The sequence below is a fragment of the Ipomoea triloba genome, chromosome 9 (genome assembly GCF_003576645.1).
Source record: "Ipomoea triloba cultivar NCNSP0323 chromosome 9, ASM357664v1".
NCBI classification, from domain to species: Eukaryota; Viridiplantae; Streptophyta; class Magnoliopsida; order Solanales; family Convolvulaceae; genus Ipomoea; species Ipomoea triloba.
This window is the reverse complement of record NC_044924.1, coordinates 27,742,742-27,814,121: the sequence shown is the minus strand read 5'-3', so window position 1 is coordinate 27,814,121 and position 71,380 is coordinate 27,742,742. Positions and strand designations below refer to the sequence as shown.

At 34.1% G+C, this 71,380-nt stretch overlaps 12 protein-coding genes and 2 non-coding genes across 17 annotated transcripts; 7 read left to right on the top strand and 7 right to left on the bottom strand.

Moving 5' to 3' along the window:
* Positions 1-9,707: 9,707 nt before the first annotated feature.
* On the top strand, positions 9,708-10,238 carry LOC116029866. The gene has a single exon (XM_031271910.1). The coding sequence runs from the start codon at positions 9,708-9,710 to the stop codon at positions 10,236-10,238; it is 531 nt and encodes a 176-aa protein (XP_031127770.1).
* A 6,351-nt stretch (positions 10,239-16,589) lies between these two features.
* On the bottom strand, positions 16,590-20,029 carry LOC116028988. Its single transcript, XM_031270860.1, has 2 exons — positions 19,697-20,029; positions 16,590-17,002 (listed from the first exon to the last, which is right to left on the bottom strand). Exons 1-2 carry the CDS (start codon positions 19,935-19,937, stop codon positions 16,698-16,700), a joined length of 546 nt encoding a protein of 181 aa, XP_031126720.1. The 5' UTR covers positions 19,938-20,029; the 3' UTR covers positions 16,590-16,697.
* Positions 17,676-17,748, bottom strand: TRNAE-CUC. The gene has a single exon. It is a non-coding gene; the product is annotated as a tRNA-Glu (tRNA).
* Positions 20,030-20,439: 410 nt separating the features above from the next.
* LOC116028996 (auxin-responsive protein SAUR68-like) lies at positions 20,440-21,186 on the top strand. The gene has a single exon (XM_031270867.1). It carries the CDS (start codon positions 20,630-20,632, stop codon positions 21,059-21,061), a length of 432 nt encoding a protein of 143 aa, XP_031126727.1. The 5' UTR covers positions 20,440-20,629; the 3' UTR covers positions 21,062-21,186.
* An 808-nt stretch (positions 21,187-21,994) lies between these two features.
* Positions 21,995-22,473, bottom strand: LOC116029003 (auxin-responsive protein SAUR21-like). Its single transcript, XM_031270874.1, has one exon. It carries the CDS (start codon positions 22,391-22,393, stop codon positions 22,106-22,108), a length of 288 nt encoding a protein of 95 aa, XP_031126734.1. The 5' UTR covers positions 22,394-22,473; the 3' UTR covers positions 21,995-22,105.
* A 601-nt stretch (positions 22,474-23,074) lies between these two features.
* On the top strand, positions 23,075-23,509 carry LOC116029865 (auxin-responsive protein SAUR68-like). Its single transcript, XM_031271909.1, has one exon. The coding sequence runs from the start codon at positions 23,075-23,077 to the stop codon at positions 23,507-23,509; it is 435 nt and encodes a 144-aa protein (XP_031127769.1).
* Positions 23,510-32,120: 8,611 nt separating this feature from the next.
* LOC116028989 (auxin-responsive protein SAUR68-like) lies at positions 32,121-32,730 on the top strand. Its single transcript, XM_031270861.1, has one exon. It carries the CDS (start codon positions 32,174-32,176, stop codon positions 32,606-32,608), a length of 435 nt encoding a protein of 144 aa, XP_031126721.1. The 5' UTR covers positions 32,121-32,173; the 3' UTR covers positions 32,609-32,730.
* A 1,095-nt stretch (positions 32,731-33,825) lies between these two features.
* On the bottom strand, positions 33,826-33,898 carry TRNAE-CUC. Its single transcript has one exon. It is a non-coding gene; the product is annotated as a tRNA-Glu (tRNA).
* Positions 33,899-36,581: 2,683 nt separating this feature from the next.
* LOC116029004 (auxin-responsive protein SAUR21-like) lies at positions 36,582-37,063 on the bottom strand. The gene has a single exon (XM_031270875.1). It carries the CDS (start codon positions 36,985-36,987, stop codon positions 36,700-36,702), a length of 288 nt encoding a protein of 95 aa, XP_031126735.1. The 5' UTR covers positions 36,988-37,063; the 3' UTR covers positions 36,582-36,699.
* A 478-nt stretch (positions 37,064-37,541) lies between these two features.
* On the top strand, positions 37,542-38,182 carry LOC116028995 (auxin-responsive protein SAUR68-like). The gene has a single exon (XM_031270865.1). The coding sequence runs from the start codon at positions 37,624-37,626 to the stop codon at positions 38,056-38,058; it is 435 nt and encodes a 144-aa protein (XP_031126725.1). The 5' UTR covers positions 37,542-37,623; the 3' UTR covers positions 38,059-38,182.
* A 1,814-nt stretch (positions 38,183-39,996) lies between these two features.
* On the top strand, positions 39,997-40,748 carry LOC116028994 (auxin-responsive protein SAUR68-like). Its single transcript, XM_031270864.1, has one exon. It carries the CDS (start codon positions 40,134-40,136, stop codon positions 40,566-40,568), a length of 435 nt encoding a protein of 144 aa, XP_031126724.1. The 5' UTR covers positions 39,997-40,133; the 3' UTR covers positions 40,569-40,748.
* A 5,742-nt stretch (positions 40,749-46,490) lies between these two features.
* Positions 46,491-52,293, bottom strand: LOC116028974. 4 transcript variants are annotated; one of them, XM_031270839.1, is made up of 8 exons: positions 49,716-52,293; positions 48,890-49,097; positions 48,613-48,734; positions 48,372-48,536; positions 48,043-48,166; positions 47,544-47,669; positions 47,404-47,443; positions 46,491-46,733 (listed from the first exon to the last, which is right to left on the bottom strand). In XM_031270839.1, the coding sequence occupies exon 1, from the start codon at positions 52,188-52,190 to the stop codon at positions 50,574-50,576; it is 1,617 nt and encodes a 538-aa protein (XP_031126699.1). In that variant the 5' UTR covers positions 52,191-52,293; the 3' UTR covers positions 46,491-46,733; positions 47,404-47,443; positions 47,544-47,669; positions 48,043-48,166; positions 48,372-48,536; positions 48,613-48,734; positions 48,890-49,097; positions 49,716-50,573. The 4 variants fall into 4 exon arrangements, with proteins under 4 accessions (XP_031126699.1, XP_031126696.1, XP_031126697.1 ...); XM_031270836.1 differs by having other exon boundaries at positions 47,404-47,669; XM_031270837.1 differs by lacking the exon at positions 47,404-47,443.
* Positions 52,294-57,150: 4,857 nt separating this feature from the next.
* LOC116029864 lies at positions 57,151-58,307 on the top strand. Its single transcript, XM_031271908.1, has 2 exons — positions 57,151-57,421; positions 57,952-58,307. The coding sequence occupies exons 1-2, from the start codon at positions 57,151-57,153 to the stop codon at positions 58,305-58,307; spliced, it is 627 nt and encodes a 208-aa protein (XP_031127768.1).
* A 9,970-nt stretch (positions 58,308-68,277) lies between these two features.
* Positions 68,278-68,964, bottom strand: LOC116029863 (putative E3 ubiquitin-protein ligase RF4). Its single transcript, XM_031271906.1, has 2 exons — positions 68,773-68,964; positions 68,278-68,658 (listed from the first exon to the last, which is right to left on the bottom strand). The coding sequence occupies exons 1-2, from the start codon at positions 68,962-68,964 to the stop codon at positions 68,278-68,280; spliced, it is 573 nt and encodes a 190-aa protein (XP_031127766.1).
* Between the last annotated feature and the right edge of the window lie 2,416 nt (positions 68,965-71,380).

The window sequence follows — 71,380 nt, the reverse complement described above, 5'->3', positions numbered from 1 at the left end:
TTGTCACTAGGGTGAGTATACTTTATAATAATCTCGTGCCTCTTCTGGAGTTCACGTGGGTATAATGCAGACACCATTATGTCTAGTCAGAATTATTCATAATATACCCATTTATCAATCATTGGTGCAACATCATCTTTATTGTCTTTTTATAAGACAATGTGGGAAAATATAATACAACCAGTTTTGGGACTTGGCATCATGGGGATCAAATAATAATAGCCAGTACCCAAGTAGCCCATCATATATTGGCTTGTCTAAGTAGCCAATCAAAATCATATATATTGGCTAACTGGTGTATGAATTCCTTTCAAGGAAATACTCGATCTTCAGGTCGAGATAATATTTAGCTTTTACAAGCTTTTATTTCAAAATCCCCATGAGCTGACATTATCAAGCTCTTTATGTATTTCATTGATGTTCATATCATCAATATTGACTGAGAGCATCAATAAGTTCATTAGTAACTCTTTATTTGAGCACGTAATGGTACATATTATTCTTTCTTCACGAGGATAATAACTCCATTCACAACTCTTTTAAAGAGTACATAATGACACATTCATATTCCTTCTTCAAGAGGAAAAATACTCAATCAGTCATCAGGTCATATATAGACCATATTGCGATTTTCGCATTCTCTTATTTTGAGAATTTTCAAATCCATCACGAATTTCTCAAATATATTGTCCAATGACCCATTAATATGCGGTCATGACATTCATCGTATATTGTGTAATGACCCATCAATATGCGGTCATGACTTTTATCAACTGCCAATTTGATATTAATCAGCGAAACTTATTGCCATTCATTATGGGAGAGTATATCATATCAGTAATGGGTTTCTTGTAAACCCATGAGCTCTAAGCTTCGCTTTATATCATATCATTATTCTCTTTTGTACCAACACCTATTCAATGGTGTGTACACATAATATAGAGAATACAATAGCGAGTTGAGCTATGCCTTAATTGCTCATTTTATATATCAAATAATCAGGGCACTTCACGTGCCTGACTCTGGATCTAGATTGAGCAATTATAAAGGCAATTGTGTTGTCGACAACATTTTCATAACTTTCTCCCGTTTTCATAATGTTCATGGCAAGTTCAAAATCAACCAGATGATGGACATTTCTCATCAACATTCAAATCTGGTCGTTCCGCATCCCAGTATTATAATTATTTGGTGCACCACTGGTATATCGTCTTTTAGACGAATGTCTCTTGTAGACATCATTAATAGATATATCAATAGATATCTATTTTGGCAAGAATTAATAATCTACCGAACCTTCAGTTCAGGCAATCCCAAGTGATATTATCAAAAGCTTGGGATGTAAATTTTCCAGCATTATCCATCCGGATTAATTCAATTGGATGGTCAGGAAAATTTGCTTGCAACTTTATTATCTGAGCAAGCAATCTCGCAAATTTCATATTACGAGATAAACATACATGCGACCATCTAATTGTCGCATCAATTAGGACCATAAAGCATTTAAATACATGCGACCATCTAGTTGTCGCATCATAAGGTATTTAAATGGTCCATAATGTGGATGTATAGGTCCACATATATCACCTTGAAGATCCTTTCATATCATAAAATTTCTCGGCATTCAAATTTTCAAAATAATTAGGGGTTCATATCTCCCCCTAATGCCGTGAAATGATCTTCATAAATTATATAGGTGATTCAATACCAACTTTGGTTGGTAATGGCCTTATAATCAATTTCCCTTGGGAACATGCAGAACGGGAGAATTCATCATCTCCTCGAAATATTTTCTGTTTCCTCAAGGTATGGCCATTTGTATTCTCGATTGTTTTTATCAATCGATCATGCCAAATCTTAAAATCATTTGAATCAGTAAACCTTTCGTTTACGATAAGATTGGCTTCAATAGCACTTATTCTTGTGCAATATAATCCAGAGGGAAGAGCATGGAAATTTTCCATCGCATATTTCATTCCCAATATTGCCTTTGTAATCTGGAGGAATTCTTCATTTCCTTCTTTTATAGTCTCCACATGATATTCGTTATTTCGAATATCCTTGAAACTTAGTAGGTTTATGTGAGACTTTGGAGAAAACAATGCATTATCAATCATCAATTTTGTTCCTCTAGGCAATAATATATTGGCTCTTCCGGAGCCTTTAATCATTTTTGCACTATCATATATTGTAGTGATAAACTCCTCATTTATCATGGGTCCAATCAAGAGTGATGATATATTCATTTGCTTCTTTCAAGCATATATCACATAAAAATCATATATCACATCAAATATCATGAATCATATTCAATTTTCTCCATATGATATTTGGAAATAGCATGTACCAAATATGAGCATAGTTGTCTATAGTATCCCATGATATGATATGATAGCACATCAAAATGACTCACTTATATGGGATAAATTTGATGGCATACAATAAATATTTATTATGCCAAATAGCCCCATAAGAGAGCAAGTTGTGACATAGAAACAATTATCACATAATATTCATGGCACTCACCATATAATATATGAAATGGTGATATCTAATATGCGAGCCATAATACTTCATGCTCTCAAAATTTAATCATCAATTGGATGATTAGATATAGATCATATTCTCATCATGCCATAGAGAAATAAGATCAAATAGACAATTTGGTATAACACAGATGTATATAACACCAAGATAACAAATCAAGATTTTCAACCGCAATACGTCGTTATTATGAACAGTATCCCGACCATATACTGTTTACTTTTTGACGAATTTACTGGAAATCGTAATCGTCTTTGACAATATTGCTTCATCTATTCAAATTGATTGACATTCAATATAAATTTAAACCTTCAGCTTTGCCTTTCAGTTTACTACACTTCTGTTCATTTCTAAACTTTCCTCATTTCAGACCTTAAACCGTTTTCATTTTTCAAAATGGCAAGTTCTTCAACCTCATCTCACTATTCTACATTTGATAATCATTCCTTTTGGGATGAGGTATATTTATCACCATTAAGGGATAGCGAACCTCTTTTGTGTACAGGTAGTTCATCATAAGTTAACGAGACTATCAGTAAGGGTTTAATAATTCACATCTTAATATATAAGAGTGATGCTAACAGATAGTTTTCTAATGCAGGTATTACAGCTGCAAAAGCTGTAGATCCAAGTACTACCATAATTGTAGATGAAAATAATACTACTGCAGATGTAGCAGAAATAAGAATATATTTATTAGGAGAAAAAGGAAAAGAACACGTCGTGATTCTTCATCAATAAGTTTAGAAGAGCTTTCAAGATATTTTCATCTGAATACAACTCAAGCTGCAAATAAACTACGAATTGGGCAGTCGACTCTTAAGAGAAGATGTAGGCAATTAGGAATTTCATGCTGGCCTCAACGGAAATTCCTAACTTTGGAAAGGTTATATAAAAATGTTCAGGTAATCTCTGTCTATTTCTGAATTCAATATCATTTAAGGAGAAATAACAAATTGTTTTGTTTTGTTGGAATTTGGTGAGATCAAGGAGGAAGCCGAGGTAAAAAGAATAATGAAGGGGCTGGAAGATAAGAAGAAAATGTTGCTACAAGATCCAAACTTGAAGCTGGATGAGGCAACAAATAAACTCAGAGTCAAGTGTAATACTAACATTTTCAAAAAGAGAATGTATATGGACTCGATAGATTTTAATTTCTTCCATTCTTCCTACGAGTTCGTCATAGGTTTTACCATTTTCTGACATTCCTGAGTTAGAGCCTCAGGAAATAGATGATGTACTTAGATTTCTACATGATGATAAATAAAGTTATATTCATCATTAACTATATATTTTTTTCAGAATTATATAAAAATTCTAATTTAGTTTAAAAGCCCTAAATGAAAGTCACGAAATTTTAATCAGGATAAATAAATCCAAGTATTCTACTAAGTCATAAAATATCACAAGTAAGAAAATAATTATGCATATGCAATAACTCACATGAATATATATACATATGCAAATATTTTATTATATTAAAACATGATAAGGCAAACCTCATCGGAGTATGGTTGAAATCTCCGATATTATACTCCAACGGCTAGAGCGGACGAAGATGGATATAGGTGTTGAATATGGACGGAGCAATTCGTGCTGATAACGTGTTGGGAAATTTGATCGAGACTATAGTATTTATAATACTAATATACTGATAATAATAATACTAACTATAATAGTGATTATAGTAATAGTAAGAACAGAAGCAGTACTAAGGAGAGAGAGAATTCATTTCTCTTGTATTCATCTATGTCCGGATATAATGTAAATTCATTTCTCTTGTATTCATCTATGTCCGGATATAATGTAGAAGGGGATGAAGGTTTATATAGCATCAGGATGTGGAGTAAACAAATATAGTTTATACAAGAATAAAACAATTGTTCAAGTTAGCTAAGTTGGCGTGTCAATCTTTGAAAGAGCTTAGTCTATACTAGAAGATGTGTGTTCAAATCCCAACAGCATTAGTCATCACCTTTTTTTGGAACTTGGGGACTGATTGCATGTTGAGACTCACGCGCCCATACCTTAGCTGGTAAGACTCCTCTTTTGCACCAAGTAGTCTTGGGTTCAATTCTCTCTCCTCTTTTGCACCAAGTAGTCTTGGGTTCAATTCTCTCACTCACGCGCCCATACCTTAGCTGGTAAGACTCCTCTTTTGCACCAAGTAGTCTTGGGTTCAATTCTCTCTCCTCTTTTGCACCAAGTAGTCTTGGGTTCAATTCTCTCACTCACGCGCCCATACCTTAGCTGGTAAGACTCCTCTTTTGCACCAAGTAGTCTTGGGTTCAATTCTCTCTCCTCTTTTGCACCAAGTAGTCTTGGGGGGTTCAATTCTCTCTCCTCTTTTGCACCAAGTAGTCTTGGGTTCAACAATTCTCTCTCCTCTTTTGCACCAAGTAGTCTTGGGTTCAACACTAAGTAGTCTTGGGTTCAATTCTCTCCTTAGACATCCACCTTATATCTTTTATTCGATAACAGTAACGGCCTTGTGTCGTCAGTTTCCAATATGCATTTACACTATTCCAAAATCCCTCTTTTGTAAACATTAATGTGCATGCTCTTAGTTAATACATTATAACATTAATAGTTTAAATGTTTAAGATATCATTAATGTGCATGCTCTTAGTTAATACATTATAACATTAATAGTTTAAATGTTTAAGATTTAAAATTACTAAAGCATGGTTGCGGTAGGCGCTAGGCACTAGTTGAGCAGTAGACTAGCGCCTAGCGCCTGGGCGGTCTAGGCGGCGACCTATAAAAATAAAAAAATAGTGGACGTGTGTGAATGTATGTCATATTATATATATATATATATATATATATATATATATATATATATATATATAACTTCTTTTATTTATATAAATAAATAAATTTAAATATATATAAATATAATAAAAAAATTAACAAGGCTGACTCGCCCGAGTTAACTCGGCTAACTTTGCCGAGTTCGGCGAGTTAACTCAGCCGAATTAGGCGCTAGGCATCCGCCTAGGGAGCAATTTGCCTCGGTGTAGGGGTGCCTAGCGCCTAAGCGGCCTAGGCAACCGATTTTTTCTACCGTGCTAAAATATTAAATAATAAATATTAACCTTAAAAATTTAAAAAAAATTAAAAAAATAACGCCCCTTTGGCCGGCTGCGGGGAAGGCCGATTCTGGCAAAAATTGCAGCGGTCGGGCGCCGTCCAACGCCTAAGCCCGATTTTAGCAACCATGGTAAGAAGTATGAGCCTTTGGTTTTGTTTTGCATGACATGTTTCCTATTGTATGAATTAGTTTCTTCACAAAATTTCAATGAAATTTTCATTATAAATTTAGTTTACCTGCTATAGAAAACCAATTAATTGAATAAATATAAATAGTTTTACTGGATTACATTAGTCACATGCTATACAAAATAGTTTTTAAAGAAGATGTTGGAAGGAATCAAATTATGAAAGTAACCACCAACCATCTTGAGATATTGGATGATACCAAAATGTAAATATTAGTTAAAAAAGTATTGGATGAAGCAAATTTAGTGTTAACACAACAATCTCGAGAAAAACTACACACAATTTTTCTTATATTAATTTCAATCTCAAGTGCTTCTATGTCATTTTGGTTCTCCAGGTGGTTCCTCCAACGTGAAAGTGTATAGTGGTTTTTTTCATTTGGGCAAAGTGTATCCCGTCAAACTCATAAACTGGCATGTTGCTAGTTTAGAGATTCAGGACAGCTCATTGAATAGTAATGACTATTTTGGCAAACGGATATCTTTGGCAGTCAGGTTTCTCTTCCACCAACCCCCTCAGTTTTTTTTTTTTTTTTTTTTAAACCATGAAGAGGGTGCATTGGTGACACATGAGTAGAAAGAAATTGAGTAGAACATACAAGGGGTAAAAAAGGAAAAAAATATAGATAGGAATAGCCAGAGGCATTCATCATGTAATCTTACTTTTGGTTGTGCAGCTATGGTGCTCACTGAGTTAGAGAGATGTAATTTTATAATCTTTGATCATATTTTGAATTAGTAAGATGCTTTAAAAAAAATTAAAGTAATGGTATCCGCTCCCCTTTTAGATTCATTATTTTTGTTAGCTGATGCTTTTAAAGAATTAGAGTAATGATTCTTTATGTTTGTTAGGGAATGACTTTTATCATTCTGGGCATGACATTTGCATTTCCCTTTATTATATAATCTTTTTGAGCTATAAAGAATCTCCAAATCCTGCAAAAATCATATGGATAATGACGCAGCAGTTAACACATTATTTTTGCATTATATTGACTTTTAGTTGATAATCTGCATCAAATTTTGTGGGGATGTCTATTATGTTACTCATTTGTTTGCTTCGTTGGTTTTGTAGTTTGTTTCTTGCAGATTGCCGAGAAATTCAATGTCGAAAGAGACTGAATTAGTCTAGTTTGTGTTGAGTTGTTGGCTATCTAAGTTTTGATCTATGTTTTCCTCTTCTTTCAATCATTTCAATTTTACATGATTATAGCATTCCATCAGTATTTCTAACTTGTGGATCGATGAAAACTGTCTTAATAAATTTGTCATGACTATAGATTATTCTCATGTATATATATTTTTATAAGATAAGTGTGCTGTAATTAAGATATTGGGGGTGCTTCGTAAATAACTGTTAGTTGATTGGGTTAGTGAGTTTGAGTAGTTGATTGCATTAGTTGATTGTAGAAAGATATTTGGTAAATTAAATGCTAGCTGATAGCTGATTACAAACAAAACGATTTTTTAAAAAGTTGTCCAAAAAAGTTACTTTTAGCAGCTTTTTGAATTTTTGTCTTTTAGACCAATAAGTTGTTACAAAAAACTAATTAATCAAACACTTATATTAGTTGTTTAACCAAAGTCAAACAACTAATAGTGGTCAAATAAGCCAAAATTGACTGATAAGCTAACTATGTTACCAAACAATGTCATTATGTTGATTGATTGAATGTATTGTTGTGGATGGTTTTTAGTTAATTTCCATATATTATTATTGATGGATAGATTGAATAGAATATAATATTATTGCTGGACTGAATTGATTATTGTGGATTATTGAATTAGATTTTGTTGAATATGGTTGAAATCAAATGTATGGCAGCAGGAAGAACAAAAAATATTTTCTCAAAAAAAAAAAAAAAAGAATAGGTACACTAGTTATATGACCCCACAATTCTTGTACGTAGTGATCAAATTAGCTATTTAATTCCTTCTCCATATCTACTTGATCGATTTCATGCCGAAATATCATCTATTCACATTGATATGATGATTGCCAAGTCCGTTAGGATTAGATTTTTAAGGCGAAATGGAATTCGTAACCGAAACTCTCTCTGAGCCAGCTTCACCGGCGGCGACCAATCGGTCGCCGGAAGACCAAGACCTCTTGGAACGCAGCACCAAGAAAAAGCGAGGACAAGAACAGCTATCATCTTCTTCGACGCTCCCCTCCGAAGTTCATATGCAAGAAACACCAACGGCCGCGGAGGCAGTAACCCCAGAGTCGGGCCACTGGAGAACCCCGGAGGAAACTCCACAAAACGCGTGGACAAGACAAGAACATCCGCCTCAGGAGGAGGAGGTTGCCTCGGACGATGACACCATGGAAGATGTCAATTTCAATTCGGAGTTCCCAATCATTCCAGTGACCAAGGCGGAGAAAGAGAGGCTCAGACGGCCATGGCGCCGTTCGCTCATCATTAGAGTCTTGGGCCGAACGGTCAGTTATACCTATCTCCTTCAGCGATTACAGCGTATGTGGAAGCCGGAGGGTGTCTTTGACTTAATTGCGTCAGCGATGATTATTACATAGCCAGATTTGAAGCTCTGAAGGATTATGAATTCGCCAAATATGAGGGCCCTTGGGTGATAATGGACCACTATCTGGTGGTTCAAGAATGGGAGCCCAATTTCAAGCCAAGAAGAAACAAGGTTGAGAAGCTTCTGGTCTGGGTGAGATTTCCCAAATTGCCGATTGAATATTTCGAAGAGGATTTCTTGATGAAAATCGGGCTTTCGATCGGCCGGCCGGTGAAAATAGATGTCACCACAAGTCTCACCTCCATAGGTAAATTCGCAAGAATGTGTATTGAATTGGATATGACGAAACCTTTGCTATCAAAGTTTGTCCTGAATTTCGAAGAACGGCCTATAGAATATGAAGGAATCCATCTAGTATGTTTCAAATGTGGTAAAAATGGTCACCGGCACGAATAGTGCGGCCGAGAGGAGGAGAATGAAGAGGCTGGTTACAATAATCCAACAGCGATGAATTCGAAATCGGCCGATCAAGGTGTTTCAGAGAAATATGGGACTTGGATGTTAGTCAACCGCAAGGAAAGGAGAAATCGGTACAGGAGGCCAAATCAACCAGCGTACGGTCCCCCTACGAACAGAAGGCAATTTACGCTGATGGGGCAGGCTCCGGTCTTTGAGAGCTTTGAAACACAATCACGGTTTGCAGTGCTAGAAAATTATGAGGAGCCTAACTTGAATCAAGTTCACGATATCGCTGACAGAACCATGGGTTTGCAGCAGCCGGATGAAGCTTTGCGCAGGATTAAGACTAATGCTGGCACTTATCAAAGAAGTCCTGTGCAGAGTGAGGCCGACACCCATCGCAAAACTAGGGGGGCAGAGACTGGTCGGCAAGTTCAATTTAGAAATCAAGGCCCAATCCAAGTCGATTCTTATGAAGGTTACCAGACAGCTTACTCAAGGGGACGACAGGCAATTAGTCGGGGAGGACCTCAATTTGGTGGTAGGGGTGGATACCAGACTGCCCAACATGGAGTCTATCAAATGCCCAACCGTGGCGGTCACCAATTTGGTCACCGATAACCGGGGGCGCCATGGCAGGGGTGGAGCACCAAACCGTGCAGCAGCGGAAACAGAGCACACAGTAGTTTGTGGTTTGAATCGTGGCAGAAATATCACAACCACGGTGGTCCAACATGCGGATGGGCAACGGGAGCTGCCTCCTATGGCTGGGATTGATCACTCACCAAAGGAAGACCCTCCTGACCTTGGCGGCTCAAACGAGTTTGAGTTCATCAATCCGGATACACTTATGATGGATGGCGATGGTTTATGTGAACCAATGGGTGTTGCGGCTGATGGCCGCTTGCGCTCTTGAGGTGCTGGTTTCCATTGTTTTCCATGGCGTGCCTAGTTTGGAACTGCCAGGGCGCTGCATCAAGATCTTTCAAGCGTGCCCTGAGCTTTCTTTCTTTGACTCATAAACCACTTATTGCTTGCTTATTGGAACCAAAAGTGTCTAGCTCCCATGCCAACACAATCTGTTCTAGTTTAGGCTACGAAGAATGGGTCCGAGTTGAAGCAGTAGGCTTCTCGGGCGGTATTTGGGTCCTATGGAAGGACTCAATTAACATTGAAGTTATTGATACTCACCCTCAATTCATTACTTTGCAGGTACATCATGCAGAACTTGGTGTGTGGAGGCTCTCAGTCATATATGGGAGTCCAAACCCCTACCTTAAAAGGAAGCTGTTTGCTGATTTAACGACCAACACCTCAGACTACCAAGGCCCATGGTTATTAGCTGGGGATTTTAATGCAGCCACATCACGCGAGGAAGTGAACAACCCTGAGAATTTTTCCACAACAAGATGCTCAGATTTCAACGAATGGTTATTCCGTGAAGGGTTGATAGATTTGGGCTTTACATGAGCGATGTTCACTTGGATGAGAGGAGCCAATACGGCAACGTTTAGAGGGGCGCGGCTTGACAGGGCAGTAAGTAATATTGAATGGAAACTTAGCTTCCCAGATACGACTGTTACTCATCTCCCAATGTTCGAATCAGACCACTCGCCTCTGCTTATTACCACTCGACGGATCCCGAGACAAACTTCGAACAAATCATTCAGGTTCAATATGGCCTGGGCCACACATTCTGGGTTCCTACCTCTGGTCGACATGTATTGGAAGAGTGATAGATTTTTAGAAGACAACAAACGAGAATTGGCCAAGGTTTTAACAGAATGGAACACTAGTACGTTTGGTAATATTTTCCTACGAAAGAAAAGACTATTGGCTAGAATCGGTGGAGTCCAGAGAAGCCTCGCGACCAATCCTAAACCTAAACCGGAACTTATTAAGCTGGACAGAAAGTTACGTTTAGAGCTAGAGGAAGTTCTATATCAGGAGGAATTGATCTGGTTTCAGCGATCCAGAGAAGAGTGGATTACGTCAGGGGATCGGAATACCCGATATTACCATACAGCGACATCGGTTAAGAAGTGTCGCAACAGAATCACAACACTGAAAGACGACAACAACGCGTGGATCACAAAAGAAGCTGAAGTCAGAAACCATGTCCGGGATTATTTTGTAGACCTCTATGCGGAAGAGACATCATCACAGTCCCACATTTTACAGTCTGGAAAATTTCCTAAACTAACTAGCTCAGATTGGGAGGAAGTGAATGCCCCATTCCGTGAGGAGGAGATAAAGCAAGCGCCAGGGCCCGACGGCTTCTCTGCAGGTTTCTATCAGAAATCATGGAATATAGTTGGTAGCTGTCTGGTGAGCTTTGCCCAAGATTTCTTTGAATCTGGTTGAATTCCTCCAGGAGTGAATGATACACTAATTTCTCTCATACCTAAAGTATCAAATCCCGAATCAGTTAAACAGCTTCGCCCCATTGGATTGTGCAATTTGTCATATAAGCTTCTGACCAAAACAATGACCTCGAGATTAAAAGGCATATCGAAAAAACTGATTGGACCTCATCAGACTAGTTTCGTTCCAGGGAGGGCGATCACAGACAACATATTTGTGTATCAGGAAGTCTTACATTCAATGAGAACAAAGCAAGGTGCTAAAGGCTGGATGGCAATCAAGCTGGACCTTGAGAAAGCCTACGACATTCTGTCCTGGAGCTTCCTGGAGGACACACTAAAAGACATCGGCTTCAATCAGAAGTGGAGAAGAAACATTCTGGAATGTGTTACCACAGCGCGTCTTGCTGTCCAGTGGAATGGACAGAATTCCGATTGGTTCAGCCCAGGCAGAGGCCTAAGACAGGGAGACTCTATATCCCCTCTACTTTTTGTATTATGTATGGAAAGACTTAGCCATGTTATTCACGACTTGATAGCTCATAACAGATGGAAAAGAATCAAAATCTCTAGGAATGGCCCTTATGTTTCTCATTTGTTTTTTTGCAGACGACCTAATTTTGTTTGGTGAAGCCACCGTCGAGCAAGCTTTGGAGATGAAGGCGTGCCTTGATGTCTTTTGTGCAGCCTCGGGCCAAAAAGTGAGCCTCTCGAAATCCTCGGTGTTTTTCTCTAAGAACACGACCGTAGCACTGCAACAGAGTATCAGCGAGCTACTGGGAATTCCAAGGGTATCGGACATGGGGAAATACCTTGGTGTTCCCTCATTCCATGGAAGATTGATGAAAGACTCTTTTTCTGGGATTATAGAAAGACTAAGGGCGAAACTAGCAGGATGGAAGTCCAAGTCGCTCTCGTTTGCAGGAAGGTATACGTTAGCCCAGGCGGTTCTGTCATCAGTACCCTATTACACAACGCAGACAACCCTCTTGCCTAGCGGAGTAATTCAAGCTATCGAGAAGATCATTCGCAACTTTCTATGGGGAAGCAAGGAGGGTGAAAGGAAATGCCATTTAGTGAAATGGGGGGTGATCACAAAAAACAAAACTCATGGAGGGCTGGGCATACGCAGGTTAGAGCCAATGAACCGGGCATTCCTTGCTAAGCTAGGTTGGAGATTGATGCAGAATGAAGACTGCCTTTGGGTTCATATTCTCAAAGCTAAATATTCAATATCGTCACCTGATTGCAGAACTTGGAGATCCAGGTCGAATATGTCAAATGCATGGAGAGGCATCCTCAAGTCAGTGCCTATTCTGATTAATGGATCTAAGAAGCTGGTGAGGAATGGCAGACACACTTCTTTCTGGCTCGAAACCTGGCTGGGTGAAAATCCTTTACACCAAGAAGTCATCAACCCCATACCAGCTGGGGATATAAACAGAAATGTTTCAACCCCATACCCGATATTACAAAGGGGTGCAACTGGCGGCTCATTTGGGGTTCAGTAAAGTCAGCTTTGAAACTGACTCTGAAGATGTTTGTGAGTTCATGCACTCATCAAGGCCCCCGTCGATCGCAGCTCACAACATTTTGGAGGCATGTAGAAGAGAATTACGCTGCTTCGAGGTTTGGCAAATAATACAGATCGCAAGAGAGCAGAACCAAGTGGCTGACTCCCTTGCCAAGCTCTCAAAAGGCCACCCCAGAGGTTTGAAATTACTCACCAGTCCACCCAAAGAAATTCTTGGGCTACTAGCAGATGATTTTTGTGGATTTCCTTCGTGGCGTAATGCCTATTATGTTTGATCATACTGTACATTTTGGGTAATCCCCTCCTTACTAAATAAAAAAAAATATGATGATTGCCAAGTATGTACTCTATATGCCACCTCAATAAAAATATAATTTTTTATTTTATAAATCACAAAAATATCGTGCACATGCCATTTATATAGAAATACATGCCTAAAGCTAGACACGACAATATGATATATTGATAAGAAAGATTATTCATTTATCTCATCTTAGTTATGTATACATATATCTCATTCTATAATTTTATACGAAGGGCTGTCTACATGAACAATGCACAACCAATAGAATTTAGAAGATAGAAATTTATAATGTTGCGTGCATGCAAGCATTGCTGACTCCTGACTCCTGACTCCCATTCAATAAAGGAATAAGGGTCAAATAGGTCATCAAATCGCACACAATAATCCAATTAGGTCACTGAACCTAAAAAAAAACTATAATTGAGTCCCTAAACTAACTCATTTCATGCAATTTATCTAATTTACAAGTTTCTAATAGATTACCCAAAATTTAAAATATATTTTTTTAAAATAATTATTTAAGATAAATAAATTTAAAAAAAAAAACATAACTTCATCTCCGACCTGAGACGAAGAAAGACTCTCCATCTCCATGGCCGGAGACAAAGTTCTGTTAAAAAAAAAACAATTAAAATAATTGTTTTTAAAAATTATTTTTTAAAAAATATTTTAAAATTTAGGTAACCTGTTAGAAACCTACAAATTGGACAAATTGCATGAAATGGATTAGTTTAGGGACCCAATTGTAATTTTTTTTTATGTTCAGTGGCGTAATTGCATTATCGTTTGCAGTTCGATGGCCTATTTGACCCTTATTGCTTAAATAAATAACCACATGCATGCATATTAAAGCATTAACTTATAATACTTAGCTCTGGAATTCTTTTGTTGCCACGACGAGGCTATACATTTTGATCTCTCGAACACCACACGCGAATTGAAGCCCCTATCTCCTTCAAGCACTCCGCCACCACTAGCCTCGATGGTCCGACGCTAACAATGATAGGCCTTGGAATGCAAATACATGTCCCCAGAATACGAATGCATGTCATATCTTCTCATCGTGACGTTATACCATTTTCACATGATGTGCCGTGGACTAATCGTACCACTGCCATAGAAGCGAATTCGCTTTAAAATATTTTTTTTCGATCTGTTAAAGGTTGTTTTTATGTAATGATAGGTAGGGGAAGACTGAAATGGGAAGGTTTTCTCAAAAAGTGACAAAAACATGACGATTTTAAAAACTGGACAAAAATGTAAAAAGAGCATTTGGGACTTGCGTTTGAGGTCAGAAACGCAAGTCCCACTTACGTACATTCATCATTATAAAAAAAAAATAGTCTTCTCCGGCAACCAGTTTTGGTCGCTTTCTCCCGTCGCAGGAAACAAAAATTGGTCGCCTAATACAAAATAAAAATTAACAAACGTAAGTGGGACTTGCGTTTTTACCTCAAATTAAATGTAAGTCCCAAGTGCTTTTTTCTCATTTTTGTCCAGCTTACTTTTTGAGAAAACATTTCCAAAACCCTATACAAAAATGTGTAAAGTACTAATGGTATTACCTTCTTTTCAAAACCCTATTTGAAAAAAAGGTAATGAGAGTACCTTCTTTTATTTTCTTTTGCTTTGACCAAGAATGCCATAAAGAAGGCAATGCAATTGCCTTCTTTTTCACTTTCTTTAATTTAAATCCAACCCTTGCAATTTGTATTACTTCGAATTTATTTTTAGAATTTTTTATTTTATTAAATATTAATTAACACCATAAATTTTTCAAAAAAAAAAAATATCACATTAACAAAGATGGATTGCATGATAATAATAACGTGCAGTGTTTTTAAATATTTTCATTATGTATTTATTTATTTATTTTATTGGTTGTATTGCGATGATCTTGATAATTATAATTGTATCGCGCCTAGGCACCGATTAATCGGCGTCCGGCCGTGTCGATATAGTCCGAAATTGGCCTCCTCCTCGGCCAGGCGCCTAACCGTACCTATCCGTTGTGGTTAGTCATCATATCATGCATTTGATGAATTTGTTTAAAATTAAAATGCATAGGCTGAATTTCACGATCAGAACTCGCAATACTTCGGACATCATCCTCTTCGCTTTCATAATCGATACTGCGAGATTGTACATGCCTTTAAGTATATATAATAATAACAATAACAATAACAATAACAATAGCAATAACTACACTACAGTACAGTACTCGAAGTAATAATAATAATAATAATAATAATAATAATAATAATTACATGTACTCGTAATACTAATAACAATAATAATAATAATAATAATTATTATTATTATTATTATTATTATAAATACTAATTTTTTATTATTATTGTAATAATAATTGTTATTAAAATATTATTATTATTAGTAATAATAATTAATATTCTAATTATGAGAGGGAGAGAAGGTAGTAAGAGTACCTTCTTCAGCTTTTATTTATTTATTTTGTTAAAGAAGGTAGTCTTATTACCTTCTTCTCATATTTCAAAAATATGAGAAGAAGGTAATGAGATTAGTAATTAACACAACAATGTCAATAACCCAGCGCTAGTGTAAAAATAGAATTCTATTGCCGGGAATCAAACCCAAGTCTCTTAGGTAAGAACCAAGTATCCTAACCAACTAGACTACTATACAATGGATTGCTTGATAGTTTCTGAACTACTTTGTTGTCTTTACTTGTTTTCTTGATCCAAAGCGAAGTATCCTTACATATTTCTACACGTATAAATATGTCAATTAAACTCATTTCTACAATTAAAAATAAAAAAATAAAAATTGTTCAAGATTGACGTATCTATGCAGTAGCTACATAAAAAATGGTTATATAATCATGCATGCAAATGCACAAATTTAATGTTGTAGAGTGGAATTCTGGAATCAAACTTGAGCTCAGTTACTAAGGACTGTAACATCTGGCCTGGAGCAGCAAGAATTCTGGAATCGGTGAATGTAGCTTCAACAGGTAATCCATCAAATCCTTCTTATGTTGAAGTGATTTTCGGATTTTGATGGAACGAATCCAATGGGGTGGGTTAGAACTTAGAAGGTTTAACAAGTTTTTTTTTTTTTTTTGTTCTTCTGTACTTGGAATGCCAGAATTAAAATGGAATATGTGGCCTTTTATGTGAAAGGAAGAATTGATTCATGGTTTGAGGGTTATGTGCTTTGCTTGACCATTTTGGGATGAATTTTCTGAGTAAGTGTGCAAGAGGTTTAGTCCTGCTAACATTGAGTGTGAGGAGGAAGAGTTTAAACTTCTGAGGCAGATCGGGACAGTGGAAGAATTGAATTGAAGGTCCAAATGTTGATTGCTCATCCCACATTCCCAACTAAACTGAAAATTACTTCATCAAGAACAGATAATTAGGTGCTTTATGAGGACAGCCAATCCTTTGATTCTATTGCTAAACAGTTTGAGGAAGGTTTATTTGGCACTGAGTTCCTTGGAAAAGGGAAAATTCAGCCAATGGGAGGGAATGGCATGGTTAATAGAACCATATATAACATTGCCTGCCATTACAGAGGATAACAGTAGTTCTGTTGGAAATCTGAGCGGCCAAGCGGAACTAGAGAAGCTTAGGGAGCAGAAATTTACATTTTCTAAGTTAATCAAGAGACAGCTGAAAATTGGGGGAAACTGTACAAGAATATTTCCTATGCAAAAATTTTCTTGACTAAACTAAGCTATCTGTCGGCACTCAAAATCTTCTTGAACTAGAGATGATGTCAAGGAAAGTATCCTCCAGACAAGGTATTGTGAGTCCACCCATTGGATGATCAAATCCGAATTCCTCCTCAACTTGACTAAGCAAGTCTTGGAATGAAGGGTCTTTCAAGTATGACATTGGAATAACAAAACGCTTCTTTTCGCATTCGCCAATATAAACTACAATGTGCCCCTTTGGAACCTCACTTTCTCTGTTTGTTCTTGAAGAAGTTCTTCTGAGGTCTTGCTTAGCACGAAGAATGTTTGCCATACTAATTGTCACGCTCAAATGTTTGTCTTGAAATTAGAGGCACTGTTACTTGGAGAAGGTATATAAAAGATTTGTGAAGACAGACAATAAGGTTTGTGTGGGGTGAGTTGAATACCAACTGAAATGTGTTTATATAGATCCTTAGGGAGGTGGATTATTGAGTGACCAAGAGAAATTTGGATTGGAGGGCAAGCCAGCTAGCTAGATAATAGACATTATTAAACAGTTTTGTCTTTCAAAAATCATAAAGAATGAGGTCATCATTCCCCACATGTTTCAATGAAATTGAACAGATCAGATGAGGATAGCTTGACCACTTATGTGAATACATGAAAGCCTTTCAAATAGAATATGAGGATAGAGAGCAGTAAGTTAATGGTGTTCGCCTACAAATTCAATTTGTTTGAATCAATGAAAACAAAACCCATGTGATTCCTCATTTCTATGTCTCTGCTTGAAGCTAATAGGTCCCTTGCAGCTAGGCAGCACATGACATTGCCTATTGTCTCATTTTTGGTTGTCTTTGCCTAAGCAGTTTAAATAGATCACTTTGATATGTAGCTTGTTGATCATCAAACACTGCAATTCAGTCTGCCCAACATCTAAGCTCATCGAGCTGGCTAAAAGATGGCCAAGAGTAGCCAGAGCTACGGAATGGACCATGCACCAAAACTGAGGATAACATAAAAAAATAAAAACTTCCGTTGCCGGGAATCGAACCCGGGTCTCTCGGGTGAGAGCCGAGTATCCTAACCAACTAGACTACAACGGATTTGATGATAAATTCTGACCCACTTATTTTTGTTCTTGTTTTGTGTTCCCTTGACAAAGCCAAATTTCCATACATATACCTACAGTTGCATTTCAAAAATTAGTTGCCTTTTAGGAATTTTCTAAATTTAAAAATTGTTAAAGACATTTTTGTGTATAAGATTTGATGCGGTTGGCCAATCAACACATCTCAATTGAATAAAATATAGATGAACTTGAAAGATTTGAAAAAGATAAAATTTATAACTTTTTTAAATCTTAATTGTATTACTTTCTTAATTTCAATTTCTAATTTACAAATGTTTTTTTTTTCCTAGAGTTGAGTAATGGAGTTGGGATGGGTGGAGTTGGTTCATTCTTACCTTTAATACATGTATACTTATATCTTACATTATATTTTTATTATTCAGCATTTCAGTTATTTAAATATTTGGTTTTGATATTTGAGATTAATATTGTGTTGTATAACTTTATACTTATGAGTTATGTCCCTCAGTCCCTTACTGAAAGTGACTCAATGGCTTGACAACATTTTAAATGTTGATGTCATTGAGTCAAGATCTCAAATATGATGTACTACATATGTATAAGTAATCAACTTTACCCTTTATCTTTGAATGCAGTGAATGTTAATTGGTATATCAGTGACCTATCTCACTTTATTTTTACATATGTTTCTTAAATCTTAAGTATTTACTAACTTAAAATTTAAATTGACTATGATGGTGCTTCCACCATGTTGTCCGAAAAAGCTGGAATTGAGTTTGTGATATAGGATAATTTCGATGTGCATAGACGTTATGTTGTTCTTTGAGACTGTGGATTATAGCACGTAGTATGCAATCACAAACAACTAGTCTTAGAAAATTAACTTGAAGCTAAACAATATCAAACAAGATAGAACAAACACATATAAACAAGAAATGAACATATATAGAATAAGGAAAATACGAATCAATTTAGAGAGCGTTAACATATAGATGCAAAACACAACCTAAGGATTGCGGAAAACTCACACAAGTGAGAAATTGAGGGATGTACGTAAGAATCCTATTCTATAAGCCACTCTCATGATCAATAAACAAATATTAGAACAAGGAATTGCCTCACTCTTATGATGTATCAATTTCAAGTCCATGGAGCACACAAAGTATCAAAAGCGCCCAATTTCTCCTATTTAATTTCATAGGAAGAAATATAGTTTATGTCAAGAATGACTTGAAATCTTGACCCAACTCTCGTTGTAGCCAAGATTTTTCCAAAAGCTAGCATGCTAATAAATGTTATAAACCAAAACATTAACAAGATACAATCACAAATTCTTCATAAACTCAATAACCCTAGTCCCTAGGTATGCAAAAATTCCCTTTATGCAATAATCAAGAATATAGCATCTAGATGGATAATACAACCCTAACTCAAGTTCCTAGAAGAAATACTTGCAACATCTATGACAAATGGCCATATATTTACAAAAGCAAAAGGGTTTTCAGTGCTACTTGTGACACTGGACTTCTCTAGTTATTCCATTTTTATTTTTATTTTTTTTGCAGAAAATTCATGAAATGTCCATATTTTTCAAGCATATGGACATGAGGCACAACTGAATTTTAGACATAGACATTTACAGCAAATTAGGCTTCCATATAACCAGTGATATTTATATTTTGCCACCTGATCTGATCATGAGACACAACTGAAGATGGACAGAAATAAATGTTACAAGAAATTTCTTGTGCAAAAATTTTCTCTGCTAAAATAATCTGTTTGTATTTTTCTCAAGATTTATCCTTTTCCCAATCTGATCATGAGACAACCAAAAAGGGAAACAAGTAACTGTACAATAAAACTCTTCTCTACAAAAAATTGTCTCCACTAATCTAAGCTGTTTGTAGTCTCTCAAGATCTACTCGAGCTAGAAATGGCGTTGAGAAAGATATCCTCTGGACAAGGTATTGTGAGTCCACCCATTAGATGATCAAATCCAAAATCTTCCTCAGCTTGACTTAGCAAGTCTTGGAAAGAAGTGTCCTTCAAGTAAGAAATTGGAATAACAAAACGCTTCTTCTCGCTCTCACCAACACAAACTGCAAAGTGCCCCTTAGGAACCTCACTTTCTCTGTTTGTTCTTGAAGAAGACCTTCTGAGGCCCTGCTTAGCACGTAGAATGCGAGTCATACTAATTGCCATTCTGGGATGTTTCTTCTTTTAAGCCTCAGCAGTAGTGTTAACCAAAGATGCTATAAAAACAATTTTAGAATGCAGGAACCAAGGTATTTTGTAGGAAATATTTGAGTGGGGTGAATAACAACTTCATATGTGATTATATAGATCCTTTGGGAGGTGGATTGAGTGGCTAAGAGAAATTTGGATGGGTGGGCAGCCAGCTAGCAAGATAAGAGACATTACCACACATTTTTGTCATCCAAACAACTTTGTAGATAAAGACTTGCCTTTGAACATCATTCCCCACATGCTTCAATGAAATTGAACAAATAGAGAAAGCTCAACTACTTCTGTCTTTCCAAGAAAACTAGCCAAATGAGAGATGAAGATAGAGATCAGAGAAGAAAGTAAATGGAATTTGGCCATTTGGGAAGCATAACCATGTGGTTCCTCATGTATGTATGGCCACACTCTATATTTGTGGTTGAAGCTAAAAGGCCCCATACAGCATAACCATGTGGTTCCTCAGTGTCAATCATGTGGTTTTGCCTCCTCAACAGCTTAAAGACTGTCTTAGCCTCCTCATCACTTTAAATACATCACTTCCATATTCATTTCATTCATCAAACACTGCAATTCATTCTATCCAATTTCCAAGGTTTCTACAAATCTTATTCTCTTCCATTCAATCTCTCTCTATTTTCTAAGTTAATACCATGATCAGTTCAAAGAGGCTCATTAAGCTGGCCAAAAGATGGCAGAAATTTGCTGCCATCCGAAGAAAGAGGATTTCATTTCCAAGTCTATATGATGATGCAGATAGCTGCAGTACTTCTGCAGTAAGCAAGGGTCACTTTGTTGTCTACACAACTGATCAAAAGCGGTTTGTCATCCCTCTATCTTATCTCGAGAATGAGATCATTAGGCAACTCTTAAGTATGTCCGAAGAAGAATTTGGACTTCCAAGCGATGGGCCTATTACACTACCATGTGATGCAGTCTTCATGGAATACATCATTTCACTTCTTAGTCGAGGTTTATCTAGAGAACTTGAGAATGCCTTGCTCGTCTCAGTTACTTCACATCGGTGTTCATCAGCTCCACTACACCAAGAAGGGTGGAGAAATCAGGAATTGCTAGTTTGCTGATATTAATCTCAATAAATTTTGTAAACAGGGATATTAGTTGTAGCTCAATACATGATGTGAAATGTACATAAATCCAATACATCAATACTTGACATCCAATATTGTTCAGTATTCTTCTTAGAAAATTCAAATATATTCATTATGTATACAGTTATACCTGTGACAAGTGCTTATTTGCATATATTTTATTCAAAAACATTAAACTATATAATTGCCTAATTGAATTTGTAACAATAAGATTCTGCCACTTCCATTTCTGGCCTAGCATCATATGTAATTTGAGCCATATGATGAGATAGCAATATGGTCAGTTTGTTATCTCAATTTTGAACAGTTCTGACCATCAGCTGCAATAGTGCCATTAGAGAATTATTGACCTATATACTGATCTTGTTATCTCATTTTCTTTCATTTCTTATGCCCTATATACTAATCTGGCACCTTTGTGTGATGGTTAACATGGAACTTTCACCCTGACCACACTATTTGCGTAAACCTGCAAAGATGAATATCTTGGCCATAGATGACAATCCTCCTGCCAAAAACCATGATTAGTTCCAAGAAACTCATCAATTTGCCAATGAAAATATAATGGAAGATATTTGTTGCTCTCTAAAGGAAGAAGATTTCATTTTTAAGACACAAGGACTGTGCATATGAATAGTTGTGGTAAATCCTCTGCACTAAATTTTACTGGTAGTTTCATTTTATTTTTCAATAATATAGACTACATATAGATGAGCACATCATACCTAAAATATAGACTGTTCTCAAGATTATTCGTTTATTCTGAACTTCCAAAATTGTATTGTCTTAACTTTTAGTGTGTAGAATATGCCATGAAGGGATATTTTACTGCTAGTTTTACTGAAAGTATATTCAACACAACAATTTGGAATAGGATTTGGTGAAAATTGGAGAGGTTTTCTGATATTTCCAAAGTTGCTGAAAAATTGCAAACAAAAATCTATTCAAATGAAATGTACAGGAAAACTCTTCTCTGCAAAAATTTTCTTCACTAAACTAAGTTGTCTGTAGTCTCCCTCAAGATCTCAAACTAGAGATGACTTCAACGAAGGTATCTTCCATACAAGGTATTGTGAGTCCACCCGTTGGATGATCAAATCCGAATTCTTCCTCAGCTTGACTAAGCAAGTCTTGGAATGAAGGATCCTTCAAGTACGAAACTGGAATGACAAAACGCCTCTTTTCACTCTCCCCAACATAAACTGCAAAGTGCCCCTTAGGCACTTCACATTCTCTGTTTGTTATTGAAGAAGATCTTCTGAGGACTTGCTTAGCACGGAAAATATGCCCCATACCAATTGCCATGCTGAAATATGCTTTTTAGAAAGTAGGATTTCTGAAATTTTTTTCACTATAGACACAATTTTTGAAGGCAGAAACTAGGATTTGTGTGAAGGAAGAACTTGAGTGGGGTGAACATAAACTGAAATGCATTTATATATAGATCCTTTAGGAGGTGGATTGAGTGGCTATGAGAAATTTGGATCAGAGGCCAGCCAGCTTGCCAGCTAGAACGATTAGACAACATCTCCACATGGTTTTGTCTTCCAAAAATCATCAACAATTTCTACTAACTTTGGACATCACTCACCATATGCTTCGATAAATTTGAACAGACGAGGAAAGCTCAACTACCTTTGTCATTCCAAGAAAACCTACCAAATGAGAGATCAATATACACAGCACAAAGTTAATGGTGTTTGCGTAAAAAATATCTTAATCAATTCATTTGAATTGATGTGAAGATTGGGACACATAACCATGTGTTTCCCTATTTGTATGTTTTAAAGGGCCCCCATACAGCTGGGTGGAACATGGTTTTTGCCTTACCTGATTTCCTCAAAAAATTGAACCACTTTAAATAGGTTGTTTCTCATCCAATTTTTATCATCAAACACTTCAATTCAGTCTACCCAATTTCCAAGGTTTCGACAGATCTTGTTCTCTTCCATTCAATAATCTCCCTCTATTCTCTAAGTTAACATCATGATCAGTTCAAAGAAGCTTATCAAGCTGGCCAAAAAATGGCAGAAAGTTGCTGCCATCAGAAGAAAGAGGATTTCATCATTTCCAAGTGTAAATGATGACACAGATTGCTGCAGTACTTCCGCAGTAAACAAGGGTCACTTTGTTGTCTACACAGCTGATCAAAAGCGGTTTGTCATCCCTTTATCTTATCTCGAGAATGAGATTATTAGGCAACTCTTGAACATGTCAGAAGAAGAATTTGGACTTCCAAGCGATGTGCCTATTACACTGCCATGCAATGCAGCATTCATGAACTACATCATTTCACTTCTTAGCCGAGGATTATCCAAAGAACTTGAGGATGCATTGCTCATCTCATTCACTTCATCTCGATGTTCAGTAGCTTCGTTGCACCCAGCAGGGTGGAGAAATCTGGAATTGCTAGTTTGCTGATATAAATTTCAGTAATTTTTTTGTAAATGATGAACTTGTCAGCTGTAGCTCAACATACACACATCATGTGAAATGTACAGATATCCAATACTTGATATATATGTTCTGTAGTCTTTCCTTTTATTCATCTTGGGCATTCTTCCTAACTTCTAAAATTAGCTTTCTAAATATAATAATTATGATTAAATTGTTGGTCATCTTGTAAACTAATCAATCAATTAACAAATGTACCTCATCTTTTTATTTTATTGCAGGTTGAGGTTGATTCCCATCTTTTGTGCCATGCAAGATGTAATTTTTAACTTCAGCCGTAGATCCTTTTCTCCGTTCTTGATGTTGATGGGATTCTTAGGATTATCATCGCTAATGCTGACAATGGAGTTTAAGGAACCCTTTTCTCAATTCTTATTATCCGCAAAGTTTACATGAAAAGGTTCCCCATTAGTTTCAACATTTTGCAAAGTTGAAGTTTTGTTAGGATCATCTATGTTGTTTCCAGGCAAACCAGTTGTGCAGACGCTGTGCAGATGCTGTGCAGCCCTGGAACTTGGATATATGGTTTGAAAATCAGTGAGAATATTGGAGTATGAATGTGAAGATGTGCTTGAACTTCCAAATAAACTCTTATCATCATGTTTAATATCTTTTCCTTTTATCTTACTTTTGTAGTAAATCAATCCAAGCTTCAAAGATAAATATCTTGCCCACAAAAGGCAAAATTTATTGGTCCAGACTAGATTGTGGAGAAGTAAATGACGGTGACTCAGTGGACATTAAATAGGAGGATCAGTGTCTGGTGCCTACAAGGAACCACTCCAATGAGAGGACAAAACTCCCACAGAGGGTATTAGGGCTTGATCCTGCGTTGATTGCATCGTTGCCATAATATGCCATCCGGGACTATGCTGATAGTTGTGGTATAGCCTCCACAATAAGCAAGGGACACTTGGATTTCAATCATAGCTTACTGATACGTTTATAGGCAAGCAATACCAGAGACGGAAAATCATGGTTGAAAAAATCGTTAGACACTCCTAGGCGCTCGGGGGTGCCTAAGGCATAGGACGCCTAGGCAGTGATTAATTGGTGCCTAGGCACTCATGCATTTTTTTTTTAATTTTTTCATGACTTATAATTATAAACTATTTAATAATTTAATAATTAATACTAAAATATTAAATTGTAACCTAAAAAACATTTAGAGTTTTAACAATTTAGGATTATTTCACTCAAAACGATATCATTTTGAGTGAAATAACTCATTTAAATTAAAAGAGAACAATAGGCAATCAGCCGGCAAGTGGCTTAGTCGGTGCCTAGGCGACCTAGTTGGTGCCTATGAGGCCTAGTCAGCGCCTAGGAAGCCTATGTGGCCGCCTAGACCACCGATATGGTGAAACACTACGCGGTCGGCTGACGCCTAGTACCGTGCCAATTAATCAACGTTTAGGTGTGATTTTTGCAACAAGAAAAGAAGGAAATTCTTGAATGATTAAGGAGATGAAGACTTACTCAAATAACTTAGTCTTCCTATTACTTTTTTTTTTAGAATTTTTAACGTTACTTCCATGCATACATTCAAATAAATTAGTCTTCCTATTTTTTAGATTTCTTAACGTTACTTTCATGCATATATAAAAGCCACTGCATGCTTGTTGTGGAGGCATTGAGAATTCTCTGGCTAATGACATTTGGGGAGAAGAATAACTCCAAAACTCTTAAACGTTACTTTATAAATTTATGCTTTAGTTTTTTGTTTCTACTCTTGTCTACAAACATAGGTAGAGCTGCCACATCCTTCATGTTGGAAAAAATGACATAAATGGTATTTTAAGTGGCCATTTTATGGTATAAATATACGTAGAGTCTACTTCCGATTTGGGTTGAGTTAAAGTGAATTCGGGTTCTTCGTAGTTAGACGAAGAGATCGATATATTATACGCTCAAAATGGATAATGGGTGAATGAGAAATGGGTTATCAAAGTAGGACCCTTTGAGATGGAATTATGGTGTGGAAAAGCTTTAAATAAGTTTTTGTCTCACATTGGTTGGGAAAGTGACTTTGCACCACTATATATACAACTATACAAGGGTCCTTTTAAGACTAGTTAACTTGTATAGCATAGAGGCTCTCGAATGTCGTCCATAAATTAGTTATGCCAGATTTTCGAATAAATTTTGAGATTATTGGATCACGATATACAAAATGGTTGAACGACCTAAACGAAATGTAACAAGTGTGTTACATGTTGAAATCTTGTAAAGAACTCCGATTCTAGATTTCAAGGCTAAATTTGTCAAAAATTGTGATGACTATATAATCGTGAGCGTCACGGCTCTATTGTATTGAATATTTTGAATAATATTCTTAATACGATTATAATGGCTTGATTCAACTAGTTGAAATTTTGGTTGATTTGATCTTGTTATTTGTGTTACAGTTAACTTGATCAAGAATTCCAAATTTTCCTAGTGTGAAATTTAATTTGAGACAAATGATGGAATGTTGGGTTGTTAATCTGTGCTAATGTTGTAGCACTAACGAAAGGCTCAATATGTTGCTAATTATTTAACACGTCGGTACGTGGCAGCACCTATTTACATTTATTATGAAGCTTAATCGCTTAATTATGAGTGTATTTAGTACAAGGAAAGTGGGTTCTATGAACCACTAACGTACAAATGTGATGGCGTTTCGTACACCAGCGGACAAGTGTATTATTGGTACTATAGAGTGCTAATTGAATTCACTATGAAAGTTTTCTACAGCACTAATGTCCAGGGATTAAAAGCTCAACGTTAGTCGGCTTTAATTTGGTTGTCACAAGTCACAACCATTTGAAGTGAAAGCATATGGAAGGTTGTTATTCTTCCAGATAGGTGATTCGAGCACTTCTCGTGGGGCTTAATTGCATCTTGCGAAAGGTGCTTCCCCTTTCACCTCTCGTGAGGGGTAGTTTGGAACTGCCTGCACCTTGTGAGAAGTGTATTGGTTGTTGTTTTCAAGACCGCTGTAGCGGAATGTTACTCTTTATAAGAATAAAGTTGGAAAAACCAAATTAATTGTGGAATTAATGCGGTATAAATCTGATCGATGTGGTGAACAAGAAACACCTTCGGGTGATTTCTATGTTGTTATTGCACTCGAGGGTACAATGTGGATTCACCTAAATCGTATAATGTTACCGAACACGAATATCAAGACATTGATATGTTCGGGCCTACCCCAAGAATGTGGGGGTGAGGCAATTATTATTTTGGTCAAGCAAAAACCTTTAACAAAGGTTTCCCACAAGTAACTCGATGAGGCTCCTTACGAGTTGTGGATAGATATGAGCTATATCCTATTAATACTTGAAATGTGTGGGGGGGTTGGCTTGCCAAATGTGGTTTTGTTCTCTGTACTCAAAGTCCATGTTACGGACGTACTTAAGAACATGACAATTCAGAAATTCATTGTTCTTTGAAGATGTTTATTTCTATGAAGGTCTAATGAGGGACCTAAAACCCGAGCTCAAAGCTAGACGTAGCAAGTGAGTTAGGATTGGAAAATCCTGTAATCCAGATTTTCTGACGTACATATTAGAATGCAGTGAGCATGTTCTAATTTGTTAAGTAGAAAATGAACTGGATTTGGCTGGGATTGGAAAATTCTGTGGTCCAGATTTTCTGACGTACTTGTTAGAATGCGATACGCATAGTCTAACTTGTTTACTAGGAAATGGATCAGATTTTTTGACACGTTTGTTAGAAAACAAAGCCTCGAATGTATGTAAAAATTGTTATTTCTACGGATGTCCGCGGGAAGTAAAATGAGTTTACCTCTCGTGATTGGACAAAGTCACCTCTCGTGACCGGCTAGACTATTCAGGGATTAATTCTAAAACGTTACGAAACTAATTTCATATTAAGTCCAATATTAATTTTGAGAATTAATCCCCTTCTAGTGGTTGGCTGGTTCGTAAGTTTCAAATTGGTTTTATACCATAAAGAGGCTATAAAGTGAAGTACGTAGATTCTATCTTAGAGAATCATACTTTGGAACTGGTTGTTCTTCCCCCGGGTCGCAAAACTTTTGGATCTTAATGGATCATTAGTCGAAAGATAAAACCGGATGATTTCATTGAAGTATAAGGCTTGGCTTGTAATTGAAAATTACATGCGATGCGAGTGCCTTTGCTACTTCAATGTATATTTTCTCGTGATGAGAATAAAAATCCATAAGGATGATACTTACCATAACCACTGTGTGGGATTCAGAATTTCATCAAATGGATGTGGAAAACCACTTTCTTTATAGACAAGGAACGACCTAAGGGTTTTGGTGGTTCCACGCTACGAAAGAAAGTGTATAGATTGGTGAAATCTTTGTATGTCTGTTTCAAAACAATAGCCTGAAAATTGGCACGTGATGTTTTGATCATACAATGATAACCAACGAGTTTAGTATAAACAAAGTGACAAGTGTGTCTACATATGGTATATGATAGACATGATATCACTATATGTGTTTATACACGATAAACTCATCGTGGGTAGAAACGATCGTATGATCAAATATACCAAGGATCATGTTAAATTGGAGATTTGACATGAAAGCTATGGGTTTAGCGGATTTAAATCTTTGGATTAAAATCGTGAGAGGACTTGATGGTCTCGTGTGAAACCAATCTCATTGTGCTGATTAATTCCTTGCAAAATGATGATAATCAAGTGGCTTAGACAACGTTAGATACTAACGTACAACTATCAAAAAATCACAGTGATTGTATTTCTCTAGTAGAATACACTCAGATTATTGGTAGTTTAGTAGTATCTAATGATGAGGTGTGCTGGGCCAGATGTTGCCTTTGTGGTTAACAAACTCTGTAGTTATACGAGTAACCCTAGTGCTATACACTAGAAGGCAATAGTGAGAGTTATGAAATGCCTTCGGTATATTCATGACTTTAGACTACACTACGTGTGATATCCAGCTGTACTTGAAGGGTATAGCATGGTAACCAGATATCTAAAGGACACTAAGTCCGTGAATGGGGTTGATGTGAGCCTGTGTGGTCTGTCAAGTGGAAATTCTGGTGATAGCTAGATCCAGGATGGAATCTATGTTGAAAGTCTTAGACACATGTGTCGCGAGAAGCTGAATGGCTATGCCATTCGTTTTTAGAATATTCCTAAGTTGGAAAAATCGTACCTCCAATGTGTGGGCTTTGCGATAGCCAAAATTGGTAGAGTACAGAGTTGAATGGTAAGTCTAGACTTATAAGTCGTAGACATAATCCCATTAAACAATTTCTCACAACGGGAGTTATCTCTGTTGACTATAAGGTCAAAAGATAACGTAGTGCGTGGCCGCTAACCTAAGGGTAACCTTTGGTTGTTGAGAAATTGATACGAGGAATGGGTCTAAAGCCCTTGGTATAAAAATTTCATAGTGGATGCCCAACCTAGCTGGCACCTAGGTTGGACCTAGAGGAGTGTTTCGTGATGTTTGAAGACATTAAAAACTTGTTGACGATGAATTGGCTCGATGTGTCCATAATACAAGTCTTTATAATGTAAGTATTTTTTTTTATCTTTTATAATGTTTCTATATTTAAAAACTTTCTTTAGTCTATCATCTTTTATTAATGGGTTAATATCCAAAATGGTCCATCGACTATGCCGTAATTATCAATTTAGTCCTCGACTACCATTCTTATCCAATTAAGTCCTCAACTATATATGTAATATTTGCCCGATTTAGTCATCTGTTAACTTGTTTGTTAGTTGATGGTTAAAATTAAGGATAAAAATGTAATTTCATAAGTTTTCTCCCCCATCTCTCATTTAACCGTGTTAAACCTTGCAGCAGACATTCATGGCTTTAATATAAAGCTATGCATAACTTTTGGACGACCTCAGGCTCACTCTCAATGACGCCTGTTAAAGGTTTGTAGAAGAAGTACAGTAAAGTAGAATGTGTTGTTCTTGAAGAGTTTCGTCGACTCCTCATCATTGAAGGCTTTTTCTAGTGCGGCGGTGGCGATGGCGGTGGCAACACTGGAATTAATACCCATTACACTGACTTAGAATGTGTTGCACTGTTTCCTAACCACATGGGACTAGTGTGACTTTTTGAACAACATCGTGTCCAAGAGTGAGAGTATTGCATGACATGGAATGCAAGAGACGTTATTTAAGTGTACATGTGCTTCAGGTTCAGCTTAAGATCACCATAAAACCAGCTATTTGCAGCAACTTAAGATCACCATGCAACTCTTTTGGGACTTACATTTCTATCAACAAACGTAAGTCCCAAAGGAGTTCTGCCAAAGGACTTTTGCCTAAACATATCCAAGTTTTAAAAATGGTCCATCTTTAATTTGTCCACTCCACTTGGTTTTTGCCCATTCAAGTCAACAACCCTAGAATAAGCAAGTAGAGTCAAAGACTCAAAGGGTTAGCGGGTCTCCTTACGAGTGATGCATGCACATCTTATCATAGAACTAGATAATTCGAGGCTTAGCCGCTCTTAATTTACCCAAACAATAGAGTAAAGAGATTAGTTGTCCAGCCTAACAAAGCACTACCTAATAATCTATTTTTTGGAAATTATTTTCCAAGTTTGCAGATGAACCCTTAGTTCTAAATGCAATTCCCATAATTGTAATTAAGACAATATAAAATGTAATTAAGAAATAACGTTTTTAGTTGAAAGGGTAATCAAATCCCATAGTCGTGTTTTAAAAAGTTGTCAATCAAACACTAACTATGATTTTGATTCTCATTCATGGTATGGAAACCCAATGAACCAAACGGACCCTAAATATATGCAAGGAAATTTGGCTTTGGGTCAAAGAAACACGAAAAAAGGAACACCAAAGAGTTAGTCAGATTGTATCAACACATCCGTTGTAGTCTAGTTGGTTAGGATACTTGGCTCTCACCTGAGAGACTTGGGTTTGATTCTTGGCAACGGAATGTTTTTCGATGTATCCTCAGTTTTCCCACTTGACCTCCTTCCCAAATTTTTTATTAGAGTTAATACCCAATTTAGTCCCCGACTATAGTGGTTTTACTCAATTTAGTCCTAAATGACTTTTTGTACTCAATTAAGTCCCAGACTTTGATGATTTTACCCAATTAAGTCCTCCATAATAATTCCGTTAGTTGATGGTTAAAAGTAGGGTTAATATGGTAATTTATCATCCATCCTCCCTTTTGGTCAAATTGCCATCTTTTTCCTCGGCTCATTTCTCCTTGCATCTTTGTGGTGGGATTTTATTTTTTGGGTTTTGGCTTGTGGTTATGATGATGGAAGTTGTAGGAAAGTTGATGACAGGGAGATTGGGGAGGAGATGCAAAGTTCAAAATGGTGGTAGAAGAAGGAAGTGGTCAAGGGAAAGAGGACATAGCCTACCATTGATGAGCTCGCTGAACTTCTGGCCTCAAAACTCACTTTACGACTACACAGAAAAAATGGAGCTTCATCGATCCGCCTCATGCAAATTCACTCTTTGTTTATCACATGTGGTCTCTGCCACCAGAATTCATGGCTCATGAAACTACTCGACCACTCATATCCTTGCATGCGTTCCCTGGCCTCTTCCTATGCGTTTTCTCTCTTCACTCTGATCGAAGAACCTAATGGCCATTTGTGGAACACCATGATCAAAGGCTATTCCATGACTTCAAACGCCCTTGACTCCATTCTTTTTCACAATTTTTCTTGCTAGTTTAAGGTTTTTTTTTTTTTTTTTTAAATTTACAGTTAGAAAGAAGATAGGGGAGAAATGAGGAAGAAGATGACAATTTAACCAAAAGGGAGGATAGAGGATAAATTACCATATTAACCCTATTTTTAACCATCAACTAACGGAATTGTTAACGGAGGACCTAATTAGGTAAAATCATCAAAGTCTGGGACTTAATTGAGTACAAAAAGTCGCTTAGGACTAAATTGAGTAAAACCACTATAGTCCAGGACTAAATTGGGTATTAACTCTTTTTTATCAAGTCTATTCGACATTGAAACTAAACTGCCATTTTAGAGAACCTGAAATGTTGAAGTTCTATGGAGTTTATGCAGAATAACAACTTATCTTTTCATTAATATCATCTGTATTTACATGCAATATATTAGATGTTAAGGAGAAAATATTAATCATTTCAATTCTTCAGACTACTTATCAGCTATTCTAGACAGGCAATGATGAAACAGAACCAAGTATTATTAATATTATGTATTCATCATTAAAGTCAGCTATGTTAAAAGAAAATTTGAATATGGGAGTGGGGATCGGGGAACTCATCAAGCATTCTACCTTTGCTTCCAACAGATGGGGAAAGCTCAACTACCTTTGTCATTTCAAGGAAACCTACCAAATGAGAGATCAATATACACAGCACTAAATTAATGGTATTTGCCTATAAATAGCTTAATCAATTTATTTGAATTGATGTGAAGATTGGGACACATAACCATGTGTTTCTCTATTTGTATGTCTTAAAGGCCCCCCATACAGCTGGGTGGAACATGATTTTGCCTTACCTGATTTCCTCAAGAAATTGAACCACTTTAAATAGGTTGCTTCTCATCCAATTTTGATCATCAAACACTACAAATTTCTGCACATCTTCTTCTCTTCCCTTCAATATCTCTCTATTTCCTAAGTTAGCACCATGATCAGTTCCAAGAAACTCATCAAGTTGGCAAAACGATGGCAGAAATTTGCTGCCATTCGAAGAAAGAGGATTTCCTTTTCAAGAGAAAGTGATGATACAGATAGCTGCAGTACTTCCACTCCAGTTAACAAGGGTCATTTCGCTATCTACACGGCTGATCAGAAGCGATTTGTTGTTCCTCTATCTTATCTCGAGAATGAGATTATTAGGCAACTCTTAAACATGTCAGAAGAAGAATTTGGACTTCCAAGCGATGGGCCTATTACACTGCCATGTGATGCAGTCTTCATGGACTACATCATTTCACTTCTTAGCCGAGGCTTATCCAGAGAACTCGAGAATGCATTTCTAGTCTCAATTACTTCACATCGGTGTTCATCAGCTCCACTACACCAAGAAGGGTGGAGAAATCAGGAATTGCTAGTTTGCTGATATTAATTAATCTCAATAAATTTTGTAAATGTACGTACAAAAAACCAGTACAGCAATACTTAATTGATATCCAATATGTTCAGTATTCTTCTTAGAAAATTCAAATATATTCATTGCTATAATATTCTTCTGAATCTTCAGTTTGCTGCAATACATACCTATCTCTCAAGATTATTTCTTTATTCTGAATTTTATTTTGTGTTAACTTTTAGTGTGCAGAATATATATGTCTTGAGTTTCCTTGGAGAGATATTGTAATTCTAGTTTTACTCAGCCAATATTTAGTGCTATAAGTTGGAGTAGAAATATGGGATTTGTTGAAAATTGGACTGACTTTCTGATATTTTAAAAGTTACTGCAGAAATGTAGACAAAAAAATCTATTCAAATGAACTGTAAAGAAATGGCAGAAGTTTGGTGCCACCCAAAGGAAGAGGAATTCTTTTGCAAGGCATAACAATGAAGCTAATAGCTGCAGCAAATCCCCTGCAGTTATCAAAGACAATTTCGTAATATACACTGTTGACTAAAAGCAGTTTGTTGTTCCCCTGGCTTATCTCGACAACGAAATCATTAGGAAACTCCTAGAAATGTCTGAAGAAGAGTTTGGACTTCCGAGTGATGGACCATGTGATGCACTACTGTTGGACTACATCATATCACTACGCTTTTAGCGTCTCAGTTGCTTCATACCGGAGCACCTCAGCTTCACTGCACTGAGAAGCTAGGGGGGAGAAATCAGGAAGGGCTAGCTAATTTACTGACATTACAGTATATTTGTAGAATTCAACTGTAACTCAATTCATAGCTTTGAAATTTCATGAACTCTGAATACTGTACATTATATCTTAGAATGCTTGATGAGTTCCCCAATCCCCACTCCCATATTCAAATTTTCTTTTTACATAGCTGACTTTAATGATGAATACATAATATTAATAATACTTGGTTCTGTTTCATCATTGCCTGTCTAGAATAGCTGATAAGTAGTCTGAAGAATTGAAATGATTAATATTTTCTCCTTAACATCTAATATATTGCATGTAAATACAGATGATATTAATGAAAAGATAAGTTGTTATTCTGTATAAACTCCATAGAACTTCAACATTTCAGGTTCTCTAAAATGGCAGTTTGGTTTCAATGTCGAATAGACTTAATAAAAAATTTGGGAAGAGGGTCAAGTGGCAAAACTGAGGAGGATAACAGTGAAAACAATTCCGTTGCCGGGAATCGAACCCGGGTCTCTCGGGTGAGAGCCGAGTATCCTAACCAACTAGACTACAACGGATGTGTTGATGCAGTCTGACCAAGCCTTAGGTGTTCCTTGTTTCGTGTTTCCTTGACCCAAAGCCAAATTTCCTTACCTATCTTAGACTCTTAGTATTTAGTTCATGGTTTCCTACCATAAATGAAAATCAAAATCATAATTAGTGTTTGGTTGACAACTTTTTTTAAATATAATTATAGAATTTATTATCCCTCCAATTAAAAACTTCATTCACTAATTAAAAACGGGTATCATTTAATCTTATTAGTAATTTTATTTTTAAGTTTGGATTAGTACTTTTAGATTTTTGTTTTAATTTTTTGTTGATATTGGTGCTTTGGATGTCATTATATTATGGTTAATTGTCTTGATTTTTTGGTTTTTTATTTTTCAAACTTTTACACTCATTATAGGATCATACATAACCAAACATCAATATTAGTAATCATTCTTATTCCACCCTACTACCAAACATATGCAGAATATTTTTCACCAAACTCATTACCATAACAAGTATTTGGTTCCTATTTTCATGTGCGAATCAAACACACCCTTACAGTTGCATCTGAATCAGCATTTAGTACCAATAAGTATGTACTAGATACCTTTAGGAATTTTCTAACTCCAAAATAATGAAGCCGAAAGGCATAATATTTGTCTCAGCCATAACCGCACTCTTAATAATCTCTCTAGATAAGATTCTCTCGTCGACTATCAGATCAGGAGATGAGCCTCAGGGCCACCCCAGCAAGATAAGATCTTTGACGTGCTTGTGAAGTGGAAGGCATTTGGCCAAGCTACAGGAAATAAAAATAACCAAGGAATGATTTTATCACGCCCCATTTTTAGGACATGACCCGGCCATATCGTTACGTGAAAACCTGTAACAATACAAAGCCTAACCATACATACATCTCGAAACCTTCATAACAACACTTGAATTCATAATAATTCCACAACAAATAACTAGTTCTTCCCAAAACACTTATCAATTCACCACTATTAAATATTTACAATCAATAGTAGTATGTCCAAAATGCATCACAAGCACAAAAAATCAAGCACAATGATTTACCAGAAATATAAATGGGACAAAGCTATTATCCCACACAAGCAAAAATCCATGATAAGCTCCAATATTAGGACTAAGTCTCCTAATTTCAAAAGTCACCTTCAAGATATATAGGCTTACTTCCTATATATAGGCTCATATATATATTACATTCTAATATGTACTTCTTCAGTTCTTCTTAATGAAGAATATGTAATCATTGATGAGCTTAATGAGAAACCTTCCTTCTCTCCATCTCCATTCTCTCTTGCAATGTTCTTGTTTTTGTTACTTATACTTAATCTCTTCTTGGTGTTGTTGCTTGTAATTCATTTACTTTCATAACACGGCTGAAATATTGACTGTTCTCAAGATTATTCCTTTATTCACAACATGCAAAATTTTCTTATGTATAAACTATAGTGTATACAACATGACTTTAATTTCATTGAAGAAAGGGAAGATCTAGAAATATATCTATCCAATAAATTTGATATATAACTTAGTGTCTTACCTCCATAAGATAAAAGAGATATTTTACTATAAAGTATATTCAGTGCAACAAGTTGGAATAAGAATGATTTCAAACAATAACCCTACAAGGCACAAGAAAAAATGATATTTAAGAAGACATTAAAGGAGAAAATATTTAAAAAACAAAAGAAAAAGAGCTAGAAATTTAATTAAGATATCAGTAATATCACTGTCAATGTTAGGATTGTCATCCCTAATCGTGACAATGGGGTTTAAGAATCCTTTTCTTGATGTTAATGGGGTTCTTAGGATTGTCATCACTAATGGTGACAATGGAGTCTAAGGAACCCTTTTCTCCATTATATTCTTATTATGCACAAAGTTGACATGTAAAGGTTGGCATTAGTTTCAATTTTTGTTAGGATCATCTATGTTGTTTTCAGGCAAACCAGTTGTGCAGACGCTGTGCAGATGCTGTGCAGCCCTGGAACTTGGGTATGGCTTTTAAAATCAGTGAGAAAATTGGGGTATAAATGTAAAGATTTGCTTCAACTTCCAAATAAACTTTTATCCTGCAAACCAACACCCTCAGGTTTAATATCTTTTCCTTTATCATAGTTTTGCAGTAAATCAATCCAAGCTTCAAAGATGATTATCTTACCCACAATTCCACAAAAGGTGAAATCCATCTCCAGGGCCCACACTCCAACCGATAAGATTATGGAGGGTTAAATCACGATGATTCAGTGGCCCATTAGAAGGGAGGACCAGGAGCCACCTCCACGAGAGGATGAAACTCTTACACTCTGCGTCCTTGCCTACGATCTGCGTCCTTACCTACAATCTGCCATCCAGAGGACTACGCTAATAGTTGTGATATAGCTTCCGCAGTAAGCAAGGGACATTAGGATTTCACTCATTGGCTAAAATATTGACTCTTCTCAAGATTATTACTCCTTTATCTGAACTTGCAAAGTTTTCTTTTATCTTAACTTCAGTGTATACAACATGTCTTGAATTTCCTTGAAGAAAGGGAAGATCTTGAAATATATATCCAATAAATTTTATATATAAAATAGTGTCTTACCTCCATAAGACAAAAGAGATAATTTACTGCTAGTTTTACTCATACTCAAAAGTATATTCAGTGCACAAGTTGGAATAGGAATGTAGGATTTGTATCAAAATTTGACAGACTTTCTGAAATTTTCAGCAGATAAAAATGTATACAAATAAACTGTACAAGAATTCTCTTCTATGCAAAATTTTGTATCACTAAACTAAGTTGTGTAGTCTCTCAAGATCTCAAATTAGAGATGATGTCAAGAAAGGTATCCTCCAAGCAAGGTATAGTGAGTCCACCCATTGGATGATCAAATCCGAATTCGTCTTCAGCTTGGCATAGCAAGTCTTGGAAAGAAGGGTCCTTCAAGTATGAAACTGGAATGACAAAACGCTTCTTCTCGCTCTCACCAACATAAACTGCAAAGTGCCCCTTAGGAACCTCACTTTCTCTGTTTGTTCTTGAAGAAGACCTTCTAAGGCCCTGCTTAGCACGAATAATGCGAGTCATACTAATCGCCATTCTGGAATGTTTCTTCTTCTTAAAGCAAAGGCAGTGTTCATCAAAGATGCTATAGAAACAATTTTAGAATGCGGAAACCAAGGTATTTTGTAGGAAATATTTGAGTGGGGTGAATGCCAATTCTATGTGTTTATATAGATCGTTTGGGAGGTGGATTGAGTGGCTAAGAGAAATTTGGATGGGTGGGCAGCCAGCTAGCAAGATAAGAGACATTACCACACATTTTTGTCATCCTGCCTTTGAACATCACTCCCCACATGCTTCAATGAAATTGAACAGACAGAGAAAGCTAGCCAAATGAGAGATGAAGATAGAGATCAGAGAAGGAAGTAGATGGAATTTGGCCATTTGGGAAGCATAACCATGTGATTCCTCATGTATGTATGGCCACACTCTAGATCCCATATATTTGTGGTTGAAGCTAAAAGGCCCCATACAGCATAACCATGTGGTTCCTCAGTGTCAATCATGTGGTTTTGCCTCCTCAAGAGAGCTTAAAGACTGTCTTAGCCTCCTCAGCACTTTAAATTCATTTTGATCATCAAACACTGCAATTCATAGTCCAGCAAAGATTTAAGCTTTCTACACATCTTATTCTCTTCCATTCAATCTCTCTATATTTTCTAAGTTAATACCATGATCAGTTCCAAGAAGCTCATCAAGCTCGCCAAAAGATGGCAAAAATTTGCTGCCATCCAAAGAAAGAGGATTTCATTTCCAAGTCTATATGATGATGCAGATAGCTGCAGCATTTCTTCTGCGGTTAACACGGGCCATTTCACTATCTACACTGCTGATCAGAAGCGGTTTGTTTTCCCTCTATCATATCTCGAGAATGAGATCATTAGACAACTCTTAAGTATGTCTGAAGAAGAATTTGGACTTCCAAGCGATGGGCCTATTACACTACCATGTGATGCAGTCTTCATGGAATACATCATTTCACTTCTTAGCCGAGGTTTATCTAGAGAACTTGAGAGTGCACTGCTCGTCTCAGTTACTTCACATCGGTGTTCATCAGCTCCGCTACACCAAGAAGGGTGGAGAAATCAGGAATTGGTAGTTTGCTGATATTAATTGCAATAAATTTTGTAAATGAGGATATTAGTTGTAGCTCAATACATGATGTGAAATGTACATAAATCCAATACAGCAATACTTGATATCCAATATGTTCAGTATTCTTCGTAGAAAATTCAAATATATTCATTGCTTTCATATTCTCAATCTTTATACTGTTATACCTGTGACAAGTGCTTATTTGCATTAATTTTATTCAAAAGCATTAAACTATATAATTGCCTAATTGAATTTGTGAAATAAGGCACTTCCATTTCAGGCCTATCATCGCTCCACCAACTACCAAGAATAACAAGAAGGCAGATGTAATTTGAAGCATATGATGAGAAAGCAATATGGTCTTCTTATCTCAATTTTAAACAGTTCTGACCATCTGCTGCAATAGTTCCATTAGAGAATTACTGAGCTATATACTAATCTCATTTTCTTTCATTTCTTATGCCCTATATACTAATCTGGCACCTTTGTTTGATGGTTAACGTGGAACTTGTAGCTTTCATTTTAAGACACAAGGACTGTGAATAGTTGTGGTAAATCCTCTGCAGTTAGCAAGGGACACTAAATTTTACTTGTAGCTTCATTTTATTTTATTTTCCAATAATACAGACTACATATAGATCAGCACATCATACCCAAAATTAATCCATTATTCTGAACTTCCAAAATTTTGTATTGTCTTAACTTTTAGTATGTAGAATATGCCATGAAGAGATATTTTAGTGCTAGTTTTACTCAAAGTATATTCAACACAAAAATTTGGAATAGGATTTGGTAAAAATTAGAGAGGTTTTCTGATATTTCCAAAGTTGCTGCAAAATTGCAAACAAAAATCTATACAAATGAAATGTACAGGAAAACTCTTCTTTGCAAAATTTTTCTTCACTAAACTAAGTTGTATGTAGTCTCTTAAGATCTCAGACTAGAGATGACGTCAAGGAAGGTATCCTCCATACAAGGTATTGTGAGTCCACCCGCTGGATGATCAAATCCGAATTCTTCCTCAGCTTGACTAAGCAAGTGTTGGAATGAAGGGTCCTTCAAGTATGAAACTGGAATAACAAAACGCCTCTTTTCATTCTCCCCAACATATACTGCAAAGTGCCCCTTAGGTACTTCAAATTCTCTGTTTGTTCTTGAAGAAGATCTCTTGAGGCCTTGCTTAGCACGGAAAATATGCCTCATACCAATTGCCATGTTCAAATGTGTTTTTTGAAAAGTAGGATTTCTGAATCTTTTTTTCAGTATAGGTACAATTTGTGAAGGCAGAAACAAGGAAGAAGTTGAGTGGGGTGAACATCAACACAAATGCATTTATATATATAGATCCTTTAGGAGGTGGATTGAGTGGCTATGAGAAATTTGGATCAGAGGCCAGCCAGCCTGCCAGCTAGAACGATTAGACAACATCACCACATGGTTTTGTCTTCCAAATTTCTACTACCTTTGGACATCACTCAACATATGCTTCAATAAATTTGAACAGACTGGGAAAGCTCAACTACCTTTGTCATTCCAAGAAAACCTACCAAATGAGAGATCAATATACACAGCACTAAATTAATGGTATTTGCCTATAAATAGCTTAATCAATTTATTTGATTGATGTGGATTGAGTGGCTATGAGAAATTTGGATTACAGGCCAGCTAGAACGATTAGACAACATCTCCACATGGTTTTGTCTTCCAGATAGAGACCACGTTTGAATATCATTCACCATATGCTTCAATGAAATTGAATAGATGGGGAAAGCTCACAGAGCAGTAAGTTAAAGGTATTCACTTGGAAAATAGCTTAATCAATTTGTTTGGGAAACATAAGCATGTGAAGATTGGATATAGCCACACTTCATATCCTTCTGATTGAAGCTAAATGGCCCCATACAGTTGGGTGAAACATGGCTTTGCCTTCTCTGATTTCCTAGCCTTAGTCTTAAGTACTTTAAATAGGTCGCTTCCATGTGAATTTTCAGATCATCAAACACTACAACTTTGTCAGCCAATATCCAAGCTTTCTACACATCTTATTCCCTTCCATTCAATCTCTCTATATTTTCTAAGTTAATACCATGATCAGTTCCAAGAAGCTCATCAAGCTGGCCAAAAGATGGCAGAAATTTGCTGCCATCCGAAGAAAGAGGATTTCATTTCCAAGTCTATATGATGATGCAGATAGCTGCAGTACTTCTTCTGCGGTTAACAAGGGCCATTTCACTATCTACACTGCTGATCAGAAGCGGTTTGTTGTCCCTCTATCATATCTCGAGAATGAGATCATTAGGCAACTCTTAAGTATGTCTGAAGAAGAATTTGGACTTGCAAGCGACGGGCCTATTACACTACCATGTGATGCAGCCTTCTTGGACTACATCATTTCACTTCTTAGCCGAGGTTTATCCAGAGAACTTGAGAATGCATTGCTAATCTCACTTACTTCATACCGGTGTTCATCAGCTTCACTGCACAGAGAAGGGCTGAGAAATCAAGAATTGCTAGTTTGCTGATATAATAAATATCAATCATTTTTGTAGACAAGGAACTCAGTTGTAGCTCAACACATCATGTGAAATGTACAGAAATTCAAAGACTTGATATCTAATACATTCAGTCATCTTCTCCAACTGTCATGCATTTAATCTATGTACTTAACATTTTTGCTCTTAGAAGTTGTTACTTTTCTGTAATGACATATTCATCATAAATGACAAAAACCATTCGAAACACACTCCCAATTCTAGCTTCTACATCACTCATGAATCATTAACCCCTCCCTCAATCCAAAGGTAAAATGCACTTTTAGCCTCTTAACTATGATATTTGGTCCATCATTCACACTGTAATACTCTCATACTTCATTAATACACAAGTGCAGAGTGCCTAAATTTGTTCTTGTTTGAGAATACAACACTTTAACAATTGAAGGGGATAATCTTGTTCAAGTTGTTCAATGTAAGACTCTGATTAATGCTGATTTTAGAGATGAATTTTTGTAGTTGTTTTTACAAGAACTTGAAATTCACATTTAAATCCAAAGTATAAAGGGAAGAACATTAGGATTTCACCCTCCATTTTGGTGAAGCTCTTTAAATTGATGAACATTATAGACATGATGGATTGAGGAAGAAATTAAGCAGACAAGAATCAATAAAGCTTTTCCATGTAGTCATTGATTATATCTTAACCCTATTAGTTATAGTGGTGATTTTAATTAACCATGTTCAAAGCTACAAAGACATTTAGAGTATGCATCCATATGCTAAGGGGTAGATATAGACATTTAGTGAACAATAGCCCTCTGTATGTATAATCAGTGAAATTTACAGATTCTGAGCTGATCATTGGACAGCTGAAAATTGTGGAAAACTGTACAAGAATATTTCCTAAGCAAAATTTTTCTTGACTAAACTAGGCTGTTTGTAGACTCTCAAGATCTACTTGAACTACAAATGATGTCAAGGAAGGTTTCCTCCGGACAAGGTATTGTAAGTCCGCCCATTGGATGATCGAATCCGAATTCTTCCTCAGCTTGACTAAGTAATTCTTGGAATGAAGGGGCAGCCAAGTATGATATTGGAATAACAAAGCGCTTTTTTTCGCTCTCGCCAACATAAACTGCAAGGTGCCCCTTTGGAACCTCACTTTCTCTGTTTGTTCTTGAAGAAGACCTTCTGAGGCCTTGCTTAGCATGGAGAATGCGTGCCATACTAATTGCCATGTTAGAATATTTCTTTTGAAAGTAGAGGCACTGTGAAGCAAAGAGGCTATCGAAACAATTGTGAAGGAAGAAACTAATATTGAGTGGTGTGAATACCAACTCAATTGTGATTATATAGACCCTTTGGGAGGTGGGATTGAGTGGCTAAGAGAATTTCGGATGGGAGGGAAGCCACTCAGCCAGCTAGCATGATAAGACACATTACCACATGGTTTTGTCTTCAAAAATCACAATGAATTTCTACCAACCAGTTTGTAGATAAAGACCTGTCTCTGAACATCATTCCCTACATGCTTCATTGAAATTGAACAGATGGGTAAGCTCAATTACTTCTATCATTCCATGAATACCACCAATTGAGAGATGAAGAATGATAGAAGTGTGTTAATGGTATTTGCTTAGAAAGTAGCTAACTCATTGTTTGAATCAATGTGATGATTGGGAAACATAACCATGTGATTCCTTATTTGCATGTCTCTACATATGGCTACACTCCAGATCCCATATATTTGTAATTGAACCTACAAGGCCCCATACGAATCGGTTGAACATGGTTTTGCCTTCTCTGATTTATGCAAGAACTTAATGCTTGTCGTAGCCTCTTTAAGTACTATAAATAAATAACTTCTGTATAAGCATTTTTATCATCAGGCCCCTTCAATTCAATCCAGTTAACATCTAAGGTTTCTCTTCTATTATATTTCCTAACTTAATAGCGTGATCAATAACAAGAAGCTCATCAAGCTGAGAAAGAGATGACATAAAGTTGTTTCAATCTGAGGAAAGAGGGGTTCACTTCCAAGACTATATGATGATGCAGATAACAAGGGCCATTTTGCTATCCACATGGCTGACCAGAAGCTGTTGTTGTCAACTGTAAAGGTTGTCAGAAGAAAATTTGGACTTCCAAGCAATGGGCCTATTACACGACCATTTGATGCAGTCCTGGTACGTTACATTTCATTAATCAATTCAATGCTTGCTAAGATGCCTCTCCATGGCTGTCACATGCTACAAAGGATGTTGCATCGTAGATGTTCACTTCCCAAATGATGAGCTAGTGAAGTTTACTGAAGATTTTGAAGTGACAAAGGCAGACTTAAGTGATGAGGTTAGTAGCCTTGAAACTTGTAATTTGAGATGCATAAAGGAGAGATATCATCTGTGGATATTTTGGGTAAAATTAATGAAGGACGAGAAGTCTGATGAGGCCAGGCCACTTCTTTGTTGGGAAGTAGTGATTGAAAATATTATCTTGTTCTGCTTGATGATGAACTTAGGCAGGTTGTATTCAGTGGGAGATTGGTTCATAATGCACTGTTATTTAAAGGCAATTTGAACATCAGTTATTGAAGAATTGAATGATGAACTGCTTACAGATGAGCAGACTTTAAGTTCAAGAAATCTACAGCTTTTTAGACAAAGAGATAGTGCTCAGAACAATGGTCATGAAGTTTTCATCACAAGTTTCTTAGAAACTAGTTTGAACATCAGTTATTAAAGAATTGAGTTGAGCATATTCTATCAAGTATTCAACCTTCCAAAAGGGCAATCCGAAAAAATAAAAAATAAAAAATTGAGCTTCGAAACTAAAAGATGTAGTGGAAAAAATGTGCAGTGATGCGCACGCTAAAGGCTTAGCCTTCTTGAGGTTAGCAGAAGAAATAGTGGATCGGATGATTCATGACACTCAGGAAACTCTAAACTTGTGAATTAGCAGATGATTACTTCACAAATGCATCAGAGGAAGACCATTTGTCATATTTGCAAAGTATTGATGTTCTCGTAACTGAGCACAAAATGGAAGAAGCAATCGATGCTGAAGAGAAAAGTCACCTAGAGATGAGAAATATTGGAGAGACTTTTTGATGGCTAACATGGAACTTTCACCCTGGCCTGGCCACACAAATTTTGAATAAAGGTCAGTGAAGTTGGAGACCACTATGTGAATAAACTTCAAAAATGAGAGGCCATAGACATCAATGGTGTCAATACTGTCTGTAAACTTCACAGCACCAAGAAGGGCTGAGAAATCAAGAATTGGTAGCTTGCTGATGTTAATAATGTGATATCATTTTTGTAGACAAGGAACTTAGCTCTAGCTCGATACATCATGTACAGAAATCCAAGACATGTATATCTGGATTGTCATGGGAGTGAGATTCATTGCTAATTGGTAGTCCAATGGCCATGGAAATGACATTAATTAATTAACATCTTTGTTGCATTTTCCTTATCCTTGCTAAGCCTGCCTTTGCATGATCCCTAACCTTAAGGCACTCATAGCAACTATGCAAGGGTTGGCTTAGTCCAAACCGTTTTCTTTATTACTTCTATTTTTCATTACCTGTTATTATTTAATTGTTCTTATCACATTGCTCAACCAAATTGTTAGAACTAGTTTCCAACCACTCAACATTTTCTCTGTTTAGTTAACTCTCTACTTGCATTGGCACCATTTTGATCCACTCCTTAAAAGACGATATTTGATGTGAGGATATCATCTCATACACCACCACCACTAAATTAAAATCAATTCTTCAAATAGCACCGGTACGGTGTCGGGGAGTAGCGTCAGTATTTTTTTTTGATTGACATAAATAATTTTAAACTTAGGAAAGATTTTACAAAAGATTTGAAATTCAATTTCTAGTGAAGAAATTGTTCAAAATTAAATAAATATTTACATAAAATACATTTACATCCAAATATTTGTGTATCCTCCATTAGCACTGTGACATATATACAAACTAGTCAAAAAGTGTGGAAACATGTTGATTAAAGTGTAGTGACATTGTTGACAAAGTCAAAACCTTTGGAATTTCTTGTCTTTATTATTATTAATATATATATATATATATATATATATATATATATATATGATGCAGAAAATGGCACTAATAAAATAAAGCCTCAATGTTGCAGTTTAAGATGATGCTTCAATTCAGCTACCCGCTTATCTAGCTGATTAATGTTCTTTGCCATTTAGCTTGAGACGAGATTAAATTTAGGAATACCTCATAAAGCTGATGCTGCTATTATAAGCTATATCTGTTTTTTTTTTTGTCCTTCCTCTTACTCTTCCGATTCATCCTCATGGTGCGGTTGGTGCCTCTGTAGATGATCTCCTGGTCACAGTCATTGTCATCATCGGAGACATTGCTAAATGTTTTGAATGCCATAATCATCTCTTCTAACATTAGTACACTCAGATCCAGAGTCTTGCTATTTTCTGCCAGTACCACTTGTTTAGCAATGGCATTAACATAATGATTAAAAAAAATAAAAACAGAAGTAATTACTTTTAATTTATCTAAAAATGAATTTGTTAATTTATATATATTTTTTACTTATCATCATAAAGATGGTAGAAAATAAAACAATTTAAGTGGTAGAAATTTGTAAAGTAATTTGGATTTCTCCTTGCAAAGAAAAAGTTGAGAGATAAATAAATATTTATATTGAAAATATTTTTACCTTAAAACAGTTTGGTATCTTCCAATATCTCAAGGTTGTTGTGCTTTGTTAATTTTGTTCATCTATCTGAGTGTGAAAAGAATATTGCAAATAAGATATAACATAACATATAACTAAAGTAACCAACACAATTATTTTAGTTGATTTTATTTTGCTAAATAAACTGAATTTATAATGAAATTCTGTTGTATATCATTGAGATATTGTGAAGGAACAAATATAACAACATTCAAACATACATTAGGAACTTGTCATGCAAAAGACTCATTTGGAAATAATATCAATCATATGAAACCAAAAAAAAAATGTTATGCCCTATGTTTTATTTTACATATTTGGTGATAGAATCATTAATTTTGATGTGATAGAAACATTGATTATATATATATATATATATATATATATATATATATATATATATATATATATATATAAATGTTTAAAACTTAACTTTTAAAAATTATTGTGTAAATTTTGCAACATTCTTCTCTAAATACTCACCAAGATACACTCAGTTAAATTGTAAAATTAATTTTTAAATTATTATAGAGGAGAGTTTCAATTTTTTTAAAAATTCTTGAAAAGTTAAATATATGAGCATTTAATTTATTCAGTTAATATTTTCATGTTTAGCGGCGGTTGTAACCGCCACTATTGTGTTTCCCGACGGTTATTAACCGTGACTAAATAGTGTGTCGCGAAGGATTTAGCGGCAGTTTTCTACAACCGCGAGAATTAATGGGAAACTTATTTCGCGGCGGTTTTGAATGCATTAAGAGACGGTTTTAAAACCGCCCCTAATATTTCTTTAATATTTACTTTAAATTTTAGCGAAGGTTAAAACCACCGCTAATATTTATTTAATATTTACAACTTTAGCGCCGATTTTAAATATTTATTTAATATTTACTTTAAATTTTTGCAACGGTTATTAAGTGTCGTTAATAAAAGAATACTTTTTAATTTTAGTATTATTAGTGGCAGTTTTATAAGTGTCACTAAAATATATTTTTATTTCCTTTTTGTATTTTCTCATCTAATAGTGATTGCTACTAAAATTTGTAATTGCCATTAAATTACTTTTGTTGTAAACCTCTACTTTCATATGTGCGTTGCAAACACAAATAAATACACATTTAATTTAGAAGAAAATCAAATGTAACTTGTATTTCCAAATACTAATGTTTATCAATATTCAAGGAAGTTTACATATTAAAAGAAAATCAATTCTACATATTAAAAAAATCAATTGTAAATAATACTTGTCAAATAATACGAGTAACATTTAACAATATTCAAACACAATAGTCTACATATTAATTAAATTCCATTTATAACTAAAAAGTATGTGTTATATGAAAAATATAACGCAACATTGTATTTCATTCAACGTGATGCTCTTATGCAAGAGATTTCCAGCTTTATTTAAGATGAATATTTCTTTCCACTCCCCGGTAAAGATTGATGAATCTGATACCTACATTACAAAATGTAGTTTACAATCAATTAATATATAAAAAAGAAGTTAACAAAAGCAAAAGCAATTCATAAAATAAATCTTAATCTAAAAACATAATAAGTGTGAATGAATTAGGTTATACCCTTCATTTATGTCCGTTTTTTCCGTTAAGCTTTTTTATACGTTATGCTATAAAAGTTGTATTTTACAATATTTTGGACAAACATATCCCTACCGTTATAACTTCATTAATTTTTCCACTATTGTTACCATCCACATGCATCCACCATATATTTTCTTATTTTCTTCAATAATAATAATATATATACACATTATAATTTTCTTATCTTCTTTAATAATAATAATAATAATATACACATTATATATTGGAGTTGTATGCTAGTTATTTCCTAAAATATAAATATAAAATTTATAAAAATATTTTACAATATTATTATTATTTATAATAATTCAAATATATAAATCTAAATAAATTTAAAATTTTAATATAAAATATAAATATTGGGCACCTATTTTTGCATAAGAAAAACTAGTAAGTTTTATAAGTGTCAAAATCTGAACCATAGCTCTCTATACCATTTTTCTATGGAGTAAGGCATAAATCTCCAAGGCAACTTACACTAAGCCTATATATATCATTATCAAGAATTTGAGAAAAGAACAGTACCTTCAAAGCCAACTCCAAGATTTTGACAATAGCATTTATGCTTGAGATTTTCACAATAGAGTTGTAAGCAAGTATTTATGAAGAATTATGTTTTGCATGTAAATAATAATTGCAATAGTATACCAACCATGAAAACTTACACATTTCTGTTCTTCTGGTTTGTAATGAAATATGGAGAGATGTATCCCCTATCTAGCTTCATCCCCTCTACAATCCCCTAGTAATTATGTCTTTCCATCCTAGAATAGAAGCAAGGACCTACAACACTAAGAAATTAATTTGCGTTGTTCCTTTTAGCAATGTTAATGGTGTTAAGAAAACAAATACATTAATATAAGCTTTAACTATCATAGTGAAACTTAAATACATTAGTTTCATTTATTTCTAAAACTACACAGCCAAGATCTTTAAAAATGACATATTAAGCTGATATTGAGTTAACCATCTCTTTCTGCATACTGAGCCATTATCATTTAGAAGTGCTATATTTGAGTCTACTCTAGGAGAAAAGATCATAGCAGCTGTAATTAAGTACAATTAAAAACATTTTATTTGCACTTACCTCAAAATTTATATTTACAGCAATTCAAATTAGTGCCATGAGAAGTAAGCTCTAAGAGGATATAATAAACTTGTTACCTCATTTAATGCATCTGCTTGAGACGCCCCCTTAAACACATGCATTGAATGTGGCAGCTCAAGAGGCGCAATAGGGTCACAAGAACCTTCAATAGGAGCCCTCATTCACATAAGAATATGCCAGCTGAAACAAGAAGACAATTATGTAATTTCAACTCATGAAATTTCAGTTTGAATTGAACCACAAAAGAATATATGGGTAAGTCTGGTGAGACAAAATTTTACTATCTTAGCTAAAACATTTCGCTATTATCCCCCAAAACCAATTTGAACGGTCAATAATGTGCGACAATTGTCTATTTGTTCCTCTAGAGAATAAAACATTTTACCTGTCAACTCTCATCTCTTTTGCATTCCTTACTTGATCCAAGAAGGCTTTCACAGAGAACTGCAGTCTGTACCAAGATTTTTTCCACTGTGAAGTATAAACAAGCTATTTTAAGATCTGAAACCACTCCAAGAAGCTAGCTAGTGGTTTCATCCCCGCCTGCAACCTATTTTACCAAGTCAATATAAGATACATAGAACAGAACAAGTCATAAGGACCAACAAACTACTGACTTGACTCACAATGATTCTCAGTCTTTTATCAATTTCCAAAGACTAGCTATCTCCATTTTGCTTATGCTTTTCCAAGTTGGAATAAACCTGGTGTCGGACCTTGTCGGGAGTCCTTCTTGCAAGTCATAACCCTGAACAAAAATTAGTTTGCTAAAGCTTTCATGAATTGTCAAGGTTTTTAATAGTCAATAAACTAATTCCTGAATTTTTGACACATTTAAGAGAAAACAAGAGTCACAAAAAAAAAAAAAAAAAAAAAAAAAAAAAAAAGAGGAAATAAATGGACCTGATTTTGGTTGAGAAGAGTGCGATATGTCAACAGAAGTTCACCCCCAAGCTGGCCACCACTTTTAAAATTGATAAGCACTTTGACAGGTCAAGCAGGTAAGTCATGATTCACAGTTACTTCTATTCTGGGCAAAAGTATGTAATCAGGAATGTAGTAATCCATCAAAACTTTCTCAGCTTCCATGCCGCTCACAGCTACACTGTTGCTGCAAGGTTTAATCAAAAATTACATTAAGCACTGAAATTCAGTTATATGTAGGCAGTAGCTCCAAAGTCATCATTACTCTAAGAGCACATATCATAAATGTGAGCCAATTCAGCTGCTTATGATCACATAAATGTGAGTATTCCATGGATAAATACCAACTCTCAACTTCACGAATGAATGAAACTAAAAAGGACTAAAACAGCTTAACTGAAGTATGTAAAAACAGAGTAATCTAGGTACAACAGCAGCAATCTAAAAGTTCTGCATATTCTTGTACGTGGCCTGAAGCAATAAAAATATTAAATCAATGCATAAGCAGATTTCACAATTCTATAGTCTGGATAGTGGAAACCTTTACCCAACTACAATTTCAGCCTCTGAAATGCTAGTACATCTCATCATTAGTAGCAAACACACACTATTCAAAACACATTTAAACTTCAGCTCAAAAACAAGATGACAAACACCTTGAATGCAATTGCTACAAAAGACTACCAAACAAACACATTCATGTAGTAGCATATATAATTCTAGAACCAGAAACATTGAAAATTAAAAATAATTGATATAAATTCACAAAAGGTAGATTTATACAAACAAAATCACAAATTAATACCTTATTAGATTTGGCGAGCGGCAAATGGCCAATGAACAACTAGTGAGGGATGACCTACAGGCTACAACAGTAAGCAAAGGGCGGGCAGCTTGCAATGGGGACGTCCTGCGACGGGGATTGGTGTGTGATGATTGCAGCAAATTAGAAGGTGAAGATGATTGTTGCTAAGCACAAGTAACGTAACTCTGATGCTGCTCTGACACCTCTAATTTATGGTTGATGAAATTGCCTTTATGGATGGAAAGAAACGCACTTCTCCTTCTCTGTTTCTATGTACTTAACATTTTTGCTGTTAGAAGGTATCCTCCATACAAGGTATTGTGAGTCCACCCATTGGATGATCGAATCCAAATTCAGTGAAGGGTCCTTATCAAACTGGAATGACAAATTCCTTCTCTTCCCTTCCCCAAAATAAACTGCAAAATGCCCCTTAGACACTTCACTTTCTCTGTGTGTTCTTGAAAAAGATCTCCTGAGTCCTTGCTTAGCACAGGGAGAATGTGGCCCATACCAATTGTCATGTTCAGATGTGTTTTTGGGAAATTGAATAAGCTATCCACACCATTTGTGAATTCTCAACTGTTTTCTTCTTTTTTTCTTCTTTTTTTTTTTTTTGGTAACAATTTAAGCTTAGAGCATTTTGAGAGAAAGACAATGTATATAGGACAATGGTTAAAATACAAAAGTTTTTGTTACCAAGTACAAATAGGAGAACAAACACTGGGCGTAAAGTGAATCAAAGGATTATAAGAAGATAATCCTATGAGCATGACACATTTGAATTAAGATCTAATATGTCCATGTTAAATTTAAAACGCATTTACCAACCACCGTGATATGCAGTCTACTCCATAACTGCTACGTGTTCTCCTTGGCGTTCTTCTGATGCAGCATAAATTCTTGCAATTTCTCGGCCTTTTTTCTCATTTCCAATATCATCTCCTCTGTGACATCAATTATTTGTTTTGGGACATAAATCTCCAAATAATCGAGCCACTCTCCTAGAGTCAAAATTTCCAAGTTCACTTCTTCAACATCAGGTTTGCCCATGTTTCCACCGGACACATTGGGTAAACCTTGGCAGGCTTCTTCCTCAAAAGTTAGCTGCTCCTCCACTGTATGATTCCCTTCTACTTGCCCATCCTCCTCCATATGCTGAATTGATTCATCTTGACATTTAGCTCGCTCCAAAACACCATTTTTGTCCTTGTTTGCACCAGAGGTATTTAATACACCGTTGTTACCTTCTTCTCTGAGATTCACCAGCTCCTCCACTGCATTATATCCTTCCACTTGCCGTTCCTCCTCCATGCTCCGAATTGCCTCAACTTTACATTGTGCGTGCTCCTTAGATATTGACATTTTTGCTGCTCCCTCCTCTTCTTCCGTGGTAACACTCTCTGCCTGTAAATTGATCTGTTTTTTGCTTCTGGTGACCCTTTTTGGCTTCGTCAGAGGCTGCTCAATTGGAACAAGGTTTCTTAGTTCCCTGTTTCCTCTTCCTCTTCCTCTCCCCCGGGCATTCCTAGTCCTTCTTTGATCACCATTTTCATCTGCAAATTGTGCCACTGTTTCAATGGCACTCGAATTCTCTACTATCTCAATGTCATCAGTTTCAACCTGAGAAGCCCCACCATCGAAATTCTCTGCCTTGCTCGAGCTCCTTGTCATACTAATGCCTGCATTTTCCAATCCAGTACCCTCAGGTTGAAGTTCGGCCTTGACGCTTTCACTGTCCCTCTGAGCCTGAGTCCGAGTACGAGGACGAGGAGGCCTCCCCGTCTTCCCCTTGTTATTATTCCCCAATTCTTCATCCACTCGCCCTAATTCACATTTCTCAGCCGCATCGCCGTCGTCGGCTGTTGCGGTGTCTGTGGCTGCTTTACTCCTAGGGTTTCGCCTTGGCCTAGAAGATGCGCGGTTGGCATCTTCACTCACTAACCCTAATTCACATTTCACTGCCGCATTTCCGTCATCGCTTGTTGTGGTGTCTGTGGCCGCTTTCCTCCTAGGGTTTCGCCTTGGCCTAGAAGATGCGCGGTTGTCATCTTCACTCACTAACCCTAATTCGCAATTCTCCGCCGCCGCATCGCTTATTGCGGCGTCAGTTGCCGCTTTCCTACCGGCGTTTCGCCTTGACCTAGTACGAGCGCGGGCGGCATCTCCTATCTGAACCTTGATAGAAGTTAGCTCGCCGATTTTGATGACGTCACAGTCGGAGAGGCAAGCGGGGCAGGACGGATCGAGCTTGCCGTCGTTGAGAAAGGTGCCGTTTGAGGATCCGAGGTCGCGGATGAACCATTTCCCGCCGTCGGAGGAGTTGAATTCGATGGTGAGGTGTTTGGAGGAGATGCCGGAATCTTGAATGGTGAGATTGTTTCCCCGTACAACCCGGCCGACCCGAACGGAAATTCCGGGTTTCAATTCAACGGCTTGGCCGGCTAGCGGCCCCTTCTCCATAGTTAGCTTCAGCATCGGCCCTTCTACTTCCCCGTCGTTTCCAGCTCAGTGTTCGTTGTTCGCCGGACTGATTTGAATTTTCAAATTCCTATGGGTTTGAACAACGGCTCCTCAACTGTTTTCTTGGAAAATTGAATAAGGTATTGACACAATTTGTTTTATTTTATATATCTGGTGATAGAATCATTAATTTTGATGTGATAAAAACATTAATTTTTTTATTAAACGTTTAAAACTTGACTTTTTAAACTTATTTGTGTAATTTTTGCAACATTCTTCTCTAAATACTCACCAAGATACACTCTTTAAATTGCAAAATTAATTTTTTAAGTATTATAGAGAAGAGATTTTCAATTTTTTAATGTCTTGAAAAATTTAGATATATCATATATGAGCATTTAATTTATTCAAAATTAATATTTTTGTTATTCCGTAGACTAATCTTACAAAAATGCTGACAAATTCGGGAAATGAATGTAATGATGTTTAATTGTGTATAATTGATTAACTGAATTGACTACCGGGTCCAAATTTTCATTTTCTTATTAATTATTGGGAAAAGTGTTAAATAAGCCCCTAAAAATTATGTGAAAAGTCAATTAGACACCTAAACATTTAAAAAGTGTAATTAGATCCTTTAACATATTAAATTGGACAAAAAAACTCAAAAACTGGTAAATGACCTGCACCTTTTTAAGGCGAAATTCCGGCTACTGGAGACGATAGAACCGTCGCCGGTCGCCATACCACGGCGGAAGGTGGCCAACTGGTCGAATTCCGCCTGGAAGGTGGCCATAGTTGGTCGCCTTTCGCCGGCCATTGTTGGTTGCCTCACGCCAACCAAACTAGTTAAGTGATATATATATTTTTTATCATAATAAATGAATTATAAACTTAATAACACACATCCAATAATTCTTTTAAGTATAACTAGTATTTTCGCACGTGCGTTGCACGAAATGGGTTTGTTATAATATTTTAAAAAATTTAGATCGATATATAATTGTTATAATATTTTAAAAAATTGGTTGGATCGATTATGTTTTATAATATTTTCCTTGCTTAAATTAGAGCAAATAATTGTCCAATTATCCGTGCGATGCACGGATATATTTTTTTTATTATATATTTAGATAATAAAAATAAAGATGATGGGAGGCAACTGTTGACTCTTTGGGCTTCAGTAGGTTGAGAAAGTAGCTATGAACAGATATTATATTGTAACAGAATCAGTAGTACTCAAAAAAAAAAGATTAGTGAAAAAGTATTAATCAATTAATTGAATAATATATGACTTATTTGTCTACAATTATCTTTAAAAGATCGATATGTAATAAAAAATCTAACAACGTAACCCATGTTTAATTAATTTTTTAAAAGTTTAAATAATTTAAAAATTTCAAAAGGAAAGTGTAATTAATTTTTTACTTTTATATATAGTACATAAATATAAATTAATATCTTTTTATATTTTCAATCAATTAGTAATATTAGTTTTTCTTTTCCATTTTATCTTTACTATTGTTTGGGCAGGAATTTCACAAAGGATGGTTTTATTTTTATTAATAGTAGTATAGATGAGTATTCAAATTATTATTGGTGTAAATACGGAGTAATAATTAATAAATTATTTTTCTTATAAAATTATGCAGAATTTGTTTCTATTATTTTCTCACAATTATAATGGTTTAATTATTCTCAGAATTTGAGAAATAAAATTTTGTAACCGATTAAACTTTTATTAATTTTTTTACCAATTAATTAATAATATTAGTTTGTGCGGGAAAGTTGAAGGGGAGGATTTTACTTTTATTAATAGTATTGATTGATACGTGAATATAGAAACAATATTATCAATTAATAGATATTAGTTAATTTTCATTTTACATTTTCTTACAAAATAAGCATTATTAATTATTTGACCAATAAAATATTTAATTAATTGATTACAAAAGTTTGGGCGGGAGAATGAAATAAGTGGATTTTACTTTTATATATAGTATAGATAGTATAGATTTATAATTAAAATTTTACATTTAGAAATTAAAAAATTAGCATTTAAATTTTGTATGATTAATGTAGTGCATATGTATGTATTTAAATAAGTTTCTAAATATTTATGAACACATATTTTGTTAATTTTATAATATCATTTCCTTAATTATATTTCATATTTTATTGATTATAATATAATGAAGTTGTCAAAAATATTGCCACGGAAGAAATATTATATTTCTCAATGAAGTTAATTATATTAATTATAATTATAAAATATTGTGGCAATTACCATAATAATTTCATTAACTATATCAATTATAATATTTTTTTCTCTTCTAATATTAAAATATATTACCTTAAATTAGCATAATAATTAATGAAACTACCACAATTTTGAAATATATTACCAAAAAATTACCATAATAATTACACAAAAAAAGTTAAAATTACCAGAATAATTACCATTAATAAATATTAAGAAATTAAATGAAAAAATAATTATATATTAAAGTATAATTTATTTTGTGTCAATAATATTACACTGAAAAAGGTGAAGAGAATTACAATAAATAATTATTAGGTAATAATATTAATAATTAATTATTAAGGCATGCATGATTTATTTTGTACTAATAATATATAATAAATAAGATATAATATTATTAAATCGAAATTATTAAAAATAATATGTCTACAGTACAAAATAAATTATACCTGCCTTAATAATTAATTATATTAATATAATTGCCTAATATAAATTTACAATTATAGCTTTGTATAAGAAAAACATAGAAACTTGAATAGCATATACAAACTTCGAAGTCAACATACTGACTATGAGTTAAATAAAACCTTACAAAATGATCAAAATCACCGTCATCATCATCCTCGATCGCATCTCTACGCTCTTCCATAAACTAAACCATTAGGGTTCTGTTACCGAGCCTCTTCCTCCTCATTTGCCTTTTGTTGAAGCAAAGCCTCCTTAAGTATCTTTGAGCTCATACCAAGCGATATAAACTGCAAAAAAATATTGAAATACAGGGGAATATAGTTAGAAAAAGGTAGAAAATTCATACAGAAAGAACGCAAAGAGATGAGACTAAGCACTCTGCATTGTCTTCTATTATTGCTGATGAAATTTGGAAGCTTTTGATCATTTCATTGATGAGGCAACGAAAATAGAATCCATTTCAGCAAGGCGGCTCTGGTTCGCCAACCTACTGATGCAAAACAAAAATGATGGGGAAGATACAGGATATAGAGAATCCTTACTGATGTGGAGAAAGAAATGATGGGGGAGGTTAGGGATAAATGAGTTGTATTTATATGTGGAAAAGACTAATTCCAAAGGAAAGTATAATAATTTCCTTATAGATATCTAAATATTAACTATATACATACATCCGATTTTCCTAATTATATAATTATAATAATTCTTAATTGCCTAACGTACATATATAATTATATATTAATTGATTTGCAGTTATATAGATATATAGGGTATGATTTCTTCTTCTTATTATATACACATATTTAATTGACTTAATTTTTTTTATTAATTATATTATTACTAAAACCAAATAATATGTAATAAGTTTACTCGTTAAACACTCTGTAATAAAATAAATAAAATGATGCATGAGTGTAGAATCAATATGTAATCAGATAAATAAAACTAATGTAACACTATAGTTGCTAGACTGCTATCACATCAGTTTGTAATCAAATACGGAGTAATATAACAACTAAAAATAATGTTTGAGTGCCACTGCTAAGAAATGAGATTAATAGAGTTGCAATTGAAAGAAAATCGCTTCTCTATATATACAAAGCTAATTACTAAATGTGAAGTATTTTTGTTCTCATCACTAAAATATAAATACACGTGAAATTCCCTCCAATGAAACTCACCCATATGCATCAACAATCAGTAGTAACTTTGTTTGTCTTAAAATATGTGGGCGGTGACTCTCGAGTACCCAATACCCGAAATATTGCACCTATTTCTGAATTGGAAAATGTTATGCTATTACATTACTATATATATGGTAGATAATGCAATATTACCAATTATAATTATAATTATCGCAAATTATACTGTGGACCATGGTCCACAATGCATTGGTCATGCCATGGTACTTCTAACACTTTTTTTACCCACTTTCTTAATCTCTCACAACTCCCCGTACACACCTTTGTGACAATATGACTTAAAATATATTCAATTGAACTTCAATTTACATGATTTTACAATATAATTAATGGATCCAAATCACCATAATGACACCAAAGAATCAAATAAGCACATACTTAACTTACAATTAACACAAAATCATATGAATTATATTAGATGTCAAATATACCTATAAAAATAGTAAGAATGGTCACCCACCAAATCTATAAGGCCTCAGACCTAGTGATTGCAATATATGAGAAACAAGAACAACAAGTGTAACTGACGCCTTTTACATGTACCAAAAGTGATAATCTCCGTGTAACGTTGCGGATTCGGACATCAAAGTTTTGAGAGTTGGAATATTTTAGAATTAGTGTTGTTAATTAATTTTTTTTATTACTATTGACTTTGTTATAATGTAGTATCTATTCATTTGAGAGAGCCACAATTATGCCGTTTGATCACAATGTCTTTGGCAGTGTTTTTAGTTAATTAGGATAATTAGATTAGAATTATTTAGTTTATTAAGATTATTTATATTTATCTTAATTTGTTAAGATTTTTTTTGAAATCAATTTGTTAGGATTAATTTTATACAAACTCAAATAACACAGCTAAAATAAATGGTCCTATACTACTAGTAGTATAGTATGTGTGTCACATATTTTGTCTTCCTCATTGTAAAAATAAATTAATTCCATATGCATTTTGATCATTGAGCCCTGAAGACCGAGTGCCACTTTACAGATGCTAATTAACACCATGATCATTTCCAAAACTCATCAAGATGGCAACGAAATGGCAGTAATATTCATATCACTGCACCAAGATGCAGGGGCTGTGGTGGATGGAGCTCGCAGCTACTTGGAGGCGTGGACAAGAATTCATGAATCCATAATCACACCTTCGTCTCAAAATGACCTTTCTTGTTGGAGGAAACCTCCCCCTGGTTGGGTTAAGTTGAATGTGGATGCAGCTATTAATAAAGGCCTAAACTCTACTGGTCTGGGCTTCATACTCTGCAATGAGGACGGCAACTTTCTGGCAGCAAAGGAGCAAAAGTGGAGTGGTATATTCCAGCCAAGGGAAGCTATTGTGGGCATAGGAACGAATAATTGGCTGTTGGAATATTTTAAAATTAGTTTTATTAATTAATTAGGATGATTATTTTATAATTATTTTAGATTTAGTTTGTTAGAATTATATTAAATTTAATGTTTATCTGAGTTTGTTAGTTAGGATTATTTTATCATATTCTAAATAATTATCTCAATCATGTGGTTGTAATCTGCTTGTTAATAGTTATTTAAGGCCATTGCAGGCCAAATGGAATATACAATATAGAATTTTTGAGATAGAAAACTGAGTGTTTTCTGGAACTCAGAATGAGTTCGGCCGTGACGCGTGGATCATGGCAAACCTGACTTATCAAGGAAATTATCATCCTTGTGGCGTCATTATAGTTCTACAACCGGACGTGGCAAACCGCTATACATCAAAATCTAAAAACAACTCATTATCTAGCCTAAATTAAACCTTCGAATCAAATTCACCCAACCTAATAAATTGTTATATGAATTTCTTTGTAATTCGATGAAGAGGAGATCGGGCCAACCAGGTTCACATCAGAAGCAGAAGCTATCAGAATTAGGGAAGCTTTGAAATGGATAAAGGTTATGAATGTTGACAGAGTCCAGATTGAAACAGATGCTCTTCTTGTTATTCAAGGACTAAACAATCCAAAGTTGATATCATCTTTTGATTTAGTCTTAGAGGATATTCGTAAACTAGCTAATGATTTTCAGTGTATTAGCTTTATGTTTGTTAAGCGGTCCGCGAATACGACAGCTCACCTACTAGCTCGAGAAGCCGTATTCATTGCTGATTGCATCATTTGGGCAAGCTTGCCCCCTTCTTTCTTGTATGATGTTCTTACTTTGGATAATGAAATCTAAGTTGTTCATTTGCAAAAAAAAAAAGGGGGCTGTTCCATTAAAAATAGGGACCCTTTCTAATAGTTTAATTTGAACCTTCTTATTTTTGTTTCGAGATGTAGTCTAATTAAATATAATAGAGTAAAATTGCAATCTAAATATAATAGAGTAAAAACGAAAAACACAAAGATAATAATAGAAAGGCAAGAACATAGGGGATGATAGATTTTTTAACATTTAGATTTCACTATAATGATACAAAGAAATATCTATTAATAAAAGTGAGAAACATAATCCAAAAAGACTTACGAAATATAAAGTTAGAAGTCTAGAAGATCTAAAAAATCTCTACAAGGTAATTGAGTCCAAATCTATATAGACTTCAAGTTATTGTATTCTATGACAAAAGTGAAAAAGTAATAAATTTTTTTGTCTAAATATAATGCATAAAATTCAACAAAGAAAAAATATATATTTCAAAGTTTAATTTAAAATTAGTGGCATTTCCGTGCATATTTAAATACAAATTTATTCACCCAAATTTTGATGTCAATTACTTCTAAAATTTTATTTTCACTTACAATTAAGACCAATATATAGATTTTAAAAAAAAATATTTATCATAAGTATAAAAATAATGAACTATATATAAAAAATATATATATTTTTTAAAATTGGGGGCCCTGTGCGATCGCCTGACCAGACATGGCTAGGGCCGGGCCTACCAAGAAGCTAAGCTAGGGTGGAGAAATGGGTAACCTGCCAAGATGGTTATGTATACGAACTTCACGTAATCATAGGAGTAAAGAGAAAAAATAAAATAAAAAAGGCAAAAAATAAAAATAAAAAAACTCATATCAAAGAAGTAAAAAAAAAAATTGCTATTTACGCGCCAGCTAGGAACAACAGGTGCACGCAACGCGCACCTGCAATATGTTTTTCCCTATTTCTTATAAATAAATAATGGAGCCCACAAAAAAATAATTTTGCATGAGAAAAAGACACACTACAAGAAATTTCACATTTAGCGACAACAGAAGTTGTCACCAAAATTATCAATTTTGGTCACTATTGAAATTAGTGACCAATTTTTGAAATTGTCACCTGTTGTCTCACTATTGTAGAAGTGACAACTTTTGGAAAGTTGTCACAATTACTCAAACTTTTGTGACAATGTTTACATGCACTAAAGTAGTATTTGAGTGATAATAATAGTGGTCAAAATAAATGTAAATTTTGTGACCAAATATGTTATTACAAAAATTGATCTAGTGACGACTAAAATCGTTGCAATTAATTATTTTATTGTGACACCACTTTTTGTTGAAAATATTGTGACAACACTTTAGTCACAATAGTTGTACTTATTTGTGAGAATTGTTCTTGACGCAAAAAATGATTATCAGTGACGACCTAAAAAGTGGTAACAAATAATTACTTTGTTGTGAAAAAAATCATGGTAACAAATGTTGTATTTATTTGTGACAAAAGAAATGAACTCTAAAACAATCATTAATATTAACTAAAGTCGTACAACAATTCAGTTTGTTGTAGCCATCATCTTCGTCACTGATATCGTTAAAAATAGTAGCAGCATATTTGTCACTAAAATATTGAAAATTAGTGGCGAAATTTGTGTTACTAAAATAAGTTGAAATAGTGTCACTATTGTCAATCTTAATATTTTTATAAGTGACGGTTACTTAGTTATAATTTTTTTTTTCAAATAATACTAATCAAATGCACAGAATATAAAATTATTTATTTCAAAATCTCTTCATAATAAAATGTTTTAATTTAATTATTATCTGGAATAAAATAATTCATTCAACAAATGTTACTCGTCAAATTAAAAAATATATATAAAAAAAAGACCTCATTGTCTTGTAAGAAATACAACATAATTCAAATAAAAACTGTTTAAAATAAAATGTCTTGATGATCTCAAACATTTAAACTTGACCATTCTACACATAAATAAATAAAAATTGAGTTATTAATAAACCAAGATTAATATGTATAGATTGAAATAAGATTATTAGAAAAAACATAAGAATTTATCAACCAAAAAATTGTAATTTTAAAAAGACTATATCGATCCCACATCAAAACTCACTATATGTAAAACACATAACTTAAATGTCTGGACCATAGAAGCAGCAGCAGCATTGGAAAGAAATGTCTGGACCATAGAAGCCGGCAACATAGCGTACAATACTGCCCCGTCCGGGGACTTAGAGACGCACGACCACCTTTCGCATCTGAAGAAACGGAAACAACTCCACCTCTCCTCTTACCACCTTTCCCATCGGACTTGTCTGATGATCTCTCATTCAACTCAACACCCTCGCTTAGGGTTTAAAGTGTGGTGAAAATCATATGAAATAGTTAGCATTGCAATTGATACTAACGATCGAGGAATAGGTATAGCTAATTCAAAGTTGTGTGTGAAGTTCCCTAAAAAAGATCCAAGAAATATCATGAAACTAAAGAAAGTTTAAAGACAACGTAATTAATTGAGGGCTAAATTGGTAACACTTAAAAATATTGAGGTTCTAATTGTTTAAAAATTAACTGAGGAACTAAATTGCATAGGGAAAATACTGGAGGGACCAAAAGTTTGATTTTTTCCTTTCAAGAAACAAAAGTGAGATTTTATAGGAGAATAACTTTTTGCATTGCTTCATGATTTGAATCTCAATTCAAAGTGAAAAAAAATAGTAAAACAAACGAGGTAATTGGATATAAATCTATTAGGAGAGTTCAAAACCCATAAACCAAACACCCATAGAAAAATTTTAACAAAATCATATCTTTTCTCTTACAAAAAGAAACAATTTTATTTCAACCGATGACCAAGAAATCCAAAACACATACATTCACTATACATTTAGAAAAGAAAGGGGTGCAACATAAGATCCAATTTGGGCAGAACAAAAATTTTGAAAAATTATACCATGTATAAGAAACACAAAGAAAACCACCATACCTTTGTGTTTTAATCCAAGTGCAGAACCAAAAAGTAGTCTTCTGCAACAAAAAGTAGAAAAAAAAAGTTCACAAAAAAATTCTTATATATAGTCGAATCTAAATACAAAAGCAAGACTTTTAAAATAAGGAATCAAAATCCATAAGATTTTTCTGCAAACAGATCACCAAGAGAAATAGATAATAATCAAACATCAATGGGATAAATTTAAAAAAAAAAAATCTAGCAAAAAAGTTATATTAGATGAAAATGGGAACCTACAAAACACTGTTTTAGTAAAAAATCGTAGCAAGATTATCTCTGTTTTAATTTTTAGATTGCAAAGAATTTAAGTTCACTCGCTCTTGACATGGCGTGCGGCTTGCGTGACATTTTTACTTGTTGTCACTCAATTGTAGTGTACACTAGTTTGAAACTTATATAAATAAATAAATTCACCCATATGTATAATGTATGTGTGAGACTTGAAAGCAAGGAGGAATTTTATTTCTTTTTCAATTTTTTCCCTTATTATTACACCTTTTTTTTTTATAATCCTTATTATTACACTTAGTTTCTCAATTATTGTACCTTATACAATTTATTCATCATTGTTAAATTTATGAAATTTTGTCTATCATCTATTCTAAACGTTATCAATCCCATATTTGACTATTTGTTAAACTTTCATTCATTTTAAGGTATTCCTTAATTTAAAAAAAAATGTACACAGTTCCCCATTTCCATTCATAGGCAACCCATATGAATCATTAGTATTAGTTGCCTTATTAATTTAATATGATTTTCACCTTTTTGTTTCAATGCAAGTGCATAACCAAAAAGTAGTCTTCTGCATCAAAAAATAGAAAAAAAGTTCACAAAAGGCAAGAATTTTAAAGAATAAAGAATAATCAATCATCAATGGGATAAATCAAAGAAAAATCTAGCAACAGTTGAATATTGGACGAAAATGGGAACCTACAAAACGTTGTTTTAGCAAAAAATCGTAGCAAGATTGTCTTTGTTTTTGAGATTGCACAGTAGATTGCCAAGAATTTAAGTTCACTCGCTATTTTGCATATGTGTTTTTGCTTTAACATTGATGTTCAACAAAGGTTATATAAGGGCGGACAGGACATTGCGTGCAGCTTGCGTGACATTTTTACTCGTTGTCACTCAATTGTTTTGGGATTTTAACATTTTTTTTCCAGTTTTTCACATTTTTATTTTCTACTTTCAACATGAACATTTGTGTGCTAAGAGAAAATTACACTTTAGGTTCCTTAGTTATTTTATATGGTGAATTTGGTCCCTTAATTATAAAATACACACATTTTGACCTTTAATTATCTCTACCATTGTAGGGTTTGAAGCGTGGTGAAAATCATATGAAATAACTAGCATTGCAATTGATACTAACGAAGAATATACATAGAGATATGAAAGTAAATTCAGAGTTGTGTGTGAAGTTCCCCCAAAAAAGATCCAAGAAAGATCTTGAAACTAAAGAAAGTTTAAACACAGGGTATTTAACTGAGGGGTTAAATTGGTGACACTAAGAACAATAATTGAGGGACAGATTGTTTAAAAATTGTCCGAGGGAATAAATTGCATAAGGAAAATAGTGGAGGGACCAAAAGTTTTTTTTTTCCTTTCAATAAACAAATGTAAGATTTTACGATAATAACTTTTTTCATTCCATCATGATTTGAATATCAATTCACAGTGAAAAAAATACTAAAACAAACAAAGTAATTGGATTTAAATCTATTAGGGGAATTCAAAACCCATAAACCAAACACCACAGAAAATTTATAACCAAATCAAATTTAGTTTAAAAGAAAATTGGATCTTTTCTCTTACAAAAAGAAACAATTTTATTTTGAACGATGACCAAGAAATTCAAAGCACATAAACTCACAATGCATTTAGACAAAAAAAGGATACAACTGACATTAGATCCAATTTGGGTAGGACAAAAATTTAAAAATTATACAAGAAACACAAAGAAAACCACCATACCTTTGTGTTTCAATGCAAGTGCATAACCAAAAAGTAGTCTTCTGCAACAAAAAATAGAAAAAATGTTCACAAAAAAATTCTTATATATAGTCAGATCTAAAAACAAAAAAAGCAAGAATTTTTAAAATAACCCGCCAAGGAATCAAAATCCAGAAGGTACTCCTACAAATAGATCACCAAGAGAAATAAAGAATAATCAAACATCAATGGATAAATCAAAGCAAAATCTAGCAAAAGTTGAATATTGGACGAAAATGGGAATCTACAAAACTTTGTTTTAGCAAAAAATCGTAACAAGATTGTCTTTGTTTTTGAGATTGCATAGTAGATTGCCAAGAATTTAAGTTCACTCGCTATTTTGCATATGTGTTTTTGCTTTAACATTGATATTCAACAAAGGTTATATAAGGGCGGACAGGACATTGCGTGCAGCTTGCGTGGCATTTTTACTCGGTGTCACTCAATTGTTTTGGAATTTTCACATTTTTTCTTCAGTTTTTCATATTTCTATTTTCTATTTTCAACATGAACATTTGTGCGAAGAGAAAATTATACTTTAGGTTCTTTAATTATTTTATATGTTGAATTTGTTCCATTAATTATAAAATAAAAATATTTTAATATTTAATTATCTCTACCGTTGTAAGGTTTGAAGCATGGTGAAAATCGTATGAAATAATTAGCATTGCAATTGATACTAACAAGGAATATAGATTGAGATATGAAGGTATTTCAAAATTGATGGAGGAGCTAATCTGCATAAGGAAAATAGTGGAGTGACAAAAAATTTGATTTTTTCCTTTCAAGAAAAAAAAAGTGAGATTTTATACCAGAATGACTTTTTTCATTCCTTCATGATTTGAATTTCAATTTAAAGTGAAAAAAAAAAGTTAAACAAATAACGTAATTGGATTTAAATCTATTGGGAGAGTTTAAAACCCATAAACCAAACACCCACATAAAATTTTTAACAAAATCAAATATTTTCTTTTTCAAAAAGAAACAATTTTATTTCAACTGATGACCAAGAAATTCAAAGCACATACATTCACTATACATTTAGACAAGAAAGGGGTGAAACATAAGATCCAAGTTGGGTAGAAGAAATTAAAAATTTAGAAAAATTATTTAAGAAACACAAAGAAAACCACCATACCTATGTGTTTCAATCTAAGTGCAAAATCAAAAAGTAGTCTTCGATCTGCAACAAAATGTAGAAAAAAAATTCACAAAAAAATTATTATATATAGTTAGATATAAATACAAAAAGCAAAAATTTTAAAATAATCGGACAATGAATCAAAATCCAGAAGATACTCATACAAATAGATCACCAAGAGAAATAAATAATAATCAAACATCAATGGGATAAATCAAAGTAAATCTAGCAAAAAGGTTGAATATTGGACGAAAATGAAAACCTACAAAATACTATTTTAGCAAAAAATCGTAGCAAGATTATCTCTGTTTTTGAGATTGCACAGTAGATTGGCAAGAATTTAAGTTCACTAGCTCTTTTGCATATGTTTCTCTACTTTAACATTGACGTTCAATAGAGGTTATATAATGCCGTCGATCAGGACATCGCGTGGTGCTTGCGTGACATTTTTACTAGCTGTCACTCAATTGTTTTGGAGTTTTCATTTTTTCATTTTTTTAACTTTTCAACATGAATATTTGTGCAAATAGAAAATTACACTTATGTCCCTTAATTATTTATATGTTAAAATTTGGCCCTTTAATTATAAAATAAAAACATTTTATCCCTTAATTATCTCTATCATTATAGATATGACCTCTTAATTATAAAGTGAACATATATATGTGGACCCTAAGTAAATCTTGATTTGAACCGGGGGATAATAAATTTTGTTTCAATACGTACGATTGGTCAAATGATATAATGATGGATAAAGGTGAAAAATATGTTATGCATACTTATCAAAATTTTCCTTCTTAAAGTTGATTTAAATGGAGATCTATTTGGTCCATAAGTAAAATGGCGATACCTATAACAAAGAAGATAATTAAGGGACCAAACGTATTAGCAAATTATGCTATGGACCCGGGTCCACCTTGTAAGCTAGACTCATGTCCAAAACGTGCGTCTGGAATAATGGTGCCGTTAGTGGCACCGTTTTCTCAGCCAATGATTTTTTTTATTTTTTTTATTTTGTAAATATAGAGTTCAAAAATTGTTAATACAGAGTTAAAAATTTGTGAATATAAAGTTCAAAATTTATGAATATAAAGTTCAAAATTTATGAATATAAAGTTCAAAAATTGTGAATATAGATTCAAAATTGTGTTATACTGTTGAATATAAAGTTTAGTAATTGTGAATATATAGTTCTTTAATTGTAAATATAGAGTTATGAAATTGTGAATATAGAGTTCTGTAATTGTGAATATAGAGTTTTACAATTGTAAATATTGAATTCTGTAATTTTGTTTATTGAGATCTAAAATTGTGAATATAAAGTTCAAAAATTATGAATAAAAATTAAGGAACGAATTCTAAAGACAAACGTCAAAGAAAGAAGCAATTTTTTTCTTTTAATTCTGACGGCGTCATTTTAAAGCAAAACGACGCCGTTTTGGACACCCAGGTCCATGGCATAACAATCGAAACATATTCATCTTATAATAGAGGAATCATATTCTAACATCTAAAATAATTAAAATAATTAAATGACTAAAAGTCTAATTTCTCCTTGTGTAATTATAACATGGTTGCTAACATTTTTATCTTTTTCCATTTTCACCTGTTTGGTTTGTTTATTTCATTAGGTAATTAACTTAAATAATAATTAATATAATAATCAGATTGCTATTTTTAATTTTAAGAATTAATAGGCAAGTAATTTATATATTCAATGAATTTAATTTGGACATACCAAAGAAAATTAAATATGCATCATTCATTTTATTTTACATGGTATGTTTAAAAAATTCATTCAACACATTGTAATAAGCATTCACCTAACATTATAAGCATTCACATAATAAATTATTAAAAAAAAAAAAAACTAAGTGTAGGTTACAACTAATAACTCTATAAAAATTACTTCAAAATAATATTTTATAGCTGTTTAGAAACAATTCAATATAATTCTTTTTAGATGGTTGTGGTTATTATCTTAGGCAATCATGTCCATTATCTTTTTGGAACTATCACAATTGCTAGTGAATGGACAATCATTATACAATCATTAGAAACAATTCAATATAATTCTTTTTAGATGGTTGTGGTTATTATCTTAGGCAATCATGTCCATTATCTTTTTGGAACTATCACAATTGCTACTGAATGGACAATCATTATACAATCATTAGAAACAATTCAATATAATTCTTTTTAGGTGGTTGTGGTTATTATCTTAGACAACTATGTCCATTATCTTTTTGGAACTATCACAATTGCTAGTGAATGGACAATCATTATACAATCATTAGAAACAATTCAATATAATTCTTTTTAGATGGTTGTGGTTATTATCTTAGACAACCATGTCCATTATCTTTTTGGAACTATCACAATTGCTAGTGAATGGACAATCATTATACAACCATTAGAAACAATTCAATATAATTCTTTTTAGATGGTTGTGGTTATTATCTTAGGCAACCATGTCTATTATCTTTTTGGAACTATCACAATTGCTAGTGAATGGACAATCATTATACAATCATTAGAAACAATTCAATATAATTCTTTTTAGATGGTTGTGGTTATTATCTTAGGCAACCATGTCTATTATCTTTTTGGAACTATCACAATTGCTAGTGAATGGACAATCATTATACAATCATTAGAAACAATTCAATATAATTCTTTTTAGATGGTTGTGGTTATTATCTTAGGCAACCATGTCTATTATCTTTTTGGAACTATCACAATTGCTAGTGAATGGACAATCATTATACAATCATTAGAAACAATTCAATATAATTCTTTTTAGATGGTTGTGGTTATTATCTTAGGCAACCATGTCTATTATCTTTTTGGAACTATCACAATTGCTAGTGAATGGACAATCATTATACAATCATTAGAAACAATTCAATATAATTCTTTTTAGATGGTTGTGGTTATTATCTTAGGCAATCATGTCCATTATCTTTTTGGAACTATCACAATTGCTAGTGAATGGACAATCATTATACAATGTACTTGACATAAAATATATTTTTTATATATTAAATGTACATTTTTTTATAATATTAAAAAATTATTTTTTGAATTTAAAAAAAAAGAAAATTATTTTTTGAAGGTACATTATATGAATATGTACTGAAGGTATATTATTAGTATACTACTAAATAATAAATCTTTAGTATATATACAAATAATGTATTTTTATTATATTAAAAATGAACATTTTTTTATGATGCACATGCAGTATAATTTTTTTGAGTCAACGTAGCCACTAGTGGTCTCTTCGATAATTGGTAGTTTTAATTAATAAATAAAATCATGTAAAAAAATAATTGTACTTGGTATCCATGTCAACATTAGAAACACAAGTGTTAGTCACGTCAATTGTAACCCCCTAAACATGTTAGATTGGAGTTTAATTGAATATTTTTGTCGATTAATAGATTCGAATGGACCTTTTTTTAGTACAACAGTTAATTTTTCAAGTAAATGAAGCACAAAGAGTCAATATCAACCCCACTGAGGCTTGAACCCACCCCTCCGTGGGGGTGCCACTAGACCACAAGGTCTTTAGCCACTATTATCCACTCCGATAACTTATTTGATAAAATTTCAAAGATTACATATATATAATTGATATAAAACACATAAGTCTGGGTTAATATCAATTGTTTGATTGTTTGTTGATGACGGCAATCAATCATCTTTCACCATTTTGCTTTGTCTTTTAGCTCCTTTCCCGGCAACCACTACATAGAACACATAAGCATGCAAGATGACTGGTAAGATTTTGATTGTCTGTTTGGTGATAACCAGCTCCCCTTTCCGGCCTGCTGTCTGGTCTAGTGTGCTTTTGGAGGAACAAAGCAGGCTTGGATCCGCTTCATGATTGGCGTTCTGTAAACGGGACAGTCCTTCATTCCTTGCCTTTCATGAAGCACATTGCAGTTTGTGCAAAGAGCCTTATGGGCACAAGGGAGGAAAACTACTGATTTTGGCTCAGTCAAGCACATAACGCATTCCCATTCGCGTTTTATGCCTCCCTGCTGGCTTGAACTTTCCCCCACAGCTGCCAATTTCACCCTGCTGTTCTCTTCTGCCTTTGCTATCAACTTTTCCTCCTCCATTTTTGTCTTCTGCTTCCTTTGTTGCCTCTCCCTCCAAATAGACTCCGCCTTCTGGAGAAGCTTTGTCTTCTCCCTCTCTTCTTGTTGCCAAAGAGCCTGAAATTTCCTCTTATATATAATTCAGGCAAAAAGAATATAATGCAAGTAGGCTAGGCATAAAATTGTACAGAGCTGAGATCAGATAATAACATAGTATCAAAGCATATATACCTTCACATTAGTCCAATCAATCCAACCCTGCACCTCTTTCTGCAGCTGTTGCTTACGCTGCATTAGTGACACAGGAACAGCAGAGGATCTTCTTGATTGTATTGTGGGAATTAGAAGCTTCTCAAGCTCAACTGCCATAAGATCATCCCTCACAACTAGTTGTGAGATTTCACAGTCGGCTTTGTTGAACATTGAGCATATAATAATATAAAACCTAAATAAATTTTTAGTTGAGATGGAACATATTTTTCAATTAATTTTCTTGTTCGCATTAAACAAGGGGTCATATTTTTTATTCAAATACCTAAGCTCATTCAATGCATTATGGAGTTTTTCGTCTAATAACTCATAACTCTTCATCATTGAGGAAGATAGAGCTGGTATATCCTTGGCACCAAACATTGTTTAGCTGCAATTGTCAATGCAAAAACAAATTGTAAGATACACAAAAAATGAAGAAAAAAAATATTACAGCAAAATCATATCAGATATTTACTCTAAGAAAAAAAAAAAACTCTCATTTCAAGTGATGAACAGAGAAATCCCAAACATATATATTTACTTGCTATGCATTAAGACAAGAAAGAAGTGCAACATAAGAAACAAATTCTAATAGAGAATAATTCACAAAATTCTAAAAAGAACAAAGAGAGAATATCATCATACCTTAACATGTCAATGCAAGTAGTGCAGCACCAAAAAGAAGTAGTCATCTGCAACAAAATTCAATTAACAAATTAGCAAGCAAATTTAAGACTAAAAATCTGAAAATAAAAAGCACAATGAAAATGAAGCTAAAAAAAATCTTTACATTTAATAGATCTAAAATAAAAAATAAAAGGCCAAAAATGTAAAACAACTAGAAGGAATTAATTAAAGTCTAAAAAGGTGTCAATATACATACACGGAAACAAAGTAATACATACACGGAAAGATTATAGCAAAATCAGGTCCTTATAAACAAATAAATCAAAGACATAAAGTTAAATAAAAAAAAATCTCAAACATATATACTATATAGTCAATATACATTAGACATGAAAGAGGTGGAGCATAAGATCATATTCTACAATGTTATGTCGAATCTGCAATCCCACAACAAATTTAGCTTTTCAAAAAATCTTGCATATAACCAATTTTTTTTTTTTTAAATAAAAGCAACAAATTCGAAACAACGACACATGGAATCAAAATTTGGAAAGAGAGAAGCCAAGTAGTAGATAAGCAGAAAGATTATAGCAAAATCAAATTGATCTTTAAAAAAATACTCTCAATTGAGCAGATGGACAAAGAATCTCATACATATAATTCCTCAAAAGAAAAAAAAAGAAGAAGAAGACATACATTAAACATGAAAAATGTGAAACATAAAATCTAATTCTACAATGTTAGATTGAAGATCCCATAGAAAATCTAGCTTTAAAAAAACTTAGGTGTAATAAGATTTAAGAAAATAAAATAAAAATTTGAAACAACCACACAAGGAATCAAAAGATTACAGGGCACATCGATTTAAAAAAAAAAAAAAAAAACAGTACTCTCATTTCAATCGATGAACAAAAAATCTCAAGAGATAATTCTTTAAAAAAAAAAAATCTAAGACATATATACTCAATATACATTAGACATGAAAGAAGTTAATCATGAGATTGGTTCTATTCCTTTCACAATTTTTTTTAAAAAAAAATAATAACCATCACACCTATGTGTCTAAGGGTAGATTAAAAAATGAGTAGTTATCTGAAATAAAAACCAAACAACCCAAGAATAAATTAAATCAGAGTCTAGAAAGATGTTTTTGATATATCTCAATCTCATGGAGAGGTTAAACACAGACGATCAATCAAACATCAATGATATAAATGAAGAAAAAGCAAAAGTTCAATTAACCTTAGATGAAAAGGAGAACTTATAAGACACTAATTGAGCAAATAACTAGAACAAGATTTCTCCATTTTGAGACTGTGTACTCATTGCGGTGAAGACTGATCGAAGTTTAGTCAGCTTTATATAGGAGAGAAATTCACCGATGACGCCAGCGCTTACGTAGCAATTCCATAACGTAAGCGCTTCCGTAGCAACTCCATGACGTAAGCTCTTACGTCAAAAATGTAAAAATATATTCTTCCACAAATTTATGAAAATTTCATAAAATGTTTCAAAACAGTTTCTCTATTTCAGAAAATTTTAAAATACCTTTTTCGAAATAAGAATATGACAAGCAATTAATATTTATCCATAAATCAAGATATTATTATTATTTTTATTTTATAAATACACACTTATATTTTTTATATGGCAAAACTTGTGTAAAATCGTCTCATGGACAAGACGATTGAGACATAGACAACTAGGTGTGTAAGTATTATAATTTCAGTTATAAGTATTATTACAATATTTATCATTAGTAACAATCAATTTTGCCCTAAATAGTATCACACTTAATTTCACATATTAGTATTACAATATATATTATGAGTGATGATATATTTTTAATTTCTAATTGGTATTACATTTTCTACATTAAGTACTGTAATGTTTTCATAAGTAAAATTCCACATTTATGGATTTCAATATTTACATTAGAATTACATGCACTTTGTAAGTA

Coding starts and splice junctions, on each gene's coding strand:
- LOC116029866 (XM_031271910.1), top strand. CDS start 9,708: ATGGCGTGCCTAGTTTGGAACTGCCAGGGCGCTGCATCAAGATCTTTC.
- LOC116028995 (XM_031270865.1), top strand. CDS start 37,624: ATGATCAGTTCCAAGAAGCTCATCAAGCTCGCCAAAAGATGGCAAAAA.
- LOC116029003 (XM_031270874.1), bottom strand. CDS start 22,393: ATGGCAATTGGTATGGGGCATATTTTCCGTGCTAAGCAAGTCCTCAGA.
- LOC116028994 (XM_031270864.1), top strand. CDS start 40,134: ATGATCAGTTCCAAGAAGCTCATCAAGCTGGCCAAAAGATGGCAGAAA.
- LOC116028989 (XM_031270861.1), top strand. CDS start 32,174: ATGATCAGTTCCAAGAAACTCATCAAGTTGGCAAAACGATGGCAGAAA.
- LOC116028996 (XM_031270867.1), top strand. CDS start 20,630: ATGATCAGTTCAAAGAGGCTCATTAAGCTGGCCAAAAGATGGCAGAAA.
- LOC116029004 (XM_031270875.1), bottom strand. CDS start 36,987: ATGGCGATTAGTATGACTCGCATTATTCGTGCTAAGCAGGGCCTTAGA.
- LOC116029865 (XM_031271909.1), top strand. CDS start 23,075: ATGATCAGTTCAAAGAAGCTTATCAAGCTGGCCAAAAAATGGCAGAAA.
- LOC116028974 (XM_031270836.1), bottom strand. CDS start 52,190: ATGCTGAAGCTAACTATGGAGAAGGGGCCGCTAGCCGGCCAAGCCGTT.
- LOC116029863 (XM_031271906.1), bottom strand. CDS start 68,964: ATGTTCAACAAAGCCGACTGTGAAATCTCACAACTAGTTGTGAGGGAT. Junction 68,659..68,772: donor TTGATTGGACTAATGTGAAG/GTATATATGCTT, acceptor AGGAAATTTCAG/GCTCTTTGGCAACAAGAAGA.
- LOC116028988 (XM_031270860.1), bottom strand. CDS start 19,937: ATGGCAATTAGTATGACTCGCATTCTACGTGCTAAGCAGGGCCTCAGA. Junction 17,003..19,696: donor GGGTGGACTCACAATACCTT/GTCCAGAGGATA, acceptor TCTAATTTCAAG/ACAAACATTTGAGCGTGACA.
- LOC116029864 (XM_031271908.1), top strand. CDS start 57,151: ATGGCAGTAATATTCATATCACTGCACCAAGATGCAGGGGCTGTGGTG. Junction 57,422..57,951: donor AAAGGAGCAAAAGTGGAGTG/GTATATTCCAGC, acceptor AATTCGATGAAG/AGGAGATCGGGCCAACCAGG.